Source organism: Hoplias malabaricus, chromosome 11 (genome assembly GCF_029633855.1).
Source record: "Hoplias malabaricus isolate fHopMal1 chromosome 11, fHopMal1.hap1, whole genome shotgun sequence".
In the NCBI taxonomy this organism is placed as follows: Eukaryota; Metazoa; Chordata; class Actinopteri; order Characiformes; family Erythrinidae; genus Hoplias; species Hoplias malabaricus.
Genome location: NC_089810.1, coordinates 13,749,254 through 13,820,144, shown reverse-complemented (window position 1 = coordinate 13,820,144; position 70,891 = coordinate 13,749,254). Strand labels below are relative to the sequence as shown.

At 38.6% G+C, this 70,891-nt stretch overlaps 6 protein-coding genes across 9 annotated transcripts; 1 reads left to right on the top strand and 5 right to left on the bottom strand.

Moving 5' to 3' along the window:
* Window positions 1–1,657: 1,657 nt before the first annotated feature.
* On the bottom strand, window positions 1,658–6,611 carry calub (calumenin b). The gene is made up of 7 exons (XM_066685029.1): window positions 6,479–6,611; window positions 5,250–5,507; window positions 4,958–5,151; window positions 4,283–4,449; window positions 4,002–4,062; window positions 3,668–3,867; window positions 1,658–2,659 (listed from the first exon to the last, which is right to left on the bottom strand). Exons 2-7 carry the CDS (start codon window positions 5,468–5,470, stop codon window positions 2,555–2,557), a joined length of 948 nt encoding a protein of 315 aa, XP_066541126.1. The 5' UTR covers window positions 5,471–5,507; window positions 6,479–6,611; the 3' UTR covers window positions 1,658–2,554.
* A 438-nt stretch (window positions 6,612–7,049) lies between these two features.
* Window positions 7,050–16,349, bottom strand: utp15 (UTP15 small subunit processome component). 2 transcript variants are annotated; one of them, XM_066684855.1, is made up of 13 exons: window positions 16,192–16,339; window positions 15,276–15,401; window positions 15,079–15,171; window positions 14,332–14,516; window positions 13,780–13,958; window positions 13,334–13,459; window positions 12,976–13,111; window positions 12,725–12,806; window positions 12,472–12,627; window positions 12,027–12,128; window positions 11,597–11,730; window positions 11,388–11,446; window positions 7,050–9,270 (listed from the first exon to the last, which is right to left on the bottom strand). In XM_066684855.1, exons 2-13 carry the CDS (start codon window positions 15,363–15,365, stop codon window positions 9,056–9,058), a joined length of 1,557 nt encoding a protein of 518 aa, XP_066540952.1. In that variant the 5' UTR covers window positions 15,366–15,401; window positions 16,192–16,339; the 3' UTR covers window positions 7,050–9,055. The 2 variants fall into 2 exon arrangements, with proteins under 2 accessions (XP_066540952.1, XP_066540951.1); XM_066684854.1 differs by having other exon boundaries at window positions 7,052–9,270; window positions 16,220–16,349.
* Window positions 16,350–24,836: 8,487 nt separating this feature from the next.
* On the top strand, window positions 24,837–32,029 carry il12b2 (interleukin 12B 2). 2 transcript variants are annotated; one of them, XM_066685027.1, is made up of 8 exons: window positions 24,837–24,975; window positions 26,894–26,975; window positions 27,076–27,312; window positions 28,925–29,027; window positions 29,155–29,321; window positions 29,416–29,549; window positions 30,355–30,474; window positions 31,909–32,029. In XM_066685027.1, the coding sequence occupies exons 2-8, from the start codon at window positions 26,894–26,896 to the stop codon at window positions 31,969–31,971; spliced, it is 906 nt and encodes a 301-aa protein (XP_066541124.1). In that variant the 5' UTR covers window positions 24,837–24,975; the 3' UTR covers window positions 31,972–32,029. The 2 variants fall into 2 exon arrangements, with proteins under 2 accessions (XP_066541124.1, XP_066541125.1); XM_066685028.1 differs by lacking the exon at window positions 24,837–24,975 and adding an exon at window positions 25,160–25,187.
* Window positions 32,030–32,635: 606 nt separating this feature from the next.
* On the bottom strand, window positions 32,636–41,931 carry cfap161 (cilia and flagella associated protein 161). The gene is made up of 7 exons (XM_066685026.1): window positions 41,695–41,931; window positions 41,232–41,321; window positions 37,180–37,406; window positions 36,973–37,054; window positions 36,201–36,359; window positions 32,968–33,041; window positions 32,636–32,852 (listed from the first exon to the last, which is right to left on the bottom strand). The coding sequence occupies exons 1-7, from the start codon at window positions 41,764–41,766 to the stop codon at window positions 32,642–32,644; spliced, it is 915 nt and encodes a 304-aa protein (XP_066541123.1). The 5' UTR covers window positions 41,767–41,931; the 3' UTR covers window positions 32,636–32,641.
* A 3,884-nt stretch (window positions 41,932–45,815) lies between these two features.
* si:dkey-88e18.8 (major intrinsically disordered Notch2-binding receptor 1) lies at window positions 45,816–49,709 on the bottom strand. Its single transcript, XM_066685764.1, has 3 exons — window positions 47,534–49,709; window positions 47,112–47,300; window positions 45,816–46,010 (listed from the first exon to the last, which is right to left on the bottom strand). The coding sequence occupies exons 1-3, from the start codon at window positions 49,574–49,576 to the stop codon at window positions 45,831–45,833; spliced, it is 2,412 nt and encodes an 803-aa protein (XP_066541861.1). The 5' UTR covers window positions 49,577–49,709; the 3' UTR covers window positions 45,816–45,830.
* A 6,886-nt stretch (window positions 49,710–56,595) lies between these two features.
* On the bottom strand, window positions 56,596–66,359 carry cd9a (CD9 molecule a). Of its 2 annotated transcripts, none has more exons than XM_066684766.1 (8): window positions 66,163–66,359; window positions 58,874–58,976; window positions 58,113–58,210; window positions 57,848–57,922; window positions 57,649–57,750; window positions 57,479–57,574; window positions 57,270–57,353; window positions 56,596–57,128 (listed from the first exon to the last, which is right to left on the bottom strand). In XM_066684766.1, exons 1-8 carry the CDS (start codon window positions 66,229–66,231, stop codon window positions 57,063–57,065), a joined length of 693 nt encoding a protein of 230 aa, XP_066540863.1. In that variant the 5' UTR covers window positions 66,232–66,359; the 3' UTR covers window positions 56,596–57,062. The 2 variants fall into 2 exon arrangements, with proteins under 2 accessions (XP_066540863.1, XP_066540864.1); XM_066684767.1 differs by lacking the exon at window positions 66,163–66,359 and adding an exon at window positions 61,901–62,386.
* Between the last annotated feature and the right edge of the window lie 4,532 nt (window positions 66,360–70,891).

The following is a 70,891-nucleotide window of genomic DNA, read 5'->3' as shown; positions in this document are numbered from 1 at the left end:
ATCAGACTGCCAGCCTGAACACGTTTCCAGTTTCCACTGTTTCTGAATTCAGTTTTGTTATGCTATATGACACTCCATCCCGCACTTGGCACTGTGCTTGAAGATGTAAGGCTTGCATGCAGCTATATGGCATTTGACACCCATGCAGTCAAGCTCCTGGTGAATGTTGTGCTGATATTAATGACAGAGGCAGTTTGGAACTCTGCATTTCAGTAGAGCATTGTCAGTATTTTTATGCACTCTGCATACATGGTCTGCCACTCGGTGGCTGAGTTGCTGTGGTCCCAAAACATTTGTTCATATAGTATAAGCTTAACCATTCATTCATTCATTGTCTGTATAGCCACTTATCCAGTTCAGTGTGAGAGTGGGTCCGGAGCCAAGCTGGAATCATTGAGCGCAAGGCAGGAACACAGCCTGGAGGGGGAACCAGTTCTTCACAGGCCAAGACACACTCACACCTACGGACACCAATGTGTGTTTTTGGATCATGGGAGGAAACCACACCAAACTCCTCACAGTCACCCAGAGCAGGACTTGAACCCACAACCTCCAGGTCCCTGAAGCTGTGTGACTGCCACACTGCTGCACCACCATGCCGCCACTAAATTTAACCAACATTCACTAATTGCTCAAGGAGAGCAGTGCAAGTAACAAAATTAATCTCAAATATTTCACAATGTAGTACATACTTTATGAGCCACCTGTATAAGTAATAGTATGTCTAAAAAGGAGCCATTTTGGGTTTATAAAGCTTTTGGAGATGTATTGCTGCCTCCCCATTGCTAAAATGTCACTGACACCTTTATGAGAAATATTTTGCAACCAATTGTGGTCTGGCAAAACTAGGCTTGCTATGTTTAAAACTATTCATTTTACTCTCAATCAACCACTGGGTTGTTCATGACACTGGACAGCTCAACTGGCTTAGAGAACACTGCTTTTAAGTCAAATAACATATGTCCTTGTTGGTTAGCATTGCTCTGGAGAGGGATGAGGGAGTGACAGTGTAGGAGAACCATAAGATTTAGAATTTTTTTTTACATGGATTCACACTCATGGATGTCTTTGGTAACACTGGGGAGAGATCCTAGATATGTTTTTAAGAATAAGGTCAACATTCAAACAGATTTCCCACTGTGGAGCCCAACAGGTTTCATTCATTCATTATCTGTAACCCTTATCCAGTTCAGGGTTGTGGTGGGTCCAGAGCCTACCTGGAATGACTGGGCGCAAGGCGGGAATACACCCTAGAGGGGCGCCAATCCTTCACAGGGCAACACACACACCCCCTCACACCTACGGACACTTTTGAGTTGCCAGTCCACCTACCAACGTGCATTTTTGGACTGTGGGAGGAAACCGGAGCACCCGGAGAAAACCCACACGGACACGGGGAGAACACACCAACTCCTCACAGACAGTCACCCGGAGCGGGAATCAAACCCACAACCTCCAGGCCCCTGGAGCTGTGTGACTGTGACACTACCTGCTGCGCCACCGTACCACCCCAATAGGTTTCACAAAAAATAAAATTCAGTAAATCATTATTGTACATATACAGTTATAATACTACTGTTAGTGTAGCTCTTCACTCCGAAGGCTTAAAATCAGTCATGAATTACAAAAGAAAACTTTCAGTTCCTTTCTGACAATTGTTTATTGTGAAAAGCCACTCAGCTGCAGAACCTGTGTTGTATTTACACTGCCTGTATGTGTGTGATTCACATAACGACTTTAAACATATTTACAACATATTTAAAGATGAAAGCAGCAAATTTCTTGTTATTTTTAATTACATTTCTAAATTAAATCAGACATTTTTTAAACATACAGCACTGATTGAAATGGTGAAAAGGCACTTCAGAAAAGAGAACTTTTCATTGGACATATAAACTCACAGAAGGAGAGGTTTTAAGTCATTATCTTCAAGATAAAATAATCCAAACCATGAATAGTGTTTAAAGTGTGGAGACCAGAATTACTGACAGAAGCAGCACTGACTCATAATACATGACTTAGTTTACAAAAATTTAACACATTAAGTTTACAATGAATCTTAAATGTGCTAGCAAAAACATTTTTAGTAGTGGTTATTTGTGATTCATATGTCATAAACAAAAATATTTCAGGAGTGTGGTTAAAATATTTATATGCACCACTGCAATAATTTTGAATTTCACTCTTTAGCCTACAGTGAAAATTCCTGACCTACACTGGATACTAAACATGCCATAAAGTTTGAATACACTGATAGAAAACACTATTATAATCATTCCTACAATTGGTGTGTGCTGCTGGAAAACTGTAAACACTTTTTAGATTTTAGTGTTGAGGATCTTTATAATTCAGTGCATTTAAATACAAAATAAGCTTTATGTCTACTTTCTACGAATAAAAGTTAACTAAACATTTCAGTCATTTCATTTTACAAAAATAGAAAAATGACAGCATTCTTGGTTATGGAAGTTTACACAAGTTGGACTGTATACAAAGAAAATTGTGAAATAAATTATTGTCCATTTTGTATTTAATACACACAAGTTGTAGTGGATTAAAACTCATCATGTCTTACTAGAGCTTCTCCAAAATCTGTAGCTTGGCTTCCAACAAATAAGTCATATTTATCCACAATCTCCTGCTTTGTGAGCTGTCCATCCTGCAATCAGAACACAACCACACACACACACACACACACAAAATAAGTTGCACCAGAAGTTATGATCAGACAAAACTACTGTTCCTGTTTCATTCATCGACATAGTATCTAAGAGGGGTTACCTCACCTGGATATATTTAGATGTTACCCTGTAGATATGCATAGCTCACTACCATTGTGTATGCTGGGTGTTTATGACAGGTTATGAATGGTTATACAGACGTGAACAAATATTTTGGTACCGACAGTTTTCTAAGAAAAAACTTGAAACTGACTAAAATAATTGACATGTATCGTAGTTTATTCCATCCATCCATCCATTATCTGTAACCGCTTATCCAATTTAGGGTCGCGGGGGGGTCCAGAGCCTACCTGGAATCATTGGGCGCAAGGCGGGAATATACCCTGGAGGGGACGCCAGTCCTTCACAGGGCAACACAGACACACATTCACTCACACACTCACACCTACGGACACTTTCGAGTCGCCAATCCACCTGCAACGTGTGTTTTTTGGACTGTGGGAGGAAACCAGAGCACCCGGAGGAAACCCACGCGAACACGGGGAGAACAGTTTATTCCATAGTAAATAAAAACTATTTTTGCTTTAGAACTTAATTAAAAAGAATATTTAACAGAGTAAGTGACAAAATTAAGGACATTTAACCAAATATTTTAACAACCATTAAAAGCTTTCACAGAAAACTGCAGGACTCAGGAACTGTGTCTAGGACAAAGCCTTCTTACACATGGCTGTACATTTAGCTTTGGAATGCTTTTATAGACTTGAGATTTCACTGTGCCCTGTACAGATTCAAGGCAAACTCTGACAACCACAGCAAAACACTCACAAAGCATAACCAAGCCTGTATTCCACGGTAGGTAAGGTGATCTTTCTCTGTGTGTGTGTTGTGATGTTTTCAGTGTAATACAGGTCAAAAGCAGTTTTTACTTTCATTTTAATTTTACATACGTCTCTGAGAATTGTGATATTGGTGCTCACTCTCACCTTGTCTGTGTCAGATTCGTAGACCAGGTGTTTGGCCTCTGCTTCTGCATGATCGTAGTCTGAGGGCAGAATCCAGTCCTTTGTCTCCTCCTTATCCATGTGGCCATCTTTATTTTTATCTCTAAATTCAGTGAACTGTTCTCTCTCTGTCTTAACCCACTCTGGCTCTGTTGAGTCTACATTCTGACTGTACATGTCACCTAAGGGAGATTGGATGGTGGGGAGGAAACAGAAAAAAAGGTGAAAATTAATCATGAGGTTACAATTAAAAAAACAAATCAAACAAAAGGGACTTTTACACAATAATATTTATCCCCCCCCCCGTACTACTCACCAATGTACTCTTCCAAGTCAATTAAACCATCTCCATTTTTATCAATGTCCTCCATGGTCTCCTAATGATCAGAAAGTTAAATATTAACCATTAGCAACATAAACAAAATTGGATGGTAATGCGAACTTTACCCAAACGTTTACCCAGAGTTATATTTGGCAAAAATTATTATTATTAATTAAAATGATTATTTATAAAATTATCATATAGAAACTCACAACAGCATTGCTACTTTAACACAACATAAATGTAAACATCTTACTAAAAGCTTTTAGACATACCAAAACTACAATATCCTTCATGTAGTCATACTCTTCAGGGTGAAGGAAGGCTGTGAACTCCTCTTTATCTGCATGCAGGTCACCATTTTTGTCAGCCATTTTAAAACGCCGCTCATCTCTTGCCATCATCTGCCTGTAGTTAAAACCATCTTCAGGATCAGACTCATCTGCACCGAAACAGACAATCATCAGTTACCTACACAAACTTTCACAAAATTCCAATATATAAAGCTAGCAGTGTAAAAATGCATTGTGCATTGCAATATTGCATTATGGAGAATATACAGTCTGTTAATTATACCATCAAATGCAATTGCACCTGCAAACAATTAGCACCAGCATTACTCCTGCTTCCCTGGGGTCTACCCTCTGAAGCCAAACTTCCTGCTTGGTCAATTTAGTCAGCAAAATAAGCAACTTAGCTCCTCTTTATGTAATATGTTAGGGTTTTTGCTGATACTTAGCCAGGAAATAGTTGAACTCTCTAGCATTGTTAGAAAGTTGTGCAAAATGTTCTTTTTCTTCACTGCAGTTTTGTTCAAAATGTTGAAAGAACATCAAAGCTGAACCCATTACCGTGAGTCAGATAATATCATGGGCTAAGTTTATCACTCAACTCAGTAATGACTACTTAATCTGTTACTGTCTGTCTACATTTGTAAATACAAAACACACCAAGAATGTAGCCATATGTAGCATTCTTGTACTCTTCCCAGGAAACATATGCATCTCCATTAAGGTCATGAGACTGCCACTGCCGGTCAACGTCATCGTAGATCCAGCGCTTCTGAGCATGTTTGATCCATTTCTTCAACTCTTCCACAGTAACAAAGCCATCTTTATCCTCGTCTATTTTTTGAATGATAATACTGTGTAAAGACAAAGACACAAAAAGAGAAATTGAGTATCATCACTGGCCATCATATTGGTCAGAAAGGCCTGCATTTGTGTGAGCAATTACATATACCCTAGTCTTTCCTTGCTCTCTTCAGGAGTCAGCTGGTCAAATGTCTTTGCCTCCTCTTGGCCAAGAAAGGCCTCATGGTCATAGTCAAAATTCTCATCATCCTCATGCTGCTTCTCACTGAGTGGAGCATCATGATGAACACGGTCTTTCTTCTCCATTGGTTTACTGGAGATGTGAACTACACCGAGTGAGACACAGAGCAGCAAAGGCCACAGTTCCATCCTCTTCTCTTCAGTCTTTTCTCCACACACAGAGTGCCTGTGGAGGAAGCAAGCGTGAAAAGGGTTAACTGCAGAATTCTAAATCACAGATTTTTTTAAAAAGCTACCCTAAAGAAAATTATTAATAATATTTTTGAATACATGCCTGCTGCCAAAGTTATTAATTTACAATATCTGAAATAAGGTTAGGTTTAAAACGTACCTTATGAATTTATGGTGGGGGGGGGGTATATTTAGGGTGTTTTACGGCAAAATCATGTACCATTGCTTTCCCAGTGTCAACAGTTAACAGAAAAACAAGCAGATTTACAATTTAATTTGGAAGGTATATTAAAAGGCTATATTTGTGTCGGAGATATTCCAACCGTTAATCACCACCAATATATAGATATTTGAGTTTATATGTTTCTCTGCAGTAAACTATTTCATATTAAACGGTGAATGACTTGTTGACATCTCCATGAATGAAATATGCACTCGGTGGGTGCAATTTAATTGAGGCAAACTTCAGTGGGCAATATTGACATCATACTCCCCTGTGATTCATACAACCGTTAATTCCTCTGAAAACTTATGAATGGCAGTTATCAATTTAAACACTGATTCTTTTCGAAAAAGTTGTTAAAAACGTTCATGTTCTTCATTCCTGAATTCAAATGCTGTCCTTGTTTGTGTTTTAACCCCTTAAAGTGTTGTAAATCATATTTAACCATATGCATTAGATGTATATAATGCCGTAAACAATGTGTACACTTACATTAGACAACACTTCACATCACCTTTATACTTAGCTATACATTTGGTATAATTTCAGGTTTACGTTCCACCTTAAATCGTGCCTCAAGCACAATGTAAAAACTACACTTTTTAAGGTGGAACGGGAACTCGAAGATGAAGCCATCTAAAGCGGTGTTCGGGTTAAAGTACCGTTTTACAGTAACATCAAAGGGCATAATTAAGAATAACTGTAAGAAAGACATCGCACTATATGTACAAGTTAAAACTCACCGATTTTCCTATATTTAGGTGTCACTGCAAGCCGGTTTTAGCGCTACAACTCTACACCATTACAGCACTTCCTCCCGAGAAGAACCGTCCAATCAGAGTACGAGTTCACTTAGGAATCGCCCACAGTGACGCAATGCACGGCGCATCGCTATTGGTCCGCGTCATGGAAATAGGGTGAACTGATTGGTGAAGAATCGCCACGTACTCAACCATATGGCCCTCAGAGCTGTGCCTAAGTGAGAATATAGACTTTAAAATAACACCTATTAAATATAAATTTATATAATATAATGTAGCCAGTGCATATGTGACAGAATCGTATCAAGTATTTATATCACTGTCCAAAGAAAAACATACATATCAAAAGTACTAACTTTATAGAAGGAAAAAAAAACCTTCTCAACTTTCACTGGAAGTCATTGTAAAATATTTTATTCCAAGTTATCTTGTAGCATTTATATTGGTCCATTAATCATGAAATTGATTGGACAGCTGCTGTGCTCAAATTGTGTATCAAACTAAAAATCAATAATGGAGATACTAGTATTTATTTGGATAGCAAACACACACATTAATATACAAATATATATAAATGAAAATCAAAGTTTCTATCTTAATTTGTCCTTGTGGTGTTTTTATCCGCTAGACACATCAGGGTTATCAACACCCTTTGAATCTGCAGTGCTGGTTTCCAAAACCAGACTCAGACAGGTAGACAGGTGTTTCATACAATCCTTAGGGACCCATGCCATGGGTGGAGACAAAAGCAGGGACTAAAATCATATTCATAGATCTACCAGTACTGAAAGAAAGAGGTGGTTTAGAGTTATGTCTACGGCTATTTTAAGGCTTTAGGGAAATAATAACTACATATCAAATTTTAATGAACAGAGATGAGTCAAAGTCCAGTGAAATAAAGAAATTCAAATATTGATTTAAATGTATACATCTCTCTCTCTGTCTGAATTTATATAAACTCTTTTATTGAGAAAGCACATGCTATTAAAATAGCATAAGGGTTTATTTGCTTTTGCTTTCACATTGCTTTTAACATTTAGCTGAAAACAAAAAAACATTGGGTAGCAGGGAGGCCAATTGTAAACACGTCATTGACATGAATGTACAAATTTGTGCACAATTTGTAGAGCAGCCAGCTTTATATAAAATCAGACATAAATGGCTTGACATATTCCATCTGTTGAACCATATTTTGTAGAAGGTATCTCTCTGTACTTTTAGAGAGAAAGACGTTTTTTCTATTGTGTAGATCTTGCACAACATTTATCTAGTCTTAAGATGTTGGTGGTTCAGGTTTGAGCCAGCTCATGTGCGCCTCTTTACTTGCTATCAGTTTATCCTCCGACACATTACCAAAAAAGGTTTTCAAATGTTAAAGGATTAACAAATGAAAAGACATTCTGTATATGATCATGAATTTGAGACCAATACTGGTGAATGGCTTGACAGTCCCAAAATATATGGAAATGGTTTACCCAATCTCACCCACATCTCCAACAAGTATGCCTGAAATTCTAGTCCAAAAGCAGACAAAAACATACTGTCTCTGATATTTGCCACATATAACTAATTTAATAAAATTGTCTGCACAATCAGATGCTTTAAGCTGTAAAACATGAAAAATGTGACAATTCTTAATAAAATATGATCATTACACATTGTAAACCATTTATCTTTTGCTATTATTTTCAGCAGCAATCACCAGATCTCCCCAGTTTCGATTCAGAGCACAGATGCCATTGTTCATTGATAATTTCACAGAAACTAGATTAGGCAAGGACAGAAATTTGTCCTCTGAACATCTCACCCTTCAGCTTTCATTTCCTTTATTCAGAGGCAGGGCTTCCCCCAGTCCAGGGCCTGTATAAAGCCACTCTTCTCATCTACAAATCTTGAAGTACTATTGTCCATTTAAGCATTTTACCCTAATTGCACTGCTAAAATATCTCGAGAGTTCAGACATTTACCAAACTCAACCCTTCTTTTCACAAGCTGCGAGAGGTACATTCCCTCACCATGTCATCAAGATCTCCTAGAATATTTCCCAATTAATTATATTCTGAGAAACACTATTGCTTGCAGTGGCTCTCAAGCAAATCCTAAATTATTCATCAATCAAACTGTTTGGTAATCAATTTTTAAACAGCATTTAACAGGATTTAATTTTTTTTTTTTCAACATTTACCTGACTGCAACAAAACATTTTGGACAACAAACTCAAGCCTGTTACGTTTCTCTCTGCATCCTGAGAAAACTTCCAAATTTCACCTGGGTATTTCCCTTTTTGCACAGAAAGGCTGACTCAAATGCCATTTCTTGGTGCAAATCACTGAAATGAAAAATGTCAGCATCAGAAAAAACCTCAGTAAGACTTCATAAGAAACGTTTTTATACATGCACATATAAAATATAGGGGGAAATTCTGTGAATACTGAACAAGCACTGATAGTTTTCATCAAAGGCTTTCAATGTTAAACACAATTATGTACTAGCTAGCTTAATCATATTCATATGTTATGTACAGCTTTGTTTTTTAATCCCAAGTCTCACAGTCCCCTGTCAGGCAGCCTGTAGCTGTGTCCCTTGCATGATCGGTGGGGCCACAGGCCCAGACACCCCTTTCCGTGGGGTCAGTGAAGCAAAGAGTGTGTCCAGAATTCCAAGAACCTGCAAAAGCTCTTGCTGAAGCTCGGCTTCACGACCCAGCAACTCCATGAGACGCTGCAGCAGTCGCTCCACCACAGGAGACTGAGGCACCACATCATAATACAGATCTACACACAAAAAACTTGGTAAACTTAAGAGTTCCAAAACAACAATCAGTGATACCTAACAAGCCACTCTGTATGGAATACAACATAACAGACATTTACCAGTGTTTTAGTAGTTTGTTTCCAGTTTATTAGATATGCTTATTTTTTTAATTCTCACTAGTCATTTCAATGATTATTTATTTACAAATATTCCAGATGCAAACAATGACACTATGTTTAGTGTTTGGTAGCTCCTCTGCTAAACTATAGAAATAAATGTGGTCGTAAAACAAGTCTTGGTTTATTGACAACAACTGGAGGCAAGTATACATTTCTAAAATATTGCTCAGCCACACATACCATATAAAGGTACATGTCCTAGTTAAACAATTTACTTGCTATAGCTCAGGTGTTGCTGCACATGTTTTCTGCCACCCTCAGACAGAGACCTCTGAGGGCTGGAGAATGACCAAAAAATGTGCTCAGAAAAATTAGCTAGAGTATCTAACTGTACAACTAGAGTGCCTATAACGTATTTAACTTGGATGTTTTCCCCCTTTTATTGCTTTTATAAACAGTCAACATTAGATTTTCAACAAAAAAAATGAAAACCACCTGAGACCCAAGTGAGAACATGTATCCACAAACTCAGGAACCTGGAGCTATGTGACAGTGACGCTACCTGTTGCAACACTGTGCCACTGCTGAGTAAAAATATTTAATGTAATATAAATGATTGCATATATATTTACCATCTTCAAGTCTGTAATTACCAATCGCAGCATCGCGTGTGGGGATTTGACTACACTTGCACATCTGGGTAAATCAATTTCACTCTGTTCCTTTTAGAAAAAGTGCTGAAGCTCTGTCAGGCTGCATAAGCATTGGGCATGAACAGCCCTTTTCCAGCCCAGCCACAAACTCTCTAGTGGAATTAGATCAGGACTTTGGCTCAGCCACTCCAATCAACTTGTGTTTTTTAACATTAATGCTTAGTATTTGCTGTATGGTTCAGGTCATATCTTGATGTAAACTTCACCCAGTTACTTGCAGACTAAAAATGGAATAGTCCTCCAGGATTTCCCAATGATTTACTACATTCTTTTTACCTTCTACCTTTACAAGACTGGCAAAGCCTGCTGCCAAGAAGATCTCCACTGCATGATGTTGGTACCAACATGCATCACAGTTGGAATGGTGTGTTTGTGGTAATGTGTATTGGTGTATTGTTCAGTATCCACCATACAGAATCTAGTCTGATGGGCAAAAATCTAAATGTAGGTCCCATCAGACTAAAGAACCTTCTTCCAGCTGACCGTAAGTATCCCACATGCCTTTGGGTGAACTGTACTTTTAATATACACCAAACTCAACATAGGCTTTCTCTTTGCCACTCTCCAATAAAGCGTTGAATGGTGAAGAATCTAATTAACCGTTATAACCATCTCAGCTGCTCAGCTCCTTCAGTGCAGTCATGGTGGCCTCTCTTACTAGTCTCCTTGCATGGTCACTCAATTTCACTGTGTATTTCGTAATGATACATTTATCTGAACTCAAACTTGAATTTTTTTGGATCCAGATCCTGAATTTTCTATGACTTTTTATATTTGTGTGGAGTGTCCTTTTGTTTACATGGTGTATTTATAGCCAGTTGTACAGATTAACCAATGACTGGGCCATCCACACACGGTTTTTATAGTCCTATAGTATTAAGACACATTTGCTGCACCCAGGTGGTCTCCAGTTCACAAATTGTGAGATTAATAGCACTAATTGCCTGGTCCTGTATTGAATTAGGTCAGTCAGAGAGAATGTTTATGTAATCCCTTATCTTACATTACATATTTTAAATTGGCATTACTTTGTAAAAATGTTAAATGTTTTAATTTTGACATTAAGTAGTTCATTACTTTTAAGAATTAATTATATTATCACATTATACTGACTATGTGTCCATTTATAAAAGCAACAATGGGGGAACCTTGGTGGTATGAATACATTTTAATAGGAATTCTACATGATGAACAAACAAGGTATGTATAAAAAGCCCTGTAATAGTATTGTGAAACAAAGCACATTTGTAGCTACTCTGAGCAAAGATGGGTTATATATAGGCACAGAGAGGAAGAAAGACTCACCCGTGACCATATCTGCTACTTTCAGCAGTGGGTTGGAAAACCGCGTATCTGTTATATTCCTAAAGAGGCAATGACGCAGTTTACTAGTGTGACATAGTGATACATTTCAAAGAGAAGCACAAGGAAGAGTCAATACTATAAATATCCATGGGTCATTTCCTTTGCATTAATATTGCTGTATGCGCACAACTGAATGTGTGTACACTTACTTAATGAGGAAAAGAAGTAGCGTGGTCAAACTCTTCTCATCACGTCCCGCAAGTGCGTTCTTTAGGGTTCCTCTGCGGTTCAGCTCCATCATGACTGCTACAGTTACCTCTGGTTTTTTGAAACGTCTCCATGACTAAAAACACAGTATTCTGTTATCACTACTTATTCACAGTGAATCACTGTTTGTCTAATATATTCTCTACATTAATGCTGGAAGAGTGAGATACACAATATTCATACAACTGTATAAATCATTTCACGTATTCAGAAGAGCACCCCAAAAAATAGCCTATTCCCAACCGTCATAGGGAAATCATTTAATCACACATCAAGCAGCCACTGACATTCCACAAGAAACCTACATTAGACAAAAATCAGGACTGACAACTCAGCATGAATTATGTTTGTACATGAATGTATTTTTATTACCTCAAGTGTTGCATCGAGTGCTTTAGACACCTGGAAGCTCTTCAGAAGTTTGTCGTATTTCTGTAAATGCGGTTTCACTGTTTTACTGACCAAAAAATCATCCTGAGATTGGAGGAAGAGAGAAAAGAAAGTCATTAAAAAGGAAAGGATACAGCATTACTGAATCAGTATGTAAATGTGCACATTGAGCATGCTTTATTTAAGTCTTTACTATAAAAACAAATCTGGCTTGTCCAATACTATGACCTTGTTTGGGCTTGAGATCCCGCATTTGTGTTTTTCTAAAGGATTTTGTCAACCCTCAGAAAATGGGACACAAGCTCTCACAAATATCCCATGAACAATTTTTAAGTAACTGCAAAAGAACATGGCAGAATATAGCAAAGCCCATTCATATCAGAATCTGCCACAATAGTGGCTACATTATCCTATATTGTGAACATACATGTTTAGGCATGTAGTTTTTCCCCTTGATGAAGACCCTATATGTTGGAGTTCGCCTCTTTTTGCCAAGCACTTCTTGTTTATCTTCTGTGTGTTTTCTGTGTCTGACACTTAACACACCATTTGTCATCCCCACAGCTATCACGTCATCATCTGGCTAGAAGAGCACACACAAAAAGGTGATTAATGAGAACAACAATGGTTAACAAGCTGTGTGGTCTCAGATATTTGAGCATTCACGATGCAATACTTACTGCGACAGACAGACTAAGGATAGATGCTGCATAGTCAAATGTATTGACAACTTTGTAAGAGGAATTGTATACTTTCACGTGCCTGCAGAAGAGAGAAAATGAGGTGAATGTTACCTGTCTGTTCTGGTATAACTGATATGGTTACAGTAGTACTGCACTTGAAGTGCCATTTCTAAATCAAAGACAATCATTACTAAAGAAATATATACAAATGAGCCATTTTATAATGCATACTGTGAGAACAAACACACCTGTCAAGTGAGCCAGTAAGTAACTTGTTGTCTGTCGTGCTTAGACATGCACATGTGACAGTTTTATGATGATTCTTCAGAGTGACAAGCTGCTGGCCTCCTTTCAACAAGTCCCAGACTTTCACGTACCGCCCCCCTGTTCAGGACACAAGCCACATAAACTACCATGACACTACCGTACCGCTACACGAAAGCAAACACTAATCTGCAGTTAAAAAACACTTGGACTGTTATTTTCATACAACAGTTTACAGTACAGAGGTACAGATATTATGTGAAATCCTATGAAAAGCAGAATATTCAGGTGAAAGAGGAAAAAAAGGAGCCACGGTTCATTCAGTAATATCAAATTTATTACCTGTGGACACCATCAGAGCCTCTGAAGGGTAAAGCAGTACACTCTCCACAGGATGACCATGCTGCATAGTCATTACGCTGCCTCCTACTCGCACATCAAACAGTTTCACCGTGTGGTCGTAAGAACCTGTCACGAAAGACCATGTTATTTTTAATAATAACAGCACAGCTCTAACATTTCTACGGTTTTTAAAATATTAACTACAGTGCTGTGACTACAACTCTTGTAGAGGTTCTACAAATAAATAGATTGAGCTGCTTAAACAGGGCATATAATGAACCACTGGGTCTAACAATGTGCCTGATGTATACACAAATATACATATGCATCCTATTTTATCCTCTGCACATGCTTAAATGTTTATTTCAACTAAAATGCAGCTCCTACTGAACATATACATAAACATGATGTATAAAAAGTGAATGTAATTGCTGAATGACAGATACCAGTGACGTAGAGGTCTGGATTGAGCCTGCTGGAAGCAACTGCTCTGATGTAGTCAGTATGTTCTGTAAAAGAGCTGAGCTGTGTACCACTGGCCACGTCCCACACCCGACAAGACAAATCATCAGACCCAGACACCACACGATAGCCATCAGAAAGAAATGAAGTCACATGCACTGCCCTGTGGAGAAGAGAAACCCACAGTATTGTCCAGAGTCAAGAGGGTGAACAACTGCCAGCTCTCATCCAACTTGCTCTCAGAAGTAAACCAAACAAACACTATTTCTCTTTTCTCTTAGTCATGCATTTCTTTCTGTAAATACTGTATATGCACATTGCTAGGCGCGTTCTCTACAGTCTCATCAATCACAATATACCAAGTTGGGAGGGGGTCTACGAACATCACTCAATATAATGAATGTCAGTCAGTGACAGATTAAAAATGTAATTACTTTTATTGAATTTTCTATAGCGATATTGATATTGAATTATTTTCCAACCCTAAAACAGACAGACAAAAACACACACACACAAACACAAACAAACAAACATACTTGGAGTGGCCTGTGAACTGCCGGAGAGCTACTCGGCCACTGATGTCAAATAATCGTATGAGCCCCTCTTCACTTCCAGCCACCAGCAGCTTTCCATCACCCCGGAAACTTCCTCCATATGCTGTGTCATGGAAACGAGTGAAACTCCGCAAAGGTTCTTGGGAGTGTGGTCCATACACCTGAATCTGAAATGAAATACATATGAGGAATGTTAAGCATTATATTTTCTGTTTGTTTTATTTGCTTCAAGATAGTGTCCATAAATGATTTTAAATGCATGTTAAGCATTTAAAACAGTTCTTGAACAGTTCTTTTATACATGGAGGCCTGTACAATTAGCAAGCCTGAATTAATCAGTACATATTCATATCTGCTAAAGCATTATTGCTTTTCTAGTTTGTCCAGTGCAGCTACAGCATCTGTACGCTAAACTGTAAATCATTACCACAGGAAGATGGAAAAAATATATATTTTTGTGACAGGGCTCTTGACAATATGGATGTTAACTGTTGAAAGGATGGTGGATCTAGTGTGTCAGAGGTGGTGCGCATACTAGATGTGTATACTGTTTTAGTGGTTAATAGTACATGCTTACTCCAAGCTATGCTTACATGAAATAAATTAATACTACAGATGTCCATTTTTTTATTTTGTTGATACTGAAAATGTTACATATATTTATTTGAAAAAAAAAAAAAAAAAAGCTGTTCATAATCATTTCTGTTTGGTTACAGGAGACAGACTTACTCTGGTTGAGGCTGTTACTACATAATTGTGAGGTGGCTGTGGTGAAAACTCAATTTTTGTCACAGCACCAAACTCTTTTATCAGCACAGGAGCCTGGAAGACAAAAATTACAAACACGTTATTAATGCTATTATTATTTTTATTATGATATTTATAATGGAAATGAACCAGTAGCACATTTAGCAAAATATGAATACCTTGTAGTTTTTCCAGTAAAGCGTATCCTCTGTTACCCTCTCTCCTAGTTTTGGATATGCCTGGACTTTAGTCGGTTTATATGAAGCCATCTCAATGGTTTTGTCTCATTCAGGAATCTCAGAAATCTATGAAAGAGCATACAACAAAATTTTGATGGGTACAATATTAATAAATAATACAAATACATGAACTACAGTAATTGATTAATGTAGAAACTTGGCAGCATTTATTACACTGTCAAATGTGTGATTTTATGGCTGAATTGGCAAGTCTTTCTCACTTAACATAAAGTGTGTAGAGATAAATGACATGTTAAACAAGTAAATATGTATAAATGTCCTTAAAACAACCTATATGCACGCATTTTTTTGGTCATCTCTAAACACTGCCTTAACCTGGTCCCTGAATACTTACAACTATCTGAAGATCATACAGCAAATAATATTAAATATTTTGTATAAACTTATTATGATTGCACTCAAATCTAGAGTTCACTTAAATACTAAACCAATACAGATGCAATTGTAAACTCAGGAATTATAAACAGATAAAACGATAAATTGTTCGTGAGAAAAGTGTATATTTTTCTAAACAGTAAATTATGGCCTTCTTAACTTCAGAGCTGAAAGATGGTAGAATTAAAACTTAAGAGTTATAAGAATTACAAGAACTAAATTAAAGAACGTCCTCTAATAGCAACATTTGAACCGTCAGTGAATCCCTGCGAAATAAAACAAAATGACAGGCTCACTAGTGTTGGTCAAAACAAGAAAACACCTTTCTATAATATGCTTTCCTGCTGAAACGCTGTGCCGTAAACTATTAGAATTTAAGTTTACTGTGGGTCTCACAGCGTGCAGAGCAGCGTTCATCGTTCCCCTTCTAAAAACTAACTGTACAGAGTAGAAAACACACCAGAAGAGAACGGGTATTCTAGCCGTACTTGTTTTCGTTGTGTCCCGAAGCAAAATATGTGTGTTTCGCCTTTAGGTTTTTTAATTTCAATTACTAAGAATTAAAGGTATCACGTTGTTTCTACGGCCACACGGGTGCCGCCATATTGTAAATGGTTCTTCCGTTGTGTGTAAAAGCTTTTGTGACGCTTTTTAAGGCAGCGTCTCAAACTGCTCCTTGCTCCCTACGTAGTGCACGGCCACGGTCATTATACTGCATATTTTACACTCAGGGAATTGGTTTTATTAGATAAAAAGTAATACATTTTCTGACCAGACATATGGGAGTTTTTTGAAAAGCATAACGGAGTACAATGCGTAGCAATATATCTGTTAATTCACATAGTGCACTTCACACCGTGTAGGGAGCCAGTTGTTGTTCCTGTTCCTGGACATGGAAGGAAGTGCAGATAATCTGATCTTCACGTCATACGTCTTCTTGTGTTGTTCCTACAGTCACAGATGAAGATCTGCAGATTTACTGAACTGAAAACGGTCTTTATTCGAAAGCCCAAACAATTTCCAAGAACACGCCTCTTTTTTATTTCACGAAAATGTCACCGGGGTGTTATAACGCAGTAAGACGTGACATTTTAGTCATTGTCAACAGGCCACTCGCTTATTCAGTTTTTCCCCAAAATGACTCAATGTTATTTTTTTTTTAACTTCGAATAATTATTTTTCTGAACATTTACACTAATTTAAAGGTTTAAGGCTCAGCAATAATGCATTTCAATATCGATATAACGGACACATCTAAAGACCTTGGGGTCCATTCGAGAAAGTAGAAATAAACAGATGAAAATCTTACTGTTCACTTCTATCTGAATTATATCTTCTACACTTACCTTTGTATAAAAATATTTACAAAAATATTTAAAAACGGTCTGGAAATGAACGTGATAAGATTGAGTTCTGGACTGAAAGTCTGCTGAAAATTTTTTTATAATAAATTATAATGGAGCTTTCACTAAAATATTAGCTTTGAGACAACAAAAGAACGTCTGACCTTGTCTTTGTGGGTTTCTTACTTCCAGAGAGCTAATACAGGGCTTAGTGAATCCCTGGAAAATTAAATATTCTTTTTTTTTCTTTTCAGTATTCTCTATAGGCCCAAAAGCAGGAAGACTGAACTCCAAATGTTTCCCTCTACATACATGTACACTATATATATATATATATATATATATATATCTTCTAATCTTCTTCTAATTTCTTATCTTTCAAGTTAATTTCTATCAAAAACAAAAAATAAAAACAATGTATACATAATTCTATGTGATGTTTGTACACTGCTACACAGTTAAAATATTGTTCATTTATATAGTTCTTTTTTTAATAAAATAATTAAAACAATCTATGGATTTTTCATTCTCATGAAGGCTTGTTTAACTGACAAAATGACAAAGATAAGAATATCTTTGATCGAACTGGTTGTATTGTGTAAAATTAAACACTTAAAATGTAGCCTGCACCACTGCGAAAATTTGAGACCGGGTGAAATAAAAGTAAAACTTTAAAAAAAGTTTGATTGGAGCATCCACCACAAGGTCAGTTTATATGAGCAAAGATAATTCATGGCTCATCACTTTGGGTTTCAGGGAATCCAGAGAAATATGATTCAATGTAGGGCAAAGCAGGACACTACTGTTGAATATCCATGATATTCAAGATGGATATTAAATGCTAACCATCACTCCTGATTACAGAGAAGTCAATGGCATTTCTGGACATTGTTGGCATAAAACTTCCTTTGTTCAAAACTTGAATTTGTTGCTGGTGTTTAATAGAGTGGCATTTAGGTCAAATGCATTTAGTTGTATTTGGCCTTGACCTTAATGCTTAGACATTTCTCCCTGAAACATTTCATGATATAATTCACTACAGATGGTGAAATAACCTAAATCATTGTAATTGTTCATTAAGAAAATGTAACTAAAATAGTTTAATATGCAATTTTTCTGTCAATGTTCTGAGTCTTGGCTTACATCTACTCATGGACTGTTCATACAACAGATATGGATTTGAGTGACATCCCATTCCCAGGGTTTAATATGATATTGGCCCACTGTTTGCAGCAATAAGAGCTTCAAAGAATTTGGGAAAGCTTTCCACATGGTTGAGGAGTGTGTTTAAGGTCAGGACTCTTCCACAGTTCTTCCACACCAAACTCATTCATCAATGTCTTTATGGACCTTGCTTTGTGCACTGATGCGCAGTCATGTTAAAACAGACAGGGGCCATTCTCCCAACTGTTCCCACGAATTTGGGAGCATTAAATTGTCCAAAATCTCTTGGTATGATGAAGCATTAAGAGTTATTTCACTAGAACTAAGGAGCTGAGGTCAACTCCTGATAAGCAACTTCACAGTATACTTCCCCCAAAATTTAACACTTGTACAATGCAGTCAGACAAGTACTGTTGCATGGCAACTGACAAAGTAAATTCATCCACTGGTTTGCCAGACGGAGGAGTGTGATTCATCATTCCAAAGAATATGTCTCCATTGCTCTAGAGTCCAATGGCAGCATGCTTTACACCACTGCATCAGACGCTTTGCATTGCACTTGGTGATGCATGGTTTGTTTGCAGCTGCTCGGCCATGGAAACACATTCCATGAAGCTCTCTATACACTGTTGGCCACATGAAGTTTGGATGTCTGTAGTGATTGACTCTGCAGAAAGTTGGTGACCTCTGTGTACTATGCACCTCAGCATTCACTGACCCTTATTTGACGTGGCTAACCACTTTGTGGCTGAGTTGCTGTCATTCCCAATCATTTCCACTTTGTTATAATACTACTGATGTTTGACTGTGGAATATTTAATAGCGAGGACATTTCATGACTGGACTTGTTATACAGGTGGCATCTTATCATGGCACCACATTGGAATTCACTGAGCTACAGAGAGCAACCCATTCCTTCACAAATGTTTGTAGAAGCAGTCTACATGCCTATGTGTTTGGTTTTTTACACCTGTGGCCATAGAAGTTATTAGAACACCTGACTTGGATGGGTGAGTTAATACCTCTGCCAATATAGTGTATTTAAAAAATGATTTACAAAACAATGGCTTTCAGTTTCATACAGGTTCTACAAACTATTTTCATGAAATATCTCATTACTAGAAAAGTTCGGAATTTGTGTGTAATGCAATAAAAAAAATGTAATATGTTGCTTTTTAATTCTCTTGAAGTTTTTTTTAACTGATAAAATTGCAAAGAAAGATTTCCAATTTAGTCCATGATAACTTAAGTGTATTTTGTAAATATAAACAAATACTTAATGCAACACACTAAAAAGTTGGGACAGTGGCAAAATAAGAATGCATATCACATTCAAGAATTCATGTGACATTGTTTTGAAGCATTACACTATAAACAGGTGAATATAGTCTTTGCAGGCAGAAAGAGTTTGTTGCTCATTAATTAATGCCAAATTTCATGATTGAATGGTCAATTACTTCAAACAACATGTTCAGAGCAAGAATGCATCATGGTACCTTATATAAGACTGAGAAATTATTCAGGAAATCAGAAGAAATACTGGTCCATATAAGGTTAGGCTGGGTCCTTGACTTGCCTGTCTGCTTTCCAGGTCTTTCTCTCATGGTACATTATTAAGAGATGAATCAGACAACATCAACTGCGAAATGTTGAGCAGCTTAAGTCTTGTATCAAATCAGAAAACACATACAGTTTACTCACTGTATTAACAGTGAGTATCCTCAGTTCTCAAATGGGTAAATCATGTAATTAAAAGGATGGATAATGTAACCATGGTAAAAATGCCTCTGTGTTTATATTCACAAAATACAATCAAGTTGTTTCATGAAAACATTGGAAATCTTTTCTTTGTGCTGTTGTCACAGTAATAAACCTACAAGAGAATGAACAAATCACAGATTCTTGTTCTAGTTTCATTTTACAAAATGTCCCAAATTTTCTGGTACAGTATTTGAATAACATTTTGTAGACTCTGGCTCACAATGTTTCTTCTGAGATTAAACATATCATTATGGAGTTTGTCCTTGTTTGCTGCAGTAAGAGCCTTAGTATTGATAAATAATGGAACATAGCTGTGAGGATCCGATTGTATTCAGTTACATAAATTTAAGTGAGGTGAGGTACTAACATTTGATGAATAGTTCTGGATTACAAACAGCACTCCATATCATTTCAATGTTCTTGTTCCAGGCTCTACAGCCCAGTGCTTGTTGGGTGCATCAGCAAACACTTATTAAATGGGATGTCTACAAAGGTTTGGACATTTCATTTACTTTCAAACTCTATCTTAGTTTGATGCAGCAATTTTCTAAACTGGCTGTTATCTTCTATAATGATTTTCACTGCCAGAACAAAAGAAAGCCAACACTGTATACTGTGATCTACAGCAGACGGGTTTCAAAAACTATTTACAAAAACTGGACATTTAAATAAGTGTCAGGGACATGTCCCCATAATTCCCAGCATAAATGATACGTACACATACATGGATGAAATCCAGAACTCTGTATGAACAAAATAGATCAGTGTATCGCTGAATCACTGGGAATTCTACACATTTCTATAATAATTTTACTTCATTCTGAGAACATAGCTGCATTGTGCTTATTTATTTCTGGACTAAGAAATCACACTTACGATTTCTTAGTCCAGCTTTGATGATTAATGTTAAATTTTCTCAGAAGAGCTGTTTAAATGTTTAAAATCCTGTTTTATAGCAGTGCCTTCTGAGATAAAATGTTATTGTTCAAAATGTGGAAAAAATGGAAGATCCCTTTAACCCAACACTAATGATTTTACTGTGTTAGTGCATTTGATCTCAGTAGGGATCTGCCAAAATGATGTCAGTGAGGTTTAATAAAGCATCTTCTGTATTCATCAGAGACACTCCCAATAATAAGTGTGTGGATTCTCACAGATAATATTGTACCTTTTAGTCAATGAAAAAGCTGGAAAGTCCACCGGCGCTGGTCCTCCCCCTCACCCACCACCCCCACCCCCGCCCCCACAAGTCCTAACTCTCAGATTAGGGTTCAGCTCATTTGCAAAGCAAAGTCAGTGTGGAGGAAATACGTACCGTACACTGCATCTACCAAACATTATCACTTTCCTTATCATCTCTTACCATCTGGTGTTACGTCTCTTTCATATATTGAAAGAGCATCAAGAGGAAATCACACATATGAGGTAAATGAACAGAGGAAATGTCCCTCACACATATAATATTTGCTATATTCGAATTTCTCTATTAAAGGGGAAAGTCTAACTGTCGTTTTTACTGTCTAGTGATGAAACGAGAAAGCAGAGAAATTGATAAGGGGACAGGGTTCAGTGGTGACTTTCACAAATAACTAAAAGGCAGCAGGACATTTAGTCAATTATTAATCATCAGAAAAAACAATATTTAGGTCTCAAAAAACACTCCAAAGGGCTTCCCTTTTTCGGTGCACTATTTGTACATCAATGGCTATGTTTTTTCATTTCTCATTTCTTCATACTCCATATTTGCATGGGTTCTTGAACTAGTCTTTCATTAAATATTAGACCTTAACTTTTCACAGTACTTCAAGGGAAGTTTCTTGTTCCTTAGAAACCACATAAAAGAAGTCATTGACCACTTTACTGCGGAATAAAGTAAAAAAAGAAAGAAACCAAACATTGAAACAAAGCACAAAAGAGCAATGTTGCCTTTCTAGGAAAGAAAAGGAATAAAACCCCCTTCCAGTCACCCCTAAAACCACATGGCTGTTAATCACAATTATGTGTTTAGATAAAATAAGAGAAAATACTGATTTAAAAGTGAGTTTAATGTACACCATCATTTAGCACACAAGGACCTATGAATATGCAATTAGTCACTATCTATCTCCTTTCTATTTCAGCCACTCATTAGCAGCATGAAAACCTCAACTTGCAGGTTGATGGAACAGGCTCCCCCCGCTGCCTGAATTTGCCTGTTTTATACCGTCCTTTGAAAACTGCAGTTTCAAAGTCCAAATGTTCAGCCATGGTGTTGTTTGCTTATATAATTCATACTACCTCTTAAAGCATATATTTAAAAATCCAACAGAAACTTAATAACAAGATGAAAAACATATTATTTACATAAATGAAAATCAGGGAATGACATAACCCTGGTCACTCTGGAGTTAAAAGAATGAGGACATACCTTTTACTATTTAGTCATCACTAATATTAATCACTCAAGTAGTAATAAATAACCATTTTGCTCCTACTTACATCCTTATATTTAAACATTCATTACCACATGTGTCCCTCCACGTGGGGCCCTCCACTGCTAATTATACTGTTCACTGGTGATGAAGATGTGGTGAGTTATCAATAACTAATTTCTGTGGAAATTATAGTGTGAAATACTACACAGGACAGTTTCTGAGAGTGGGAGGAAAATAGAACAATAATTAACAAACCATCACTCTTTCTACCACATAAGCACTAATAGGTTGCCTAGATTTTCCACAATTAAAGTTGTATAGGTTATTAACTAATGACAAATTTAATTTATCGTACCATGTAATTGATAATGCCCACCCCCTTCATTCAACATAGTTTTTAAGTGAGATTAAGTAAGCAATAAAAATATATAATAGAGACTATTCAGTATGCATTTCTATGAAAGATTTGATAACTGATAAAAACAAAATTGGAAGGTACTCCATAACTGGGCTCCTGTGACGTAAGTAGTTTAATGGACGGGTAACTAATATATCAATAATGTGTAACCACAGATATATTAACAACAAAATTAGTTACACTTTAACGTTGTATAATTATAATGAAATTATAATCAATGTTGTTTGGGTCCTCTGTGTAAACTCAATAAAATATTTACTACTGTCATTTTATCTTCTGCTCTAGGAGCTAAGTACACATTGAAACCACTATCTTAGGACCACAACAGCTTGGATAATATGCCACTTGAAAAAGTAACTTTCGAACAAGTGTTCTTTTTTAAAAGGGTGCCCATTGGGCTGTGTTCATGTACAGTGTGTGCTATGTACAGTGTCAGAAAAAACTGTCACAGTGGTGGGACCCATTATGTTAGTACACCCAATTTTCAGTACCTTTAATTTGGGAACATAATTGTACCTTATTCTATATTAATTGTAGATTTGTAGAAAGAGAAAGAAAGATAGAGATAGATAAAGACCTGGATAAGGCAAACTGGGGCACAACTGGGGATGGCTAAGGCAAAAAAAAAGGACCTTCCCCTAATCAATGGTTATACTTCGCTCACCCAGCTCCAGGAATAAGACATGCTCTAAGAGTTGGTCCACAGCACATGAATGGCAAGAAAAGCACTAGGGATCTTGCTTGACCTACCAGCAACCAGTCCTATCAAAGTAGTTTTAGTGCTCCACCACAAGCATTCTGTACACAACACCTGACTGAATGCAGAATTAGAGGTCCGGAGCTTTGTGCATATGGGAAAGCCGAAGACTAGAGTAATGGAGATCTGCAGCCCCATGGCAAGGAAAGCTCGCCGTTCACCTGCACACCATGGTGGAGCACATCAACCACAAAGCACACGTTCTTAGCTATGGTGGCAGTGGCATGCAAGAGACCTGAATCTCCTTCAACACAACATGATAAAAGAAAACCAAATCTGCCTAAGGTTTGGAATTAGTATATTCACAAGAAATGACAATGTACCCCAGCTGCACCAGTGGGAGAATGCATCATAGGAGCAATGAAGGCAGTGAAGGCACAATAAGAGAGACTGAGGTATAGGGATGGTGGTGGACATGTGTGAGGATGTCTGTGGTGCAGGTGGTGCCTGGACCATGCCAAGGAAGGTGGCACAATTGGGAGGTTTGGCTCTTGAGGTGGGAGCTGTTTGATGTTTGCCTTGGACCTATAAGGTTTACAGGACTGTGTTGCCCCTGGGGAGATTGAGGGCAGCTTCCATGATGCACCACAGCATCATAAAATAGACATTTATGTTGTTAATGCACTCTCTGAAAAAGAAAAAAAGAACGGTAGAGGTACACTATTGTCACTACAAGTTCAAACAGTGTAAATGTACTTTTAAAAGTACAGCAGTGTTGTTGAAGTCCAGTTGTGTTCCCTAAAGGTACATTACATCCTCTTCTCCAGAAGGAGAGGGGAACATTTGTAAGATTTCATTATAGAATTGTGTAAAATAAAAGAAGGTTTTATAAGCCCTGGAGATGAAATAGGGCATATGAAATAAACACAATTTTAAAACCTACAACTATGATAGAGTAAGATACAATTATACCTTGAGGGAACCACCAGTGACAGTGTGTGTTGTTGCGTTGCAGATTGAATAATTGAATAATGTTGGTATACTGAAAAGTATTTAGTAGCGTGTCCTATTTAATTTGCCTCACGTGTTGGTGGTCTCTCCTCGTCATTGTGAATTAGGGATCATTCTCTGGCGGATTCTTAGTATTGTTAGTAAAAAGAGAAATCCCTGATCTCTGCGTAATTCCTTTCCACGCAGAGGACACAAGATCTGCTTTGTGGGTTAATACACCACGAGCAAAACGAATTTACTACGGATAGTAGTATCGTAACGCTGGCATCACTGAGGGACATTTAGAGGATCCCCCACCCCCGTTTGTGGTTGCGTGCGTGCATGGCTGGGCTATAAATGTGTCCATCTGCCTCCGGACAGCAAACTAACACGCGTCCTCACAGACACAAAACCGAACCGAAAAGACGGAGCTCATCAACTTAAACAGCGTGCAAAGGTAAGGTTTTATTCCACACTGTTTCTTTTACACCTCTCACCTCACTAACCCTGTGTTTTACACACAGAGAGAGAGAGAGAGAGGCAAAGACTGGTCTGCTTCCTCAAAAACACTCTACTCAAAGAAGTGGTAAATGTCTGTTTACATGTTTAACCGTTAGTTATAAGGAGGTTTGTCAGTGAAGTATAGCACCCCGTACTCGGAGAATCCAGGTAATCACAAAAAGTTTTCTAAGTGAACTTTGTAGTGTGGTTGTGGGTAAATGATAAAATAACTTATTTAAACCAAATAATCTAATTATAAATATATAATCTTTATATTGTATTTGACTTTAGGACGTCGGCTATTTGCATATTTTGAAATAAGGGGGATTAACTGCACTGGGCTTTTTCCTTCAAAATGTTCGGTTCAATTACTGAAAGCAGCAGAGAGGCAGAACAGAGTAAAAGTCAAACACAATGAACTCGAGTAACACATAAAAGCAATATGCAAATATGGGCTGTCAGTTCTGCAAAAGAAAGATGTTGATGTTTAAAAAACAACTGTGCACTAACCAACGTGTAAAGAAAAGTCAGACAAAAAAAGAGAAAACAATGAAATAGTCTTTCAGCTCTCCAATTGCTTGTTACCACATGATGTCTTTTTTTAGGTTTATATAGGTTTACCAGATAATATTTTAATGGTATAATTACTGGGTTAGTACAGAGTATGTACCTGATAAGTAAGCCTAAGATATAATAAGTACTTAGTATATAAATGGCATGATACTAAAAATATGTGGTTATTTCTGGTATCTCACAATTCATTTAATCATTTCCTCACTAGTCAGCTATGTACACATAATGCCTCAGTACATATAGGATAAACAGTGTAAAATAGCTCAGAAGTATGTGATGATAATTATTGTGGTAAATCACGTTCTGAACCTAATGAGTACAAAGCACCATGAAACTCTACTAGTGCTCTACTAGTATAATTACATTCAGGGACCTGGAGGTTGTGGGTTCAAGTCCCGCTCCGGGTGACTGTCTGTGAGGAGTTGGTGTGTTCTCCCCGTGTGCGCGTGGGTTTCCTCCGGGTGCTCTGGTTTCCTCCCAGAGTCCAAAAACTCATATTGGTAGGTGGATTGGTGACTGTGTCCGTGTGTGTGTTGCCCTGTGAAGGACTGGCGCCCCCTCCAGGGTGTATTCCTGCCTTGCGCCCAATGATTCCAGCTAGGCTCTGGACACACCGCGACCAGGGTTACAGATAATGAATGAATGATTGAATATAATTACATTCAGAACTACAGTGAATTCAGAATAGAAGCGGCATTCCTTATTTATAAAAAAAGACAGTGATATTCACTTGCAAAACTATCATAATTTAAATAAATGTAGTAATATATAATTATGTTTAGAAGTACAATGGAATCGGAACGTAGTTACGTGCCTTATTTTGTAAGTGTTTGTAAGACATACCAAGTAATAATCACATATTTCTAGTATCATACACTTTACTTACTCTGTACTTACATTTTCTTACACCTTACTTCACAGGTACTTACTCTGTACTTACAACATTCCTTATTTGTAAAATATTGGTAAGATACTCAGTAAAACCACATACTTCTAGTATCATACCCTTTACTTACTCAGTACTTACTTTATCTCACGGCTTACTTAACAGGCACTTCGAATGACACAATTCATTCAAATAAACAGTTTTATGCAGTGCGATGGAATCATCACAAAAATATACAATTAAAATAGAATATAGTACAGATATCTTCCCTAATTAAAAGTACTTCGTATGTAACCCTGGAGGCACCACCACAGTGACAGTTTTTCTGAGAGTGTCCTGTATTCTGTGTTAATGCACAGATTATTATACCCTAAATGATTTTACTTTTACAAATGTATCTTCTTCTTTTCTGTAGATGTGCACTGCATTGAGAATAATCTCTTTTATCCTCTTTTCCATCGCGAGAGTGTCAGCTGTGGACACATTCCCTGAAAAATGTATGAAAATGTCCCTCTCTCACACATATACAGAAACACACATACATTGTAAAGTGAATGGTCCTTCATTTATGTTTGTGTGCACTGTGTTTGTCTGTAGTTCTGTTAGGAGAGATTGGAAGTGACGTAACTCTGAACTGTCACACGGATGATCACAGTGTAACTTGGAAACATGCCTCTGTAGAGATAGAGACGTCACAGTTTTATGAAATTAAAGGCCGAAAGCTGATCCTTCACGATTTTGCAGAAGATCAGCTTGGTAACTACACCTGCTGGAGTAAGGGTGAAGTCGTAGATTACAGCTACATCCTGCTTGATGTTTCTGGGAAATTTACGGGTGAGAAACACTGGCTTATTGCCCTTTACAAACCCACACTTTACATCATTTTATATATGACAAGGACACACTTTATAAATTAACTATTACACAATCTGAGGTGTCATGTCTGCAGTGGCTGAAGAGGGCTAAAAAACCCCCAATGAATATTATAGGTACTGTATGAGCCCAGATATAGTAAAAAGTATGCTTTATCATACTATGCTTGCATCAAAAGTGTGCTTTATCACCCATATTATAATGAACTGTTAGAAACATCCATAACTTTTACACAGATAAGTTTATACAAAAAGTTTTTGATTTGACTTGAATGTGTGAAATCTTGTGTCATGAACATAACAATCATTATAAGCAAAGAAATTATTAAAATAAAGAAAGAAAAAATAAAACATATGGAGTGCAGAGGGCAGTGTTTATGGCATGTGGAATCAGGGGCTGAAAAGGCCAAACAATATATAAATGAGGAAAGTAGATAATGATTTTCGTGTTAGCCAGTCAAGCAGAATTTAAAGTTTTATGATAAAGTTCAAACTGAAGTTGACAAAACCTGCAATCAAAATATTCCGCTGGTGATAGAATGAATGAAAGGAGAAGGAAGAAAATATGGTTAGACAGTGTGGTTTTGGTAACAAGAATGAAGCCGGAAAATGACGAATCATCTTTTGTGAGTATAATGACCTTTTATTAAGAGTGCATTCTTCAAGAAACCAAAGTGACATATTCACACCTACACATCACTAGACGGAAATCACTGAAACCAAACTGACTACATTCTCAGCAAGAGATGAAAGTGCATTGTATTAGTTGCGAAGGCATCACATGGAATTAATTATGGAACAGATCAGAAACCTCAAATGCGCAAGCTCCAGGTTAAGGTCAAAATATGACGTGGAGAACATGCCACTTGTCTTAGGATGATAGACGTAATTGACAGAGGCCAGATGGACTAAAGTATAATCAGAGAAATAAGAACCCGGGAAGAAAAAAAGGACAAAGTAATTGAAATGGATGACAGATGATAGAGTGAATATTGCAAAAAAAAAGAAGAATCCAATCCAAAATAAAGAATTCTAAAGATGTTTTAAGGGAACTAAATAATGAATTCCAATGAGCCACAAGAAAGTACAAGAACCAGTACTAACATCTGTAAAGACACTTAAAAAAGAAATACACATGGAAAAATAAGGACTGTTTTTCAAAAGATTAGTGACATCAGAAAAATAAATTAAACATCAAGTTGTTATGTTAAAGAATGTCCCAAGAAAGGAGATAAAAAGTAGTGTGCAAAATACAGAACACAACCTGGTACCACATGCCTGTAAAGATATGCTAAAGATCAATGTAGAATCATTGTAGACTACAGCCTTACATTGAATGAGATCTTCTAGATGAATTCAGGAATGCTCTATTCAGGAAATGCAGAGGAACAAGAGATATCATCGCAGATGTATGCTGGATTAGGGAAAATGCCAAGGAATTCAACATGTGCTTCATTGACTACAGCAAAATTTTGGACTGTGTTAACATCACAAAATAATGGAGTGTGCTCGAGAAGATAGGAATACCAGAATACATTTTTTTTCTAATTAAAGAATTTGTGTCTCTGTTTTAGATGCAACTATACATTGCACAGCGGAGACTTTCAACTGTACATACAAAATATCCTGCAAAATGAACCAACCTGGCTTCGATGCTTTCAGACTTCAGAACAAGCGGTATCTCTTGCTCCCGCTTTCTCTTACACACATACACACACACACACACACTCACACACACTAATACACAGCTCCACTCTTTTATATAGAACCTTTGAGCACTAATGAAGTGTGTGTGTTTTTGAAGGGATAACACTGGCTGGGTGCAGCCTTCTGAAGATGGTGTGTTTTACCTCACACACTCCACCAACCCATACGCAGAGGAAGTCGAGCAGCTGCAGGTGATCGGGGAAGCCATGTCTTCCTCTGACCGCTACTTTAAAATAAAACACAGCTTCTATCTCAGAGACATCAGTAAGTGTTTGTGTGCAGAGGGACTGTGTTCTCTGAGCTTGTTTCTAGACTGTGTTTGATGCATATCTGACTGCTGTGCGCTGTGTGTGTGCAGTAAAGCCTGCCAAGCCCATACTTAATGTGAACAAGAGTGAAGTGTCATTAGATCCTCCAGCAACATGGACCAAGCCCCACAGCTACTACCCTCTTGAACATGAATATCAGTGTTTGCGGAAAAATGATGGATTGGTAATGTCTCTTTCAACACAAACACACACACAAACAAACACACACAGTCATACACACCTGTATACCTGCAACAGTTCCATGTACTAATCCAATTTGAATTTGACAAAACAGTTGCACTTGATTCAGAATTTTGGCGGCAAAAACATGACCAACAATCAGACATTTCTATATTGATTGATATTAGATGCAATTTTATCAAACATGTAATGTAATGTGGTAAAACACTAAAGTTATTAGAATATTGCTGCTATATGTAGTCTTACGCTGATATTACTAAAATGGTAGTTAAAAATTGTTTTTTTTATTTAAAGATTTTAGATTGCCCTTTTGAGAGGTTATTTTGGCTAATGTGAACTACTGAATATGTTTATATGTATGTTTATATTTGACTCTTGTCCAATTTGGCTGTAAAAAATAAGACTCAAAATGATCCATAAAGTATTTTCATAAAAATTCATATTCATTGCTCAAAAACACCACTCTTTCACCATAAACAATGTTTAATTTATTTTTCTATTTACAAATATTAGCTGATTGTAAAAGATTCAGTTATATCACTATTTCTGGAAATGTGACTGCAGTAAATCTTTAAAACCTACATACGGTACACAACTGGACTTTAAGACCACTGCTGAACCTTCAAGGACATTTATATTTTTTCAAGTGTATAATTACATATCACTTTGTTACACCAAAACCCTCTCTACACCCAACCCCCAAACTTGAAATTCAAAAACTTTACACACCTAACCTAAATGCAAAATGTATTGTTTAACACAAACTGAATCTCTTGGTTTTATTGCAGGAGATGTCTTGTGAACTGGACAGTAACAAGAAGATCCCAAAAGGCATGAGTATGCTGAGGGTCCGCTGCAGAGACCCACTGCTTCTCTCTCAGTGGAGTGAATGGACACCATGGCAAAATGTATCCCTCTAAAATCAAAACTCATCTCTCTTTCTGTCTTTCCCTATCTGTAGTTTCTGTCTGACTTGTATTCACACACACACAAACAAATATACAGTTCTTATTTTTCCCCACAAAACTGTCCCTCTGGAAGCTCTGCCTATTCACGTCATGTTTCTTCTGTGACTGTATGTGTTTGTTTGTTAGTGTGTATATTTATGTCTGTTAAGACCCATTAAAAAGCCTCTCTTCTTCTGTTTATACCCTGTCTCTGTATTCTTACAGCTTTGAGAGCACGGAAGTTCTCAATGTCTTAGCTATCATTTCTGTTTTCTTTTAAATCATTCATTTTTCATATAAAACATCTCTATAAACATTTTCCATATAAAACACCCCTAAAACTTCTCAACATCTGGCCACTGCATTCGGCCACATGACAAGGTTTTGGTACTTTTTCGTAGTGTGTTCTAAATCACATCACTAGGCTTGTCTGACCTCTACAGTGTGCCAGATACAGTTTGACCTAAATGACAGAATTTACTGGGTGTTTGTTAGCAACATATATATGGGCGGCATGGTGGCTTGGTGGTTAGCACGGTTGCCTCTCAGTGCTGGATCTTGGGTTCAAGTCCTATCTGGGTGGAGTTTACATGTTCTTCCTGTGTCTGCATGGGTTTCCTCCCAAAAACATGGAGGTTAGGTGAATTGGCTTCTGTATAAACAGTCTTAGTTTGTGAGTAAATGAGTGTGTATGTCAGTGAATGTCTGAATGTGTGAGTGAATGTGTGTGAGCCCAGATATGGATTGGTGCTCTATCCTGGGTGAAACCCTGTGCCCGATGCAGTCCACCAGGTGGACGGTCGTTTCTGACCTGTGTGTGTGTGGATTGAGTGTTGAATGGAATGGAGTTCTCAGCAGTGTTGATTTTAAAGCATCATTGGGTATCTAGAAAGGTGTTATATAATTGTAACAATATATATATAAAATATGGACAAAACATAGTCACAGCTATTTGATGATATAATATATATCATAAAATATATATTTTAGCTGTATTTATGTACACTAGGACAACTTTTTAAATACTTTTAAAATGTAAAACTAATACTCTATAATAAAGACAATCCAAGCATGCTAAAAGTTTAGCATTTAGTTTGTAAAAATGTATGAGGATATGTCAGTTATTTGCAGCTTATCCATATCAATATTTTTATTATTCTACTTATCATAATTCATATTCCATTATTTAAATGTGATTCAGATAAAATGTAAAATACTAAGTACTTATCATACAGTTTTATTATCTTCATGCTCCTCATCAAAGTGACTCATCAGAGTATGTCTGTATATGTATGTGTGTGTGTGTGTGTGTGTGTGTGTGAGAGAGAGAGAGAGAGAGAGAGAGAGAGTGGGCAGACTCACAGAAATGCACATGATTTCTCTTTTTGTCTTTAGGTGCGTAGGAGAAGAGGAAAGAAGCAAAAGAAAAAGAATGGGACAAAACTAGATCCACTGTAGCATCCTGCTATAATTCTGGGGCTTTTTTTTAAAGCCTACAACGTACATTTTTTTCCTCTATTGAATTTTTTTCATGTGTAATTGTTTATTTTTAAATAATCCCACATATATCCAACAAATACCCACATATTCAACCCTAGCTATATTCTTTAGAATAAACTAGTTTATATATATATATATATTTGTGCCTTTAAGACTAATATATGTAAATGACATACAGCTCATTTGAAGGCTGCTTTATGCTTTTTATTTCAAAAAGGGATTGAGCTAAACTGCTGTAGACTGAAAAAGGTAACATATATAAATGTGTTTTGTGAAATCACAGAAATAATGAACACTGATTTGGCAGCCTTACTGTTTATAACTGGACTGCATGAACTGGGAATTGAATGGTACCAAAGAAAGTCAGAATTTTGTTACATGGGAGAACCCTGTAGACTCTAAACTGTTTTATGTTGACTTCCTATGAAGCAGTTGTCCTTTACAGTCTGTGTATGTTTTGTAAATGTAGATACTGATTCATTTTAGATATGACCCACAATAATCTACTAGTACTCACAAAGCCTGGAAAGGATGTCAGACAGAGGTAATTGAGGGGTAAATGATTTATTAAAACCTCTAAAAGCTTTAAATCTTTTTACCCTGTGTTGCTCTCTTGTATGTGCTTGTGCTAGCTTTCATCCTCTCCTGCTGCAATGATGGCTTTTGTGTTTGATCCAGGCCCATTATTGATGGCAGGCACTTGTTGCCGCTGCGGAAGGACCTGTTCCTCTTTGCCTGGGTCAGCAGTGACAAATAGCCAGTGGTTACTGTCCTTTTCTGCCTTGTGGGAGTCCAGAAATGTGTGAGCTGTGATCTCAAACTCTTTACCAAACGGAGTCCTACACACAGTGGGACAAAAATAATAGTCCAAATTAAAGCACATCAAAACCTCCATTATGTTGCTAAGTGGAGTTTTTATGTAAAATTAGGTAAAATGTTTTAAATGCTTCTTACCAGAGCACATGACTGGGAAGGGCAGCCAAGCACTGGTTGGTTTTACAATGGGAAATCAACACCTTGGAGTTTACCTGTGTTCACAAAGCCCACAGGACATATAAAACTGTTTGAATGTAGTTGTGTGAGTATTTGTTTCAAATGAAATGCTTTTTTGTTACATACTTTCTATATGTCAGAGCAGCGAATGCTTTTTCTTTTTTTAGTTTTTAATAACGTACCATTAAGCCCAAGCCTCATATTCTCCAAACACAACATGTCTAAACTCAGATCCACTGTTAATTTTCCCATTTATAAAAAGTAATATTATGTATTTTTTTAAAAATATTATTTACCTTTAATTGTTAATGTAACACCTAATACTAAATATAGATAAAATAAATAAAAACCTAATTCATTACATGAAAAATAAATGGATGTTGCATGTGCCATTTCAATCAAATTTTTAAATTAAATGACTTTTTTAAAAAAAATTGTACGTATATTGTTCAACTGTTTTATTAATTTTTTGTTATTTTTGGAACTCATTGTTTTTATATTGTATGTAAAAACCCCAATTTTGGAAAAGCTGGATATTCTGTCAAATGCAATAAAAACAAGGATGTTAATTGTTTTCTGGACCACTTATTCATCCAATTAAAGTACAAAGTAATTCCTTGTATTGTTTTGGCTGACCAATTTGATTGTATTTTGGAAATATACATTTATTATACTTTGATACCTGCAAAACAATCAGAAAGGGGACAGGAGCAAAATATAAGTGAAAATGTGTAGAAAAACATCTTGGAAGTATTCTACAGTAAAAATGTTAATGGGTGACACATGAGGGCATCATTATTAGTTATAACAGAAGAATTCACCAAGGCTCAGGTTTTGGCAGCACAGTTGTGAGAGTAATGAGAGATATGTCAAACAGTTCATAAAGAAAATTTCTCAACACAAGTTTGCAAAGAAGAAGTGATGGTGCTGTTTCTGCACTCCCTCTCGCCATTTATCCTGCCAGTTATGGGGATTAAACAGGCAACCTTCCCAAACCAGATTCTCTTCACAACATTTCAAAGTCAAACATCCATCCATCCATCCACTATCTGTAACCGCTTATCCAATTTAGGGTCGCAGGGGGTCCAGAGCCTATCTGGAATCATTGGGCGCAAGGCAGGAATACACCCTGGAGGGGACGCCAGTCCTTCACAGGGCAACACAGACATTCACTCACACCTACGGACACATTCGAGTCGCCAATCCACCTGCAACGTGTGTTTTTGGACTGTGGGAGGAAACCGGAGCACCCGGAGGAAACCCACGTGGACACGGGGAGAACACACCAACTGACACAGACAGTCACCCGGAGCAGGAATCGAACCCACAACCTCCAGGCCCCTGGAGCTGTGTGACTGCGACACTACCTGCTGCGCCACCGTGCCGCCCTCAAAGTCAAACATCTTACTTTTAACTCCACTACATTATGAAAATTTGCCCTGAACAAATCTCCCTGCTCTGCACAGCTCTGCACTGTTGCTAGGAGACAGACGAATACAGTCGCTGCCCTAAAACAAGTGAAAATGTTTCTCCGCCTAAAACCAATAATACGAAAGCCAGAATTTTTTTAAACCAACTGCTGTGCGAATTTGAGACTGTAAGTAATCCCTTTCAGTTTTTAGAAGTGTTATGAATGAACAAACATTTGTACTGTATTTGGCTCTATTTGAGTCATCAGTAACTACTATTCATTCATATACACGGTTTAGGATCTGTAGATGTCACAAATCACTCACCGTGAGTAAGAGTCAGTTGGAGATTTATTAAACACAATACGTGAAGCGAGGTCCAAAACCAAAAATCAGTACAGAAAGATAAACCAAGTCCAAAAGACAAAAACGAGTATCAGACAAAACAGAGAGCTTAAAGGAACATTTCATAACATTTTTACCTTAAAATTACAGCTTCAAAATCATTGTGATGCTTGACTGACTTAAACAGAATAGAACCACTCTTGTTGCTACTCTCGGCTCAGCACTGCAGAAACTACACTATGTAACATTTGGAGGAGGGTAGGAAACCACCACTGCCCTCCCCATCCCTACCAATTTCAGTACAATACTGTAAAAATTAATTGCACTAGGGGGAGGCCCAGGAGCAGAGAAACCCCCAAATCTAACCCAGTGTTCCTAAATGAGTAACAAACTCATTTAAACAGTTTATGCTTTTGTGCTGACTCTACGCAGAGCCTATGTTGTAGCCTGCACAAGTGTCCTATACCATTGTGAAAGTGTATGCTTTGGTGTCACTCTGAAATTACACTGTCAAACCACTAGGGCAGAATTTCAAACATCAACCCTATGTAGTATACTATGTAGTGTGGTATTAGTTTAAGAAAATTTAAAGTGCACTATTTGGGGAGTGAAGAGTAGAGAAGTTAACATTTCTGGACTTCCTGACTTGAGCAACTTGAACCATGTTTGTCCAACTGTTGACCAATCACAGTCTGGTGAAGTGCACACCAGGCCACACTGCTTACAACATAGGTTCAACACAAGCATAAATTGAGCTTAATGCTCAGGAGGTAGTGGTTTTGAGAGAGAGCACATTGGGTGTATGTAATAGTTGATATAACATAATTCATTGTATTTTTATCAATTGTGTTCATCAGTGTCAGGTTAATTAATGACATTCTATTAAAAGACTGGGGAGCCAAGAGTGACAGTAGAGTCTTTTCACCTACAAGGTGTAAAGCATTGTCTTGAGTCTTGTTACAAAAATGATAATAGCCCATTAGAGCCATAATACGTCATGGTTCTTTATTTAAATACTTAAGAACATTTGAAGGTAAATACGTCTTTACTTTTACTCAAGTGGAGATCTACAACAAAGACTTCTACTTTTACTGGATTAGTATTTTACCCTGAGTACCTGCATTTTAACAGGTACAGGTTCAAGTACAAGTGTGTGTGTGTGTGTGTGTGTGTGTGTGTGGTTTGAGTGTTGAATGGAATGGTGTTCTGTGCAGTGTTGATTGTAAAGTGTCCTTGGGTGTCTTGAAAGGCACAATATGTAAATGTAAGTATATTTAAATAAATAAATACATAAATAAATTAATCAGTTAATACAATTATAAACAACACATATTTTGGTCTAATCTTAATATAAAAATAAATAAATAAAAATCTGCCACTGCTGGGACTCTTCATATCTAGAAGCTTTTCTAATTTGCATGTGGAATGTGTTGTGATTACCTCTACAGGATAGCCGTCATGTTCCAGACGCTCTTGTGGATCAAAGTAAAGAACTCTCCACCAACAGAGAAAGTCTTGCTGCTCCACTAAGTTCACCTCCTGTAATCTGGACTTCTTAGCACACTTCTGGAAGGTTTTGTGGTCACTGGCCAGATGAAGCTAAAGAACGTCACACAGTTAATATGGGGCTTTTAACAATAAACTGATATATAACACAATAACCTAATATATAAACCATAGATTTAATAGAACAACTTACAAGGACTGTCTGAAATATGAGCAGTTTTTAAAATGATTTTTTATCAGCTGAGACATTTCTATCAGTTTTTTAGAGAGGCTGGGGAATTTACTCCCTACCATTTATGGAACTGTAATTTTTAACTTATTTGTTTTGTTATTATTGTGTCTTTAGGTGTGAAATATGTACTACAGAAATAGTTTCTTCAATATATCTAAACACAAATCCTCCAAAATATTCAATCTTAATGCACCTCTGGTGTTCTTGAGACTGCATAATAAAGCACCAGTACGCATCTGAAAAGTTTTGTGGCCACTGATCAAATAAAGTTAAAGAAAGTCACAGTAGTCTATATATGTTTTGGGAAAGTGTTTCCATTCCTTAGGACTTTACTTTAATACTTATATCACTAAGTAACTAAACACCAAAAGTTTTAACGAATCAGCAAGAGAGGAGCCAGACGTGGAAAAGCTGTATATGAACAAACTTAAAGCACATATGAGTTCATTAGAGGCCCTGGTTTTACATATTTACCACTCCACCGAAACCTGCAGTCGTTCTCAGACCAAAATATTGCTCATATCGCAGTATCTCTCCATCTGGTGTCCCATCAACACTAGCCACAAACCAAATTGAGAAAAAAAACACTCATTAGTGTGTATTTTTATCTGTGTGAATAAGTGCTTTTATGTCACTGTGTATGTGTCTGTACATGGCCTGGATGTGTGTGAAAACATTTACCTGCTGATGACAAAGGCGTTTCTCATACATGGCGTTAAACTGCTGGCCCCACCCACATGACACGGCCCCTGCAGGTAAAGCTCAGAGCTGGAGCTCATATTGCTTAGGTCGGCAATGATGCTGAGGCTGCATGGGTCACGTGGGTCAAGCTTTGTCCCTCCAGAATTCACCAACATTATGGTGTCTCCAAAGCGTAAAAATCCATCTTGTGACACAGTTAAACTCACCTGAAAAACAAAATTCTATTTATTTGTATTCATTCCACTCATTATAATGTTTTAAAACAGCTGTCATGTAACAATGAGGTGTAGAGTAATGCTTAGAATTAATTACTGTAATTACTAGGATGGTCTACGAGAAGTTTAAATGTTATACAGTGAATAATCATACATCAATAAGAATGCAACAGATTTCATCATGCACTGGTGTATTTCATCAATGCAAGACCAGATATTTACACCCATATTATACACACGCCAAGATAGGTATGATCAACAGGTAAAATAAGACAATTACTTTGCCCTAGACATGTTTTGATATTTTATTTATTTTCCTTTCAAAGAAACTCTCTTTGCTTCTTCCAAGGTTCTGCACATCTTAATAAATCCTTCAACAAATGCGAATAACAACATGTCACTTATTACCAAAATGTTTACACTCTTTTCTCATAAAAGATTAAATCATATTCCTTTTTGACAAGAAAATGGAAGAATTACCTCATATAGAATACTGTTCTACTATAGCAGTAACTCTGAAAAACTAATGAGTAGTGTCTCTTTTCACAGTAACTATCTTAGCAGAGGGCAGTTTTGGAATTGCCCACATGCAAGAGGCATGTACAGTCCCAGTTTGTCTTGAGGAGAGTTTGGGGACTGTTTGGTGGCCCAGTCTAGTAAGGAAAAATATGTACTTATGAAAAGCACTTCCTACTTCCAAGGCCTTCCTCTGGTGAGGGTGAGGAAACATCCTATTTTTAACTTATTACAGTCTGTTTTGCAACAGAGCCATAATGTTTTGAGAGCCATAATGGTGGCAAAAGTTTGAAGCAAGCAAGTCCTGACCCATGCCTAATTGAATTATTAATAAATAACGTCTGCCTCTGGACATTGATTACCCCTAGAAACTAATTTTGTTCATGGCTCGGCCATGGCATTGATTTTTGATTTTGCTTATGAAATAAAAAGAATAATGTTTCTCAACTATGGGCAGGCACCCCTTCCAGGGTGTGTCCCCACCTTGCACCCAGTTATTCTGGGCAGGCTCCAGACCTACTGAACTGGATAAGCAGTTACAGACACTGAATGAATTAACAAAAGTTTCTCAACATAAAATAGTAAAGGTTTGATCATTTATGGTGCATAATATCATTTAGATGAAAGGTTCAAGCATCAAAACCAGGCTAATGAGGAGAGGGACCATCCAGCTTGTCTATCCATAATAAAATAATGTGTGAGTGTGTGTCACCCTGTGAATGTCTGGCGCCCCCTCCAGGGTGTGTTCCTGCCTTGTACCCAGTAATACAGGGTAGGCTCTGGACTCTGATACAATCCATGTTTCAACATTTGAATTGGAATATTTACACTTTTTATACATTTTTGGAAATAGTTTGTTCATATAAAGAAGCAATAAAAACATTTATTGCAGCATTTCTATAAAATGTAATAAAGAATGTGCTATTTATAGTAACAAATAAATAATGATAAACATAAAACACAAAATAGCACTCTGCCACTTACTCTCACCCACACCTTCCTCTTTCCGAAGGAATTCTCATTACAGAGCAAAAATGTTAACATATCACATGTTCTGGGCTTAGGCTGTCTTTTTTGAAGCTATATTGGCTGCTGTAGAGAAGAGGAACTTAGATGGTGTTGAGCAAAGTTATTAGGTGCCAGGGATACATACGTAGGACAGAGGAGGGTACATTCCAAGTAAAAAAAAAATTCTATTTGGTATCAACTCGATAGCGTTTTTTTCAGAGATATAACTATAATAAATAACTACAAATTACTTCGAGAATATAAAAGAGAAAGAAGTGCAGGCGACTAAGCTTCACTTCTAGTTGCTTTATCCAGTGTGTATCACTGTTACACATGTAAACAAACCGATGTTAATTTCTATATCTGATTAACTTTTTTTAATAAAACAAGCACAAAAACTAAGAGTATATCATGTTCTATGAACTCTTGGCCTTATTTATTGTCTAGTGTTATACCTAAGCAGCAACTCAAGTTCTAGCACTACTCCACTGCGCCCTTGCAGCATGGAGATGTAAATATTTAAGTCGATATAAATATAAAAACAAACCATATTTAAAGTGAGTAAATTTGAATATTCAGAGGGGATATACCCCCACCCACCCAGAACCCCAACCTTCCCACACCTTGTGCAGGCCCAGAGTGACAAACGGATTGAATATATATGTGTTAATATAAATAAATAATAGACCAACCAATCAATAATGAAACTGGTTGCCAAATATTTTTTATAATCGATTACTCTTTGCAGCCTAATACACATCAATTATTTGGTTTCTAGTGCAATCAAACTGGAATAATCAATTATTTTCTTCAAAGATTCTTCTGCATCTCTTGATAAAACTGCATTTATACTGACATCCAGAGGCCTGGGTGTGAAATTCCTGCTCTGTTATTGGCTCTTGTTTCTGTTTCTGTCTTGTGTGCCATCCTGTCCACCAGCTTCTGTTTTGCTTTTGAATGTTTTGGATCATGCCTCATCCACAAAGTGTTGTGATGTTGTTTTGATCCTTTACTCTTCCTCTCCTCCATGGTAAAATAGTACAATGTTATGTTATTCTTTATTTCACCTGTGTATTTTCTCTTTCCATGGAGGTTTTAAGTGTCTTTCCTGTGGCACTTTCTCGTTATTTGTCCAGTTTTGTCTCATCCTATGAGCTGTAATTTGTGTTTTTTTTAATCCTGATATATTAGTTTACCAGTGTTGTTTATATAAAGTATTGTTGCACTTGAATCCGTTCTTAAAGCCTCTTAAACGCTACCCTGGATGAATGAGAGATTCTGTACTAAACCTATTTTAAAAATAGTTGTTTCTATTTGGGTACCTGCTATATAGATCATTTTTGGACTACAAAGCAACTGTGAGTGCTTGCCATAGAGAAGGTATTTTTTTATATCAGTTATTACATTATAGAGATCTGTAATTGAATTTGGACCAGTAAAATTTGTACTAATAATAATGACAAGTTCGAACTGATCTACAATACATATTTTTCATATTGTATTTTGTATTTCCTGAAGGAAATAGATAGTGCTTGAAAACCACTGGAAGTGTGTGTGTGTTTTTGTATATGTGTGTGTAACTGTGTGTTATTTTGAGCATGCGTGTAATTTTGTGTGGGTTATACATGTCTATGACTGTGTCGATGTATGTGATTGAGTGTACACCAATCAACCATTACATTATAACCACGTCCTTGTTTCTACACTCCACTGACAAGACGGGAGCACTTTGTAGTTCTACAATTAGACGATAGTCCATCTGTTGCTCTGCATACTTTGTTAGCTCCTTTCCTCCTGACCTTGAATGGTCAGGACTACCACAGGGAAGGTATGATTTGGGTGGTGGATCATTATCAGCGCTGCAGTGACCGGGCATGGGTGCTGTGTCTGTGAGACTCAGTGGCTGTTAGACTGTGATTGTGACATCCTCAGTAAAGACTTGAAGCTCTGAACATTCCTGCATTGATGGCTATGGGGGATTTTTTCTAATTTTAAACGCATATTTATTAAAAACAACAAATCTACATTGCACACCTCTTTGAAATGCAGTTTGAATTGAGTCTTTACATTAAGTTGTTTGGCCTGTATTAAGAGGAATAATTAAGGAGAATAATAATAGTAATTATCATAAAAATAATAAAAAATAATAAAAAATATAGTAATAATAGTAATAATAATACAACATAACAAGATGAGGAATAACAAAATAGTGCTTTTTAAGCACTGTAATTAATACTGTACTAGAAACATATTGAGTTAGTACTTGTTGTACCATTAAAGACAGTCTCTTACTGGTCTGAGGATGTTTTGTTTAAGTGCAGTGCTCTTCTGAACTCTGAGCTCTCCTCTCTCTTTCCGATGAAGAAAATCCTTCAGACTGTCCTGGACAAACAATAAGGTCAACAATCAGGTTTAATCTCGAAGGCTTTCAATATTTGGCTAGAAGATTGCACAGTAGTATTCAAATTACATGTGTTAATTGTATAAAGGGGAAATGTATGTTATGTATTCTTGACTAAGACCATATTTGGACAAAAAAACAAAAAAAAAACATGAAGTGTTAAAAAAGGTTTTAGGTTTCATTGCACTTTGCAGACGTATTGATACCAGAGACAGTGTTTAATCTGAACAGGTTTTATTTTTACTTACAAAATCAACAAAGCCTAATTTGACGAGGGGTGCTGTCTAATACCACCATGTTTACAACTGCCATTTACAGATTAAAAATAACCCACTGAAACAGTTTTTAACAAACCTCTTCCAGAGTCACGTCCTCTCTCCAGTTCCCTACCCGCACACTGGGTCTGTAGTTTTGCACGCTGGCCATCTTACAAACTCTGTACAACTCCAGACAAACCCTCTTCTATTTCAAAAGATATTGTAGCTACAAAGAAAGCTGAAATTCTGGAACTGAACGGTACCGTTTGTGGATGAACTCACTAACCAAACGGTACAGGAGTGTTTACATGTCTCCATGGTTATAGCACCCCCCCCCCCCATCTTCCGTTAAACTCTCTCTCTCTCTCTCTCGCTCGCTCTCTGTGTGTGTGAGAGAGAGAGTGTGTGTGTGTGAGAGAGAGAGAGAGAGATTAACTGAAGAATATATAAACTGAACCAAGACGAGTACTGCTTGTATAAACTGAGTATAACAGTTTTCCATTAGATCCTATAATGAATATTCTTATCTGGCTAACCAATTTTTTTTTTTGCTCATTATATTGCACAGAGCGATCCGGATGGTCGTATATTTGAAATTTAAAACGTTTTTGAACATAATTGGGACTGGCTGGTGAGGAAAAAGAATCATTTAATATCTTTGTTAGTTATTGAATGTCAAAATGCAAATGTAACTTAAATTTTTTTAAATGTAATTAAGAAAAAAAAAAAAACACGTCATGCATTCATTTGTTTATCTTCATGCTGATCAGTGGAGGCCGAACCTACCAAGAACCACTGGGTGCAAGGGAGAACATACCAAATTTCTCACATTGACCTGATCAAGACCCTGGAGCTATGTGGCAACAGTTGCACATTGGAAAAGGATGTACACATTTCAGTTTCAGGAATCTTTCAATGTTTAATGTAGTAAGAAATTACAACATAAATCTCTGGCCAATGTGATATTTTACATCTCTCTTTATCACTAGTGTCAACATCACAGGGAAGCATGAAGTGATTGTGTATGTATTTGTGTGTTATTGTGAGGACCAAAACTTGTTTACACAGTAACAATGAGGGAATTTCTCTTATTTCAGGTCCCCATAACAAATTACACTAAATGTTTTAGTGTTAGGATCAGGGTTAGGGTTAAGCTAGTAGTACTTATGGATCTTCCACAAAATGAATGGAAGTCTATGTAATAGCCCCAAAAAACATGAAATATTGTGTGTGTGTGTGTGTGTATGTGTGTGTGTGTGTGTGTGTGAGAGAGAGAGAGAGAGAGAGAGAGAGAGAGAGAGAGAGAGAGATGGTAAGTGATGGTAAGTGCCTCTTGGTCAATAACGGAAGTGACAGGTCATAATAGATAAAAGATGTTTATGAGAGCCTGAGCTCTGAAATATTAAAACTCTAACAGGAAAGGAAAAGCTACCTCCTTATACTGATTGTAGTGATTAAGATCTTGTTACATACACAAGGGATTAATCTTTCAGGACTGCTGATCTCAGCCATATCCACTACAACACAAAATGCACAATGTCACTTGCCTTTCCATTCTCAATCTTTCCATTTTGTCTGATTTGTCAAGCATTAGCATTTTTGGTTCTTTCCTGTGTTGAGTAGCTTCTGACCTTAGGAAGTGAAATTCATGCTTAAATATATAAACTGGACATAAGATGTCAGCACATATATTTTCTACTTTTTTCTAGACATGGACTTCAGTATTTATTCATAAAACACCTCACATCTGAAATCATTTGGATTAATGTAGCTTTCAGCCACAAGAACATCGGTAAGGTCAGGTACACATGTTGCATGATTAGGTTTGGAATACAACTCATCCACTTCATGATGATGATAATTATCCCATCACTTCAGGAAAAACAATTCCACTGCTCCACAACCCAATGCTAGGAGGCTTTACAGCCCTCCTACACTTAAGTTACCTTAGGTTCATGTGCAACTCCGTCAGTGTCACATTCTATTGGAAATGCATTTTCATGAATAATATTCAAGTTATGTCTGCAACTGAATGTTGCCCTGCGTTCCCCATGAAGTTGCTAATACTGTTTTATACACACACACACACACACACACACACACTTAGACAGGGATTAAGACTATTGTACTGGACTAGTGTTGAAGGAATATATAGTCCTGTATATCACTTATGATAAAACCATTGTGAAATGAATATTATATTTTCTATGTATTATATTATACTGTATTATATTTTCTATGTATTATATTATACTGTATTATATTTTCTATGTATTATATTATACTGTATTATATTTTCTATGATATGTAATATTTATATATTTATAAATATATTATATATATTTATAAATTGCCACTTATCCCAGGTAGGGTCTGTAAAAACCAGGATCCTGAACAGTATGAAGTAGTTACAGAAAATCAATGAATAAAAATCCTATTTACTTTATGACTCCACTTAAGACATTTGTGTTTTATGTTAAAACCAGCCATAATTTATTTTAAATGACTAACCTCTCTTCATCTCATGGAAATAATATGCTGTTTCCTATGGTGTCTTTAAGACTGATGCATGCAAATCAGCTGTGTTCTGACTGACTGCCCTATATTTTACCTCATTTATAAAACACCTTCTAGTGGTTGAATTCCACACATTAGTGTGAAAATCTGGCTGGGGTTTTGCACGTCTGCAAATACAAGGCAGTGCTCATTTATCAGTTGCAGCAGACAGAACTGGGACTCAGCAACCTTCAGCTGGAAAAAAAGGACAAAAAATCCTTCCTGGCTCTCTCTTGGCTTCTCTTGCTCTCCCATCACTAGCTTTCAGTCTTTCCACAGCTATAACAGCCCATTATTGGTCCTGTGATGTTACTTTGTGGAGTGTGTATGTGTGTGCTCTTGCCATTAAAACATTGCTTCCATTACAGATCCCTAGGGGCAAATTTCTGTAAATTTTACATTCTGCAAAACAAACAAGTGAATGCTGGAGGTATTGTGCATACCTTGCAAGTTTGTCCTTAGTGCTTCTTGCATGTACACTAGATAATAGTGTTTGTAGCTCTTCACAGAGAAAGAATATTACTACGCTAGAGATTCCTATACCGTTTTGCCAAGTGCTGGATTACTAGTTGGTTTTGCTAAACTAAAAATTACATTGGTTTGGACTCCTCAGTGGAGGCATTAATAACCGCTAACTGTAGAATAGAGTATAACTTTTCTTACTTTCCGATGCTGAAAACTCAGGGCTAGGGATGAGGATAGACTCTCAAACTAATCTGAAGTCAAGCAGATTTTTTAGATTCTCAGAAAACTCACAATTTGCGCTATAGCAGATATATCTTGTCTGTGTATGTTGTGTCAGTGTTTCAGTGAGGGGGTCCCCCTTTTATGTAGAGTATGTGTGTGAGACTCCACGTCTGACTCAGATTGCTTGAGAATTGAATTAGACTAATGGGCACCTCCAGCACAGCAAAGAGGATTTACCGGAAACATCCTCTAAGCTTAAAAGAGTTGGATCAGCTTTGCCAGTATGCGTTCATAGAACTAAGTGAGGAGCAGTAAAAGCTAACTTCTTTCTGAAAACAATATTTTCCATATATGAGGTAATGTATTCTCCAGACGCATTGATTTCCTCAAACCCTGATATGGGCCTAAATGTTGGAATATAGTTTGCTCCCTGTTTAAAAAGTTGACCTGAATTTAGACTTGCAAAGTGCAAAAGAAACTTTTGTGATTATTGATATTTCTTTTTCCAGGAGTTGTCATTTACTCATCAATTCAACTTCTTTAAGCTGCCGGGTCATTAAGCATAAGGCAGGGACATACCCTGGAAAGGCCACAGTACATCGCAAGCATCACACTTTCATACAGTCATAACAGGAATTTTTAAATATATACAATTTAGTTACATCAAATTCAGTGGCTATTAAAGGTAGATGTTACCTATGCATGTTAAAAGCCTATACTGGCCATTTTAGAAATGGATATTGCAATTAGGGTGTAAATGTGCTGCATAAACTTAGACAATATCTTATCACATCATACTAAGCAGTCCATTAGAGTTTTAGCAGAAATGTATTCAGTTAAAACCTATGCTTACAATGGAGGAGCGAAACGAGTTTAAACTTTTATTGCAGCCATGCTTATAACTTAATGTATAACATGCAAAGAAGAATGATATCATATATTAACTAAATAAATTGTGCATATGTATTTACATACTAGAATGAGTGCAAGTTACTGAGTGCATATCGGAATGACAATGATAAGTATGAGGATGATTGTGGCAGTGATGCTGAGTGCAGTAATGCGGTAGGTCTGGGTCCTGCTGCAGCGGGTGAACGACTGTGAGCGCAGGAGTGAGTCTGAGGCTGGAGTATAATCATCATCCATCCAAAAGTCCAGAGACTCAGGAGCCTGAAAGACAGGTGATGAATTTCTATAAGTATTTTTACACTGGGCTTTGTATATGGAACTTCTTAACAAAGTCTTAAAATAATAAAAATAATAACACCATATATTTATAAAGTGCTTTTTAAAAACTCAAAGACGCTTAAAGTAGTCAATACGTAGATTTTAAAATTATAGATTTGATACTGTAATTCATATCATTTTGCAATGTATATGTATTTCAGCCATGCCATAATCCAAAAGGCACACACACACACACACACACACACACACACACACACATATATGTACACTCACACACAAACACTGATCATCCACCATAACAATAAAACCACTTCCTTTCTACACTGACTGTCTCTCAGCTGCACTTACAATACAGGAGCACTTTGTAGTTCTACAATTACAGAGTGCTTTACATGTGTTGCTCTGCATACCCTTTCCAATCTGTTCTTCATTGGTGAGGACCACCACAGAACACGTATGATTTGGGTGGTGGATCATTGTCAGTGCTGCAGTGAGACTGACATTGTGGGTATGTGTTAGTGTGTGTTGATTTGGTATGAGTGGATCAGACAGAGTCGTGCTGCTGGAGTACATAAACTGTGTGTCCCCACACTGTCCACTCTACTCTGTCTGCACATCTGGCTTGTTGGTCCACTTTGTAGATGTGTCTGAGACAGCTCATCTTTTGCTGCATCAGTGGACACAGGATGCTGCCCACAGGACAGTTTTGGCTTTGGTTGGTAGACTATTCTCAGTCTAGCAGTAACACTGATGGGTTTACAAATTCCAGCAGCACTGTTGTGTCTGATCCAATTGTACTGGCACATACAACATACACAAAAAACACAACAACTTCTGTGTCACTACAGCACTGAGAATGAACCACCAGCCAAATCATACCTGCTCTGTGGTGGACCTGTGGGATTCCTGAGAACTGAAAACGGTGAAAATGGGCTCTACCATTTTATTCTATTATCTCTTTTCTTAGCCTTAAAACAGTTCTGCTGCTAGCTTTATCCTGCGGAATCATGCTCATATCCTCAATAGCTGCTACAACTTTTTTCAACTGGTCTTCTAATATACAGAAGGAAATATTGGGCTTACCTGCAGGTCAAAAGGTGTTAGCTCTGTCTGGCTCCATGACACTTTGTGGCGGTCAGTGGGGCGCAGGTTAGAGCTTTGCATGGAGCTGTGGAGTTGAGCTCTGTGGGCCTCAGGAATCAGATGAGAACTTTTTCTTCTCTCCTGCATGGGGTGGACCTCTTTCTTAGAAATGCCATCCTGCTGCACTGTCTGAGACCATGGGCAAGGAGAGATGCACATAAATTAATACAAGCTTTCATGTTTGCACATGAACACAATTCTGTTCCTGATCTTTGTGACAAGGTTTATGTAGACATGCTAGAAATGGAGGAAAGATCTAGAGCAATCACAGACAGAAGCCCTGGAGCGTGGCAGAGATTATAGAAGCTATATTTAACTAATATCCCACACCAAGTTCAATATACATTTCTGTGCATGCATACCTGAGCAGTCTGACGGTGAAGTTCCTTGCTGTAGCTGACGCTCCACTCACGATGCTGTTCTGAACCACTGCTCTCCGTCTGGCTCCTCGAGGCCCTGCGTGTGAACAGCCCTCTACGCTTAGCTGCAGCCCCCTCAGACCCCTCTGTCTCAGGGTTGGACCTAGGATTTCCTTGCTGCTGGACACTGGGCATGCAGCCTACTGCAGCCTGCTGGTGTGCACAAAACTGCGCAGTGTGTGTGTGCACTAGTTGTCCTCTTTGTTCCAGTCGGTTCAGTGTTTCAAGGACCAATATCAGCTGTTCCCGCAGCTCAGAGATGGGCTCCAGTCGCTGCTCAAGCTCTGTGACCCGCTGCAGCAGTCGACCCACTCCCCACCGTACCCCTTCTTCAGGAACCTCCAAAGAGTGGAATAGCCGCCGGAGCTTTCCCAAACGCTCCTTTCGCTCTGGCAAGCCGGACCCACCCCCCTCTTGTGCCCCGCCCCCTTCTCCTGGCAGAACCGCCATAGAACCGCACATGCTAATGTCATCCAGGAAGCGGAAGATGGCACTGATGTCATCCTCGCCGATGTCAGGATTTTCAATAGAAAGTTTGTCACTTAGCATGAAGCTCCTTAGTGCACGCCGGTCAGGAGGGTCAGTTTGAGTGGCCACGTTAGACACTCCATCAGCACCTGGTGAACAGTCATACCAAGCATCTAAACTCAGTCCGCTCAGACGCTTTAGGGTGTCCCGTACAGACCTGACGATGAATGGGTCAAAGCCTGGAATATCAAAGCTGCTGTTGTCAAAGCTCAGTTTACCTAATCCCGGTTTGCCTAAACCAGATTTGTCCAGCGCAGACCTTTCCGATCCAGGTCTTCGTGAATTCTTTTTGTCTAGCCCAGAATTTTCCTCTTCTGCGGGCCTGCTGTCGATGTCCAAGCTGTGACTTTTGGCAGTTATGGCTGGACTTGGGTGGCTCTTTTCCATCACTGTAGGCCCAAAATAGGTAGAGCTCTGCAGGTCATCCATACTTTTATGTTTCTGCTCGTAGGAAGGCTGAGAAGCAGGCTGTTTTTTCAAAGCAGACGCAGGCATTTGTGTGACGTGTTCACGCGTATGCAAGACTGTGTCACGCATTGGCATTGCAGGCCCCTGTGAACGTGTTAGCAACTCAGTTGTCTGCAGAGCATGCATGTATGGGTTGCTGAGGTTTTGAGTATTTGCTGTAATATGGCATGTTGGTGCATCATGCAAGTGCACTGCAGAATCATGTGCGTACACAGCAGAGTCAGGATATGGATTCTTGTAGGTGAGAAAGGTGACATCCTCTGCCTCTTTATGGAGTCCTTCCTTGCCTTGCTCTGATTGTCTGTTGCTTTCCAAAGGGACAAATGGTAACAGGTTGTGGAATTCCTCCTTAAACAAGCTCCTCTTCTGAGCGCAAGAGTAAATAGGTTCCGCTTCTGAACCATCACCTGGGACCTTGGTGGATGACTCCTGATTCCCTGGGCAGTTGTTGGGAATATCCATCGAATGTGTGTTCTGCATGGTGTCTTTGTTGAATCCGTGCAAAGCAGGATGTGTGCAGGCGTGAAAGTGTGACGCGTACGAAGTCTCGGTGTTCATACTGGTCAGCACTTCAGTGGAGCCCTCATATTTAGAGCCTGGGTTTATAGCCCCACCCCCTGCCTGCAGCCAATCACAGCGAGGGCATCTCTGACCGCAGGCGAGGCAAGACGTCTGGGACTGGCCACTATGTGTGTGTGAGGGGGGCAGGCGTGTATGTGTGAGTAAGTTGAAGAGAGAGACCACATCAGCAGCTGCAGACAGGCGGTTACTGCAGGGCGGATGCAGTCGTTCACGGAACAGAGTGGCAGGAAAGCACGGGTCACGGCAGGCTGTGGAGTACAGGAGACTGCGCAGCTCCAGCAGCGGCTGCAGCTCATAGCGTCCACTCAGATACACACACACATCTGCGTAGGACACGTGGCCACGGCACACACCCAGCACCTCCAGAATTTCCAACAGCACCAGAGGGTCATCTGCAGTGTCTGACATTATTGCAGCTGCCGGGCAAACTCTTACGTCTAAAAACTACACTCAAGCACCCATTATTGAATATATGAACTAGGCCAGACTTCTATGCTGAAATTGTCAGATATCAATATTTAGATCTCGGTTATAGCCATCATAGTTCTAAGTTGTTTAAGAAAAATTAATACCACAAAGCACATAAACTGCTATTAAAACCTTGAGCCTCCAAATAAAATGTGAACTGACAATCATAGCCAGAAGTCATTCAATAATATATTTTCACTAAATATTTCAGCCCTATAAATAGCTTCACAATAACATGGCTTCATCCTGTTCAGACTCCCCGAAAATGCCCTACATATTACAGTCCACCTACTGCAAAAAATCTGTTATACTATAAAAGGAAAAGCTGCATTAAATGCACAATGAAAAAAAAAGAGAGGCTCATTTGTAGACTAAAGTACTAGAGTATCAGGACACAAATAAATGAGGATCAGATGCATTAGTGCAAAAGAGAAAGACATAGAAGTATCATTTACAATTCCCCCAAAAGAAGAAGAAGAAGAAGAAGAAAAAAAGATTCTGTCAATGACCTACCTACCTGACCCAGACAAAATACAGTGGACATCAATGATTCTTGTCAGTTCCTTCTAACAGCTCGCTCCATTCACATCAAATGAAAACCACACTACTCACACAGATAAGAAACGCAAGCAGGTCATCTTTCCACAGTAGCAGACTTTGCATAATTATAATTTCTGCGTTGATTTTAAAAGACTTATGCATTTCTTCTGAGCTAAACAGAATCGTTTTATTAAGGTAAAAATAGTCAATTCCACAAAGCTGAAATCAAGTCCATCACTGCACAGTACTGACCTTATTCAAAGCCTTAAAATAGACCCTGTCGTTGTAGCACATCTTCTGCGCCCCCACCCGTTTTCCGTCAAGGCCCGCCTCCTGCACGATGATTGGCTAGGAGTGTCACGGGTCCTGCGCTGGGATTGGCTGGCAGTAACTCTTCTCCTACGCCCAGCTAAGTTAATTTAGGCTAACACTACGTGAAATCATTCAATTATTGTATTTACAAATTCGTGCTTATATAAATGGGTATTAAAGAATTCAAACAGTAAACAAATAACACAAATGAACACAGACACCTACAGAGTGCAGGTTTACAGTTTTTTTACATGTACAGTTATAAAAAATAACTGCTGTAGGTCAAAAACTTTATATCATACATATATACTTTTTCTATCATTCCCCACCTCAGACTAAAGGGAATTTCGACGCCCCACCTGTACCGTATTGCCCCCCAAAAATGGTAATAAAATACACATGCAAGTTTACAACTTTCTAATTTATTTAAGTATCAACTTCTATCCCTAAATCAGTAGCTTAACAATATAACACCACATACAACATTAACATCAATGTTAAAAAATACAGATAATTGGCCTAATTTAACTGTACTTCAGATTCTCACAAAGACAGGTGCAAGGGCGTAGGAGTGAGTTTGATATTGGTCCGGGAACAATTGCTGAGTCAATATATTAGATAGATAGCTTAGCTGATTACTAGATAAGGCAGTAAAATATTGCATTTATAATTATGTGTAACAGCATTTGATTATCATTAACGTTAGAGTGAAGCTGTATCCCAAACAACACACTATGGAACTTAACATACTACACTACAGTAACACTGCTGAGGGTGGTATATTAGGGTGACCAGACGTCCTCTTTTACCCGGACATGTCCTCTTTTTTAGACTTAAAAACATGTCCGGGCGGAATTTCACAAACGTCAGGGATTTTGTTTTTCTAGAGCTTACAAAGAACTTCGAGAAGCGTTTCGTTCACAAACTAGTCCCGCCCTCCCCTACTCCGATTGGTTCGCTTGAGTGAGAAGGGGGCGTGGTGAAGTAGCCTAAAATCTTCTGATTGGACGGTCTGACTGTAGCGCTACCGTTATTGGTCGATAACCTCTGTAAACATTTAATTGGTCAGTCTGCACGTCAGTAGCCCTTGTTTACCTCAGGCAAAGCTCATGTACCTACCCTCATGTAGAGCAGCTATGCCGAAACGTAAATGTTCTCGGATGAATTTAAAAAGAAATTCCCATTCCCTGACGTGTCCTCTTTTTCACCATCTCAGATCTGGTCACCCTATAAAATATATATATATATGCAGCAGTGTGCAGTTTGGGACACGGCCAGAGACTATCGTGCTGCATGTTTAGAGCACTTTCTCACAACCTGAACACAGCTAATATTAACGTTCACCAACTCTCAGATCCCCCTATGTTGCTCTAACAGTTATATACAAGCCGCTTTTATAATTGTAATTAGCCGTCATTGCTATATGTTGTGCTCTTGTTAGTGACCTCAAGTCCAGAGCTGGTAAAAACTAACTTTATAAACCAAACTCAGACGGTGAATAGGAGGCCAGTGAAGCTGGTGATTGGAGCAGATCTATATTTGAACAGGTGCATTCACGAAGGTTGAAAAAGACCCACCTTATCTGACTCGCAGCCAAAACGCATTAATCTCAGTGCAATACCTACACGGCCCACACTTTGAGAAACGCTGCCATAACCCAACTCAAGCCCGGCTCATAACAATTGGCTTTGTCAGTGAATCAATATTTGTTTCGAGGAGCAATTAATTTAAAATAAGTGGTCAAAGAGTAAAAGGATTGCAGGAATACAGGTTCGAAAATAATAACTTCGAACTCCAACACAGCAGTGAGAAAAATATATTAATAGCATCCTGAGGAGAAACACTGTGCATAAGTTTAAGATATGCCCAACAATGCCATCTAACGACAGAAACAGACACTACGTCTCATCTTCATTCAGCAAGTCATGCCTACCGTCTCTCTCTCTCTCTCTCTCTCTCTCTCTCTCTCTCTTTTTCTCTCTCTCGCACACACACACACACACACACACATTCATCCAATCTCAGTTTGACCCAGTGGAACTGTGTAGAGGCCCTCCATCTTTCAATCCTCATTCAGTAATGACTAATTTCACACTCTCTCGTTCATTCAATTCACAAGTGTGACCCAATCAACCTCTTCATAAATTCATAATGGAGTACATCCCTGTATAGTTTTTTTTCTAAGAACGATACATTAAAACCACCTTTAGAGTGCGTCTGACCTTAAAGGCTATATGAAAGTGTCAAACAAATAAATACAGTGGAAGTTGAGTTCCTAACTTGTGTTTATTGATAGTCAGAAAACATGTTATTTCTTACTAATTCGAGGAATAAGGTTTAAAAAACCTTAATTTAATAAAATAGTCAGTTTTAAAGCAAATTAAGCATGCTATTTTCATTTTAATACATACTTATATATGTCAGTAACAAAAATAATTCGAAATATTCATGGAGGTCCATTAAGTGGTGCTTGGTATCAAAACTTTCCAAGGGCCAATCTGGCAGTAAGCAGAAGTTGTCCACTGATGGGCTGAATTTCCAGCATAATGTAGTTGAGTAAACAAAGTTGTTCAAAGAGGTCTCCTGAACCATTAATCATTCCTTTGAACCCCACTCACTGCACACCATACAAACACAAACCCATCAGAACAATAACCCCAAACCAAACACAACACCACCAAAATAACCCATAAATAGTTCCAAAGGGGAGGTGCAAGACAGGCTGGGAGCTGCCTCTGAGTCTTCAACAAAGCCAGGCCCTTCCCAGATCCCTTGGCCATCGCCACATAACTGCCCGTATAAAAAGGGTAAATTGTCCCAAGACTCATAGACATGCTGCATTGAATCATCAGGAAATCAGCATCATAAAAAGCAGTTTTTCACAGTACATTATATTTCCCATCATCAAACCCAACCCCTGCCTCAAGGTCATCCCCAACACATGACCCTTCAATGCTATCAATCGTTGACATGACAAAAACCCCAATATTTCTAAACCCACATCAGTATTAGCTGTTTGCACAGCATTGTCTCGTATTACCGTCATCACCAAGTGTCGCTCCACTACTTCTCTTGCTGGTGTGAATGTCGGCTCAACAGTTGTCCCACCAGTCCAATAATCTAATTCAACCTCTCTTTAAAAAGAGCAACCTAAACAGCACTATACTGACTAACTACAGACCACTTAATGTCCAATCTGTTAGACACACCTGACCTGTTGGGAATGTAGATGTAGTCAGAGAAGTAGCTCATCTGTTATTGCAATTTGTGTAGATGATCCTGTAATTCTTTTTCAGTGGTCATTTAATGCTGCCCACAAAGCACTGGTAAAAGGATATTTTTGTCTGCTGAAATATTCCCAGTCCAGCAGTGACACTGATGGGTGTAAAAACTCTAGTAGCATCTCGATGCCACCCCCATGTCTGTGTCATTGCAGCACCCAAATAATCCCTGTTCTATGGGCATGCTGACTATTGAAGAACAGGGTGAAATGGGGTTAAAAGCAACAGGTGGACTACAGCCTGTAATTGTAGATTTATTGAGCTGGAAAAGAAAAATGAATGTATTGTTTTTAAATTTTTTTTTGTGATTTCTCTTTTCTCTAAATGCAACTCCAGATATTTCTTTAAATCAGATGGAAAAAAGGAAGTAAATAAAAATATGAGCTGATTAGTGTTTGTTCATGCATCAGGGTATAGATTTCACAGAAACGAATAGGAAGTGTGTCGGCATGTGTTTTGATGCTGTGTGGGTGTGTTTGTGTGTGGTTTGATGCAGTTTTTAATCTTCGTTTTTGATGTCTTTGTTCATAATATGTTTGGGTTAGGTGGTGACTCACTATGTTACTCACTAGATAGATAAACTGAGTGTTTATGTGTGTGTGAGTGAGAGAGAGAGAGAGAGAGAGAGAGAGAGAGAGAGAGAGAGAGAGTTAGTTATGTAAAAGTTGAATAAGCCTAAGAATGCTCCATCCCAATGAACCAATCTCCAGGACTGCAAACATAGCATGTGTTTTGTGTAGAGAATTCTCTAGGATTACTGTTATGACTCAATAAGGTATGATTGTTGTGACTCTGCCTTACTTCTGGGTTTTTTTGGGCTGCCAGACTGTCATAGGGTAAAATTATCTTACTTATCTTATCTTTTGACTAAATGTGTGAACTGTAATAAATGTTTATGCCTTGTGAAAAGGTGCATCACTAGGACAAAAGAACAAACGCACAAGAACCAGAGAATAAACGGAAGTAGAATGTTCATTCACTTCCTCAGAATATCAAAATTCATGTGCCAGATGCCTTCTGTGCATTCCAGGTATTTTCTGGAATGTTAAGCCAAAACAGTGCATTGTTCTCCATAGTTGTTTTCATGAAAGAAGACATATTAGACTTACATAGTAAACCCAGTATATCTGCAAAACATTGACCTTCCATGGTCTTTTTTCAGGTCTCTGCACAAGTGCAAGTAAAAAAATAAAGGATCAGTGTTTAGCAATATTTAAAAGTTCTTTCTCTGAGAAGAATGAACAGTGAATTTGCATAAATTTAGAAATTTAGATGTGAAGCAACCCAAGGAATTGGCTTTAAACTGACACTCTCTGACTCCCTCAAGCTTAACAGAATGCTCCTCAAGATATTGGCTGCCTTTGTTCTCTCAAAAGGAACTGGTTATTAATGTCCTTATCAGCCTGTGGCCATTGGAAAATGTTTTTTCCAAAACATAATTTCAAAGAGTAGGCATCACAGCAGAAGTGACCAGAAAAAGCTCAAAATAGAGGAACAGAGAGAAAAGAAGGAAATTTCAGGGTTAACCTATGGCCACTCAATCCAGTCTGAGTCATTGTTGTGATGATGGGAAACGTCTGATAAAGCATCAACTTCCTGCTTTCTCATTACTGACCTGTTGAATGAGATACGAATCAACATGACAGTAAAACATTTAGAACACATTAATAATAATAATAACATTTACAACTCAAAGAGAGATGAACCTGTGGTAGATATTTAACGATACATTTTAAGATAAATTGTACAGCACGGAATAACAGTGATGGAGATGTTGATGGAAGGAGTTCCCAAGCGTTAGGGCCAAAGCACTAAAGATCTGTATCCACTGATTATATATTTGTCTGACAAGTGCTGATGAGCTACTGATAAGTGAGCCAGGGTTTGCGGCAAATACCTTTAGCCTGATTAGCGAACCTTTTAGCATTATACATTGATTCTGGTAATAAATTCTTTTCTGTAATTGCTCTGTGATTGTACTGGAGTAACACGTTGTGTCAGTGTAACCCAAGCTTTGTTAACAACGGTGTTATAATCATGTTTTTGAGAGTTAGTTGGTGAACGAGGGCCAGAGGTAATGCCTGTTAACTTTAGCTGTTTTAGCACACTTTTTAGCATTGGGCAATGTTTCTGGTAATAAGTGCTTTTCTGTCTGTTGCTGTGGGGTTGTAATGGCCAGAGTGCCACTAAAGTTATACTTGGAATAACACTGTACAGTGTTTATTGTCAGTTACAGATAATGGATGGATGGAGTGTGTATTGTGACAGATATATAGCTTTTATCTTGTAGTCAACATCATTTTATTCAATTGCACACATTATCCAGCCTCAACATTCAAACATTTTGCAAACACTGCTGTCTAAATAGACTGGAAATTTTAGCAGTATTTCAGGATATGTAAACTTTTGTAATTATTTCATTAGGCTACTGTGTGTGTGAGAGTGAAAGAGAGAGCGAGAGAGAGAGAGAGATTGTGTGTGTTTATCACTAGAAGCCTGGAGGGTGTTGTGACCGATGTGAATATCACTTGGCCCAGAAACTGTGTGTGTTTTAGAGTGAGAGAGAGGGGGGGAGAGAAAGGGAGAGGGAGAGAGAGAGTGACAGAGATGGGTGTGTGTGAGACTGGATTTCAGAGTACTGTAAACATGAATTACACTCAGCCAAAGGAAGGGTGGGCCCAGGAAACAAAAAAATTCCTTAAATCTGAGGATCATTTATTAAATGACACTCAGAATATGTTGGTGAATGAGGGTGTCTGACACAAGCAAACACATCACAAGACACTTGTTTTCCCTTTTGACCATAAGAATTTTTTAAAGTAGCAATAAAACAACCCCATTTGTGATTTATTTGGCATTTATTCGAGCCATGTGCATTGATTGTTGTACATCAAAATAACCCTATTTAAAATCACTAACATATATAACATTTGTAAAGTTCATATTTTATATCTACAGAAGCAAGACAGCAAACCACAGTGCAAACAATGTGTCATCTTTAAAATCTGTCATGAATGATAAAAAAATATAAAAAGTTAGACTTGAAGGCTTTTCCCCAATGGGCTTGACAAAGTCAGTTACATCCACTGGCTCATTACAGATGATCTCAATCAATCATACAGCTGCACTGAGAAAACGAGTGAATTTCCAACAATTGGACAAAAAGATCCCCAGCTTTATCTGGAGTGAGTGACCATCAGTGTGATTTAATTGGCCCTTAGCTGATGAGGTTAGAGTGAGTGCTTTGGGACAGATATCATGCAACAGGAATACACTGGCAGTTTCCCAGGCCCTCACACAATCTCCCGGGTCTTCCTAATGGCACAGCACAGCAGCATGCTAAAGACCATCCCGAAGATCTGTAAGAAAACAAAAATTTGTTTCTTCAGGGCCAACAAATGCAGTGAAAACACTTCTTCAACACTGCCTATGCAGAGCCATCTCAATGTGGAAATATGACCCTATGACCTTATAAGCAATAATAAGTTTTTAGAGAGTACCATGATGACACCAATTCCAATACCAACAGCTCCAATAATATGAAGTTTAGAGTTGAAGACTTCATCAATAGCATCAGGACAGCTCTGAAACGAGCAGAAGAGAAAGTAAAGGAGATCTTTATTCACCAGAGATGAAATCTAAAATTATTTAGTCCTTTACATAACCAGATTAAGGTCTTTTTCTAACCATGATAACCCAGTATGTTTACCTTGATGATGAGTTCATCCAATATGCCTTTTTTGGGGCAGGTGTCTTGAAGAAACGTTAAGTCCTCAGGTGTGTTAGACGGTCCACAGCAGTTCAGCTAAAGAGATATGCAAACTGTTTAAATTTTACACAGCAAGATGGAAATAAAAAGAGGAGGATACTAGAACTCACCCTTTCCTGGATCAGAATTAGGGTTTCTTTCAAAGCATCTTGCTTATTCTCTTTATAGTTGTTGTATGTTTGCCTGTAGAACTGAGTGATGTCATCAACAACCTGTGGCAGCAATGGAAGTGATTTGCATTTCAGAGCTGTTTTGTTGCCTTTGTGTTTTTGTGTGTTTGTTTCAGGGGGCTACATTGCTCACACTGACCTTACTCTGGTTGGAAAATCCCCAAATTCCTGCAGCTACTTCCACTGCAAAGATAAGCAGTAGGAAGAAGAAGAACTGTAGACAAAAAAGAGAAGAAAAGGACACAAACAATTGCGAATATTAGCCAATTCTGTAGTCAATACCTTTTGAAAGGTTTGTGCACATACTAAGAAATATTTTATGGAATCATTCATCATAGATAGCTCACAGATTTTGAAAAAGTGGAACAGGCAGAAAAGCAATATAAATGGCTGTTCATATTTACCAATCCTAGCATGCATGGTGACTCCTGAATGGCTCCACAGCAGCCAAAGAAACCCACCACCATCATCAGTGCTCCGGCAGCTATGAGGATATACACACCTAACACGCACAGTGTGTGTCATTCAGTGTTTACACATTCCACAAATAGTAGCAAACTTATACAAAACAGTGGGGAAACAACTATTCAGACGTTTGGTTTTATTATTCAATAAATATACAATGCATATTTCCACTTTGAAATTACCAATGTCTTTTGATATTGTACTTATAGGAAGACAGGATATGTAACTGCTAAAAAAAGTGATATGGAAAATGTATTTAGTAGATACACATACAGGTTCGTATGTGAATCTTGCATGAAAATAAATAACGTTTTACACATTAATGCTGTATGCATAAATCTGTGAATATCTGACACAGTGACTAGCCATCAAGCAGCTTCCAAAAGTTCTCAGAGACAGGACTTTAACACTTGACAGGAAAAAACTACAGGTATAGAAAACCTTTAAGCAAACAAAGTAATATAGAAATCAGCAGTCATTTAAATAGCTGCAGGCCAAACTGAATGTTGCAAGATTAACATTTACACATAAAAAAACTGTTTCACGTTCTCAATCCAGAGGGAAGGTTTGACAAGACAATGAACTAATGAAGACATATATATTTTCATATAATAATTAGGTCAAATGACATTATAACAGAAGTGACTACACACATTAAGCAAAAACAATATGAAAAACTCCTCACTGTAAAAGCACTGACCTGTGTAAAACACATAGGGAGCGCCTTCCCCTTCAAATAGGTTTCTAGTCTTGGGATCAAACTTCAACCAAAGTCCAACAGCTAAAACACCTGTACCTGCCAGCTGAAATACACAGACCAATACACACACCACAAAAACATGCAAATTAGCAAACAGTCAACTCACGTACACTTCATGTTTAAATACACTGTCAGAAAAACAGAGACACCACCTTAACCCAGCATGGCAACTACTCTGTATATGTTTTGTTATTCACTGTGAAGCTTTAGTTTAAGTTTACTTTTTGTATAATTGTGTTTGTTGTTTATATGCACACAGTAGATTTTCTTTATTTATTTTATACAAAATCAGAAACTTGGTAAGTTTCTGTTGTTTACAAAATAGGCAAATGTTTACAGATTTTGTGTTGCTTTTTCTGAATGTTCTGGAGGTTGTGGGTTCAAGTCCCGCTCCGGGTGACTGTCTGTGAGGAGTTTGAGGTGTTCTCCGTGTGTCTTCATGGGTTTCCTCCATGGGTGCTCCATTTTCCTCCCACAGTCCAAAAACACACGTTGGTAGGTAGATTGGTGACTCAAAAGTGCCCATAGGTGTGAGTGAATGTGTGTGTGTCGCCCTGTAAAGGACTGGCGCTCCCTCCAGGGTGTGTTCCTGCCTTGCGCCCAATGATTTTGGGTAGGCTCCGGACCCACCGTGACCCTAAACTGGATAAGCGGCTACAGATAATGAATTAATTAATTTAATGTAACTAACATATATTAAATTTAATGTAAGTAATCTACAATAATTAATATAACATTTATTTTGTTGCCATACTGTTTTCTTGAAATTGATAAAAGTATTTTTCAGCATTTTGCCAAGAGAGAAATACTCTTAATTACTCTTATATTATTTTACGTCCATATCGTCCATGCCTAGTGTATATATAGACATTGTTATCAGAATTAAGCAGTACCTTTTATAATTCTAAACAGATTTCTTGATGTGTCCTTACATTGTAGGGTTTTGTTTGACCAAGATAAGAATGTCTCCTAGAAACAGGGCATTTCTGTTGTATACATTATTAAGCTTGTCTTCTATTTATAGGCTATGAGGTAAACTAAAAGAGAGACAGAGTAAAAGAAGTAAAAAAGGAGAGCAAAAGAAAGCACAGCATATTAATATTTGACTTTCTGTGCTCTAGCTTGGCAGCTGTCAAACAGTGGGCCACAATGTATTGGGGGTTGCACTCTGGAGACAAATGTGTCATTGGAAAACTCACAGACCTACATAAAGTGCACTTAGATAAAATAAAAAAACTCCTTGTCAGGGCTTTGAGACATGCAGTCCCATCCAGAATACAAGGGAACATTGTACTGAAAGCCTCTGTGACTGGAGTACAAAGCGATACTAATCATCTAACACAGATCACAACAAGTAAATAAAAAAGTCCATGTCATTGAGAAAATATGGCTTTGTTTTTATCAAATAAAACCGAAGTTTGATGACGTAAAAAGAAGTGTCAGGCTATTTTCAAAATGTACCATTTACTCCACAGTTCATACAACACAAAATATTCTTAATGTATTTTTTTTGTGACATCACAAAAACCAAACACATTTACATGTCCATAGGATACTTGCCTTGCCCATTCACACTGAAGTAATAAAGAGTAATTTTCACAATTTTTTAAATGAGGCACAATGCCAGACTGGGGCGGCACGGTGGCGCAGCAGGTAGTGTCACAGTCACACAGCTCAAGGGTCCTGGAGGTCGTGGGTTCGGGTTCCCGCTCCGGGTGACTGTCTGTGAGGAATTGGTGTGTTCTCCCTGTGTCCGCGTGGGTTTCCTCCGGGTGACTGTCTGCGAGGAGTTGGTGTGTTCTCCCTGTGTCCGCGTGGGTTTCCTCCGGGTGCTCCGGTTTCCTCCCACAGTCCAAAAACAAACGTTGGTAGGTGGATTGGCGACTCAAAAGTGACCGTAAGTGTGAGTGAATGTGTGAGTGTGTGTGTTGCCCTGTGAAGGATTGGTGCCCCATCCAGGGTGTATTCCTGCCTAGCGCCCATTGATTCCAGGTAGGCTCTGGAACCACCGTGACCCTGAACTGAATAAGCGGGTACAGATAATGGATGGATGGATGGATGGACAATGCCAGACTTCAAGGCAGAGTAACAACATAGGAGATAAAGATTGACAGGGAAAATGCTTCTGTATATACACAAGCTAAACATTTTTAAAACCAAACAATATTCATAAAACAGACATCTGATCAAAAATTTAATTATGTAAAAGAAATTAGGATATGTCCTTTAATATGACATGCCCAACAAAACTGTGAATGAAAAGTTACATCTGAATACTGAGTATAACATTTTGGGACGGTTTCCGAGACAGGGGCTAAGCCTAGTTCTAGACTCTGGCCTCCAGTGGAAAATCACCATCACAAAATCCTTTGTAGGATTCTGTTAGAAAATGTATTAGATGCGTCTTCCATTTTCTTTATCATTATGTGCTGTTCTGTCCCCTGATTAAAAGACCAGTGTCCTGAGCATGTCAGCTGAAAACTTATATACTATGGACCTGTTTATTTCAACCCCTGGTCTGATAAAACCAGTCTGACTGACTTAATCAATAAACTGTCAGCTCTGTTTGGAGACAATGTTGTTTCACAAATCTCATCAGGCAAATATATTTTGGTTGTAACCACATTTATATTGTGCCACATCGTCTTCTTTTGCAAGTGTTGGGTTAGTTCACTTTACTGAATGTTTCCTTTAAAAAGGTCCTGTTACTTCGGCTGCCTGACCTAATTCCCTGATTTTAAAATCAGGTCTGCTAAGCAGCGATCTCCATGCCAATGCTTGCTGCCCACAACACACACACACACACACGTCGGCCTGTCTCTCTCTCAGCGCATATTTATGTGTTCTTTCCTCTGCTGAAGTGTACTCCACCCCAACAGGTTGCTTTTTAGTCAACTTATGTGTCATTTACTGCTGCTTAAAACGCGTCAAAACATACTTGAAATGTAAATAAAACAGCTGACATACCCAGAAGAGAAGGTTGAAGATGAATATCAAGTATTTTACACACTTTGTCCCTCCTGAAATCTCCATTCTGGTGCAGCTGCTTCACGAGGTTCACACGAGAGCACGCGACAAGCAAAGACGTTCTTCGACAATTTAGCTTTTTGGCCGAGAGGAAAACTTCGGATTTAGGTTTTATCTGTGGCTGAGGTACTTATCTTGACGAATGTTGACTGCATGGAACTTACAAAATCGTTCAGAGATTGAGTTAGTGCTGAGTTATCGTTCATTCCCCCGCTGCGTGTCGTGAGAAAACAACGGCTCTAAGATTCAGGAAGTTCGACTCTCACCTTGCAGTTCAGTGAGATCTATCTGCAGCGAAGCTACCGAAAATATGACATGTCGCCTTTTAGAAAGAGAGGTTTCGCCTAAATATTCAATATTAAGGCAATGTTTAACCCTAACTGACATTTGTTGGCACGAAGAAGTCATGTGGCAGCTAGAGGTCAGCCTTAGATCCAATGACACCCTCCCCCACACCCCTTTTCTATTATTGGACCTTTTCCAGTTTCATAATGCCTGAAACTTGTGACTGATACAGTCTACAGCAGACCTGGACCACAAACTACCCATCTGTAAAATATCCAGAGATCAAACTTGTTTTTAACTGACTCAGATCATAAAATTAGCTCATGGTCTATTGAAGAACATCTAACACTCCTTAGATTGGTGATTAACAAAATATTCAGCAAGAGTCGGATATGCAACAAGGAACGATAAAAATTGTGGGGCTGTGTTCAGTCACCAAACATTTTATAAATTATATTAAACCAAAAACAACACATGGACACAAGATGGGTCAACAACACTTAACATCTCCACAGCCGTTGTTGTGGTTTCCAAAGCCTATAGTTTCAGTTAAAGACGGGGTTATTTGACATCAGCAACTACATTTCGCAGGGGGGTTTTGCTACTGGAACAGGATCCAGGGCTGCAACACATTAAGGCATGCTGAGCTGAGTTGAGTAGGTCCAATGGAAAAGCCACACATGTAAATGTGATGACCAAACCCTATTAAGACACTCACATTGTGTAGACTGTTTTTCTTTGAAGGGACCACAAGCTGGCTCTCACTAAGTAATCTCTTAATTCTACAACAATTTTATATGTGATAACATGTAAAATATCCTATGCTAGATCATTAGAGCTTCATGTGGGGCCCAACCAACTCTCTTTCTACCAGCAACCACAACATTTCTAATATTACATATCTTTGAAAATTTAAATGAAGAAATATCCGATCCCTAACTATGTTTGCTGTGACAGTTTATGATCTGATTATGCTTACGGTCGTGGTGGGTCCGGAGCCTACCTGGAATCATTGGGCGCAAGGCACATTGAGCATTTAGCAATTAAATAATAATATTTTAATACGAATATCTGTATTAAGGTTAAAATAAAAGTTAGGGTTAGCCTTAAGGCTCGAATTGCAACCAAAATCAACCTTGGGTTTTGCAGTCAAAAGTGTAACAATTAACCAATCAATCATTTAAAAAACAACAACATGTAAATTTGTATTGTTCATGTAAGGCTAATATTTAAAATGATGAAACTACTTTTCCAAGGCTTTCTTCCCCATTTTTGTGTGCATAGAAATTAAAGCCAGAATACTATATCCACACACCTGTCACCGCAGAGATCCTTTCATATATTTCCTTAGCACTTTCCCTGACTGATTTATGTTTACCGGTTAAAATTGTATAAAATAATAATTTGGACTTACTGACAAGGGCATGAAATATTGTTATATTCATGAAAGGAGACATTCACGATTGTAATCAATCAAATAAAATAAACACTTTTTATGATGTCAGAATGTAGTTCCTCACCATGTGCTAACTCTCCAGGTTGGTTGCAGGCTGGGAACTGGTCTAATGTGTGGCCTCATCAGATATTCTCAGCGCAGAGAAACAGCAAAGGTCCCTCCAAACTTTGAAAACCATGAAAAGGTGTGAGGATTTTGCTTTATTCCTGTTCCACAGGGGGGTAATATTTACTTATTTTTGCGGTTGCACATTATTTAGATAGTAACCCTCTCTTCTGGGAGACTGCTAACTGCATGAAAGTAAACACACACCGAAAGTCTACAAAACTAAACATCTCGATTTACAAATGAGTTTCTGTGGTAAATCAAACTTACAGGCAAGATTAACTTCAGCCATGTAAAAAAACCTAAAAAAATGTTCTTTAAACATACTATTCCACATTAAATGTCACAAAGCTTTGAATGTAAACCAACCAGAGAAAACAGCAGATCCATAGAAGCTGCTTTTTAATTCTTGATGAATTGTCCAGTCTTCACATAATCAAATGCATATACATGGTGTGTTATCCAACATATATGCCATTCATTGTTGTTCTTGTGATGCAACGATGAGTAAGTATTTCATGCTTTCTGATGTTTCTTGCCTCTGTAAGCACACTTTGTGGCATCAGCTTTTTATGAGTGCTACCGAGATATTAACTGCTGGAGTTCTAGATACTTTCATTGGTGATGGCAGTTGCTATGTGCCAACAATGTGTGTGAGACTGAATGGGTGTGTGTATGTGTGTGTGTGAATAGCACAAATATATAATAAGAAGTAGGGTGACTGTCTGTGAGGAGTTGGTGTGTTCTCCCCATGTCCGCGTGGGTTTCCTCTGGGTGCTCCGGTTTCCTCCCACAGTCCAAAAACACACGTTGCAGGTGGATTGGCGACTCGAAAGTGTCCGTAGGTGTGAGTGAATGTGTGTGTGTGTGTCTGTGTTGCCCTGTGAAGGACTGGCGTCCCCTCCAGGGTGTATTCCCGCCTTGCGCCCGATGATTCCAGGTAGGCTCTGGACCCCCCGCGACCCTAAATTGGATAAGCGGTTACAGGTAATGGATGAATGGATGGATAATAAGAAGTACAGATGTGTTTTGTGGTCCAATCTATCCAAGCTATTTTTCCCCATGATTTAAATTGTGGTTATTTTTGTGTGGTGATGCCATGGAACATGGGTGTTTGGTTGTTTCAGACTAATCCCACAAATTTACAAGCAGTTCAAGAGATGTGTCTATTGGTTTAAAATTCCCAGACAACATTTTTAGTAACGTAATGTTTAATATTTAATAGGACCTGCAATTGGAAAAACTGCAAAATGACTGTGATATGAAAACAATGTAACTGCAAACTAAGGCATATTTAGGAGGTGTTCTGCATGCTGCTTCACGTCTGTTTGCCCAGGCCCGCATACAGCCCATAATGAGTTTGCACGTGGGATTACTTGACTCTAAAAATAGACCCTCAGATTAAACACAATCTGGGATGTGTGCAAGGATAAAATCCCACTGAGGTAGACACAGTTTGTCTATTCCACAGAGACAGACACACTCAGAGGTGTTGTGAGGTCAATCAAGGGAACAATGTCAACATTCAAGACCTGTCCCACCACACACTTGAAATGAGCTAAGATCAGTGACCAATCCTGCCAACACACACACACAGACACCAGATCTGCGCTCAGATAAGTCAACCCCTCATCATTCATACACACACACCTGAACTGAACGCTATAGTGACCCTCCAGAAACACACACTTGAACTGAGTTTAGATCAGTAAACCCCTTGACACACACTGGAATGACGTCAGCTGAACAGCAGCCAGACAGGTCTGTGCTAAAGGGGATCGTGAGCTGCCCCCAAATGAAATGTTCACTGCAAAGAGTAAATCTGCTCTTACACTGCCAGACAGATGGGTACTACACACAGAGAAGCCCATTAGACATTATAGCATATAAACAAGCACATTACATACCAAAAACACACAAGCCCACTAAACAAACAAGCTCCCACTCACAAACAATCCCACTACACTCCACACACACTAGCCCCAAATACACACTAAAGTCCCACTCACACTCAAGACCACTACACACTGTACATACATGCCCACCACACATTGTACACACAATCCTACTACACACTATACACACACACAAGCCCATTACTCACCACACACAAGCACACGACACACTATAAACATAAGTCTGCTACATATTATACACACACCTTCGATCCTAGTACATATAGCCTAACAGCATACACATTCTCTACACAGAGAAACATCCCTGGGATGCTTGGGATATTATCTAGACTTATGTGTACTGACCGACACCTACAGTGTAAAGGGTCACAAATTAAGTGCACCGCTCATATTAGCGTACATTTACTGTATTATATTTCAGTCCATTCACATGCACTCACCCAGAATATAAAATTGAAGACGAACATTAAGTACTTGACGCACATCTCTCCTCCGGTCAGGGCCGCCATCACGCTGATATTTCTCGCTCTCGGCGCACGTTTTCCTTTTTCTCTCTCTTTCTCTGTCCAGAGCCAGCGACAGACCGAGAAATGAAGGAAACGTGCGCTGGACGGATTGGAATATCGGCGCGCGCACGGCTCAGTTCGTGTCCGGCGTTATTTTATTTTTCACACTCGTATTCCGGTAGGCCCCGCCCCGCCAAACTAGGATTGGCTAGGACTTCAAACTTATGGCCTATTAGACAACAATGAGTGAAAACTCTTGGCCAATCCCAGTGCGAAAGGCGGTACGCTATTAGCCAATCTCGTCACAGAAGGCGGGTTTTGGTGGAAAACGGGTGGGAAAATAATAAAATAATTAAGTGATGCTGCTCACGGCATCTGCTTCGCTTCCACTTTTCGATCCTACAACGACTTAAACTCCTCCACCTGATCTCCTGCGTCTCCACACACTTTGCTTCCTTTCAGAACATTATTTATGATATGTATTCAGTCAAAAAAGCCGTTCAGGTTACGTCTGGTTCAGTTTAGACAGCGTTCAGAGCGATGACGTCATACATTTTCTCTCCTCAGCTCGGGTCCTTATTTGCTGTCTACACATACGCACGCGCGCAAACAAAAACTTACGGCAAAAATGTAATTCACATTTACACTTTAAACGACTATAGACTACATGTTATTGGTTTTCTTACAAATCCGTTGGGATACTTATAGGTCAATAAATAACACCAAACATAGTATAGTATGTGCTCTGTAAGTTCAGTCCATTGTTAAGGAACACTAGCAGGTTTTGGTTTAATTTGCAAATGTATCTTTCCGTGTATTTCCTTTTTTCAGCAATACTGAGTTCAGAGTATGTGCTAGCTGGTCTAACTACACTGCCCCTACTGCTCCAATTATCCATACAGGGTTGTGCCCAAAATTAATCAGTGCCCTATTCACTATACATTTAACTGCAAAGTGAGAAATGTAGAGAATAGTGTAAGGACATTTTGAACACGGTTGTGTATAACGAAAGCATGTTGGTTTCGGAAGCCATAGAGAATGAACTGAAGGCTCTGCAGCTAAAAGAGTCAATAGGCTTGTTCAAAATTAACTGCGCCTCACCTTGGTGATCAGCGAGAGTAGCTGGTTGCAGTTCGGAGGGAGGATAGAAAAGTATGAAGAGAGATTAATCTGCACTTTGTACAAATACAGTTAAATTCATAAATGGATTCATAACCCATGGAGTACCAACGTTTGTTTATTTACAACTGACATTTACAGTGTCTTCTGTTTAAACAAAACATGACGAATAACGATGTGGGACACACATGATGTTCAGACAAAAAGGGCAGTGTCTCTTTATGCTCTAAGAAGAAATTAGTAAAATATTGGAGTGAAAATAGGGTTTAGGTTTTTAAATTTTTAGTTGGGCTGCTTAATTTGAAAGAGATTATACACACCATAGCCCATTTTTGGTAAAGTTGATTTTAATGCTAACTTGTAAATATTACTTTATTGTCTCACTTTACATTTTCAAATGCAAGTGGATTTCTTTAAGCCTAGTATCAAACATTGTTTTTTACTTACTTACTAATGTGTATCACAACTTCCTAAACTGAATAACGTTAGATTAAATGTAGTTAGCTTTTTACTATTTATTTAGTCTGAACAGTCTGCTAACTTAGCATTTTTTTTGCACTGTGACAATGGCAATTTATAATTTCATGGAAATTTTATGATTATTTAAATACAGCCATCATACCATATTTATGCCAATGCAATCTCAGTGCTTAGTTTGTTCGTAATTTTTTTGGACACCCTCATATCTTTTACATGCAATGTTTTTGAGCCAGGAAAGTTGTGCATGAAGTTAAGCCAGGAATTTTGTTTCTCATGCTGAGCCAGGAACATCATACATGATGTTGAGCCAGGAATGTTGTGCATGAACTTGAGCCAGGAATGGTAGTATTGTTGTTGAGCTAGGAACATCATACATGTTTTGAGGAAGGAACGTTAATATTGTTGTTGCTGAGCCAGGAACATTGTGTATGTTTTTTGCTAACATTGTTAATGGAGATGTTTTTAATTAATATTTTATTTAATAATAATATTCAATATTATAATATTTTGCACAGCCTTCATATTGTTTGTATACACGTGATGACAAGAAAACATTTCCCAAAACACTACTAACAGCAGCAGCATTAAAAAAACTCCTTCAATTAAATTGAACTTTTTTTTGCACTATATCCATGTGCCTAAATCTTTGTTATACCAGATATCATGGAGAATGAGGCGATAGAGGCTAAAGCATGAGGTTGATGCTCTGCAACTATTTGATCTACTGTTGCCTAGAAGGGCAGAACAATGGTCATTTGAAAAAAAAAAATCTTTGCACTGGATCAACTTCCAGTGACCTCCTTTAATTACTTTTCCCAGAATTGCCTTTTTATAACTCGGAGTCCTTAAATGTTTATAATAATTCCTGTGGAAGCTAGTTTAAACTGATTTCACTCCTATCAGTATCCTATCATTCTCTTTAATGCCAGCAGGTGTTGTTGGCATATATAATAATATTTCATTATTCAGATGAGATTAAGGTATTAGCAATACACACATCAACACATGGGTGGCACAGCAGGTAGTGTCGCAGTCACACAGCTCCAGGGACATGGAGGTTGCTGGTTCAAGTCCTGCTCCAGCTGTCTGTCAGTGAGAAGTATGGTGTGTTCTTCCAGTGTCCGCATGGGTTTCCTCTGGGTGATCCAGTTTCCTCCCACTGTCCAAAAACACACTTTGGTAGGTGGATTGGCGACTCAAAAAAAGTGTCCATAGGTGTGAGTGTGTGGGTGTGTGTGGGTGCCTTCCAGCCTTGTGCCCAATGATTCCGAGTAGGACCCACCGTGACCCTGAACTGGATAGGCGGTTACGGACAAGGAATGAATGACATTGTATGTAAAAGAAAAGACAAGCAAGTTTGTCTGAAAAAATTATGAAACATGAACTAACTAAGCACTGAGACTTCTGTCACGGTTCACGGGCAGACTGACGGAGGCGGACGCACTTGCTAACACACAGCCTTTAAATAAAGGAGAATAACAAAACAAAGATACATAAACATAACGAAAACAAACAGGGAGCTAACCAGGCTAAACTAAAACAAGGGGAGCTAAACAGGGCAAACGGGACAGACAGACTAAAGAGAAAACGAAGGAACGAGAGAGGAAAAGAAACTACGACACGAAACAACGACTAGGGAAACAAACACGGAGAAACTGTGGAGACAGACGGACAGACTCGAAAACACGACTGACTAGACATGAGAAATGTGAACGGTGAAGTGAGAAATGAACGACAAACAGGACGTGAGACAAGAGGGCTTAAATACAGACACAAACGAGACACACCTGGACAGATAACGAGGACGGGCTGACACATGACACGGACGAGGAGGCGGGACGAGGGCGGAGACAAGGATATAAACAAAACATAGCCATGTGCGAATAAAGCACATGGCGGGGACAACAGACTGACAGGACGAAGGCGTGACAGATGCCCCCCCCAAGAACGCGCAACTCCTGGGCGCGTACTCCTAAACCCCCCAGGAGCTGGCACTGGAGAGGGCACGGAAAACAAGACAGGACAACAAACCAACGGGTGACAGGACTCAGGACAGGACGGGAACAGACACAGGAGCTGGGGACACGACAGGACCGAATATACGAGACGGGACATGGGACATGACAGGTGACTGACAAAGGGGGGCCACAAGAGACGAGAACGGACTGGACAGGAGTAGACACATGGGAATTGACGGGAGACTGGACTGGAGACAAGACAGGGGACTGAACGTGGGACGGATACGGAGACTGGACACGTTTGGGGACAGAAGACTGGACATGGACAGGTGACAGAACAGGGGACTGGAATGGAGACGGGACTGATGACAGGACTGGGTGCTGGGAATAGACGGGAGCAGAGACTGGTGACGAGACAGGGGACACGACACTGGACAGGATAGGAACATTAGACTGGACAGGGGCATGTGACTGGACCGGTGACATGACACTAGACTGAAACGGAGACGGGACTGGAGACTGAACGCGGGATGGATATGGTGACTTGACATGGTTGGGGACAGTGGACTGGACATGAGACGAGACAGATGTTTGAAACAAGGACTGGACAGGACTAACAGGGGACTGGACATGTTTGGGGACAGAAGACTGGACATGGGCAGGAGACAGGACAGGGGACTGGAATGGAGATAGGACCGAGGGTGACTGGAGAGGAGACGAGACTTGAGACTGGACAGGGGGTTGAAACATAGACTGGACAGGACTCACAGGAAACTGGACTGGACTAGGTAGGGGAACAGGAACCAAGACATTCAGGGGGACAGACACAAACACAGTGACAGGGACCGGGACAGACACAAAGGCAGACACGGGTACAGGGACAAGGACAGAGACGGGAACCAGGACTGGGACAGACAAGGGAACCAAAGTAACAGGTGGATGCCCAGGACTGGCAAAAGTTTGTGGGGCAGACTGAGAAGCCAGCCTGGGCACAACCCTAGGGATTGGCCCCGAGGTCCTTCGGGCCGACCTACGGACTTGACCCGGAGCGGCCGGGGCCACAGTCACGGGGGCAGAAACGGCCTTAGCCACAGTCACGGGGACAG

Excerpts from the sequence above, each read along its gene's own strand:
- si:dkey-88e18.8 (XM_066685764.1), bottom strand. The coding sequence starts at position 49,576 with ATGTCAGACACTGCAGATGACCCTCTGGTGCTGTTGGAAATTCTGGAG. Across the intron at positions 47,301-47,533 it reads TTCACCGTCAGACTGCTCAG|ACAGTGCAGCAGGATGGCAT; the intron begins GTATGCATGCAC and ends CCATGGTCTCAG. Across the intron at positions 46,011-47,111 it reads TAACACCTTTTGACCTGCAG|GCTCCTGAGTCTCTGGACTT; the intron begins GTAAGCCCAATA and ends CCTGTCTTTCAG.
- utp15 (XM_066684854.1), bottom strand. The coding sequence starts at position 15,365 with ATGGCTTCATATAAACCGACTAAAGTCCAGGCATATCCAAAACTAGGA. Across the intron at positions 12,129-12,471 it reads AAAACTACATGCCTAAACAT|GATGATTTTTTGGTCAGTAA; the intron begins GTATGTTCACAA and ends CTCCAATCTCAG. Across the intron at positions 11,447-11,596 it reads CTACTTCTTTTCCTCATTAA|GAATATAACAGATACGCGGT; the intron begins GTAAGTGTACAC and ends TTGCCTCTTTAG.
- il12b2 (XM_066685027.1), top strand. The coding sequence starts at position 26,894 with ATGTGCACTGCATTGAGAATAATCTCTTTTATCCTCTTTTCCATCGCG. Across the intron at positions 26,976-27,075 it reads GGACACATTCCCTGAAAAAT|TTCTGTTAGGAGAGATTGGA; the intron begins GTATGAAAATGT and ends GTTTGTCTGTAG. Across the intron at positions 29,028-29,154 it reads TTCAGACTTCAGAACAAGCG|GGATAACACTGGCTGGGTGC; the intron begins GTATCTCTTGCT and ends GTGTTTTTGAAG.
- cfap161 (XM_066685026.1), bottom strand. The coding sequence starts at position 41,766 with ATGGCCAGCGTGCAAAACTACAGACCCAGTGTGCGGGTAGGGAACTGG. Across the intron at positions 36,360-36,972 it reads CTGCAGGTTTCGGTGGAGTG|CTTCATCTGGCCAGTGACCA; the intron begins GTAAATATGTAA and ends GACGTTCTTTAG. Across the intron at positions 33,042-36,200 it reads ATGACGGCTATCCTGTAGAG|GTAAACTCCAAGGTGTTGAT; the intron begins GTAATCACAACA and ends TTGTGAACACAG.
- calub (XM_066685029.1), bottom strand. The coding sequence starts at position 5,470 with ATGGAACTGTGGCCTTTGCTGCTCTGTGTCTCACTCGGTGTAGTTCAC. Across the intron at positions 5,152-5,249 it reads GAGAGCAAGGAAAGACTAGG|TATTATCATTCAAAAAATAG; the intron begins GTATATGTAATT and ends GTCTTTACACAG. Across the intron at positions 4,450-4,957 it reads TACATATGGCTACATTCTTG|ATGAGTCTGATCCTGAAGAT; the intron begins GTGTGTTTTGTA and ends GTTTCGGTGCAG.
- cd9a (XM_066684766.1), bottom strand. The coding sequence starts at position 66,231 with ATGGCGGCCCTGACCGGAGGAGAGATGTGCGTCAAGTACTTAATGTTC. Across the intron at positions 57,354-57,478 it reads TGGATGAACTCATCATCAAG|AGCTGTCCTGATGCTATTGA; the intron begins GTAAACATACTG and ends TGCTCGTTTCAG. Across the intron at positions 57,129-57,269 it reads TTGGAATTGGTGTCATCATG|ATCTTCGGGATGGTCTTTAG; the intron begins GTACTCTCTAAA and ends GTTTTCTTACAG.